Below are 63,429 nucleotides of genomic sequence, written 5' to 3' on the forward strand. Positions count from 1 at the left end.
GTTTCAAGTCGTAAAAACAAATCAAATTGTTAAGCAGTTGACAAGAGGTAGAAGCTTTGGAATGACCACATACTCCGTTGACGTAATCCGGAACATTAAAATCTCCCACAATTAATAGATTGCTGTCATATAAGAAATGCAAAGACATCAGAAGATCACAGAAGACCTTGTACGTAAGATCATGAGAGTTCGGGGGAATGTAAAGCACCAGGACGTACACAGCACGATAATTAAAATTAATCTTGACTAGCAAAAGATCGATTCTGGACATAACATCACAGACCACTTCGCACCTCTCAGCATTAAATTCATTCCGGACTGCCAGCAACACTCCACCACCCCGCCTAGGCCCTTCCGGAACAGTAGTGCGATCATGTCTAAAGACTGTGAAGGTTGACAAATCAAACAATTCACTATCGCTGATGCCCTCATGGAGCCATGTTTCGGTAAGAGCTATGATGTTATAATGCGAAGCAGCAATCGTAGAGAGATAAAAATTGTGAGTTTTGGTTCCCAGCCCCCTAACATTTTGATAATAGCAAACTAGAGAACTGACTGTATGAGTTTCAGATGGGTTGTGGGAAAGTGAAACATCTCTCCCCCGATGATACGAATGCAGTGGTTGCTATTCGAGACTAAGGACCCTGCTTTTGAAAGTAGCAAGATGTGATTTGTAAGTTGTACACTTGGAATTATCCCATGCCGCATGGGTACAGTCAATGTCCGGATGCTCATCTCGAAGCGCCGAGCAGTTAATACACTTTAAAGTTGTGGATGTACAGTCCTTAACACAATGATGACCGGCACACCTGGGACAAATCGGTTCAGTCTGACGACATTGTCGCGAAAGGTGATGAAAGCCCGAGCAATTAAGGCAACGCCGAAGATCAACAGCATCCCACACTCTACAGTAATCGTACCCAATGAGAAGTTTACCCGCAGCCAAAATGTTACGATAAGACGCAACATCCACCTCCAACAACGCCTGATTAAGGGTGGTATTGTTGCGCAGCGGAGAAAACTTTTTCAGAACACAGTTAAAGTTTTTACTGAAGAGGGATTTGTTCTGACTCAATATATACTCTAGCAATTTGTCTTGGGATACAGAGGAATCAATGTGCGAAATTCTAACTCTCGGATGCAGCAGAGGCAGGTCCTTCACGTTATAACCTGACAATCTGTCAGATATCAAGCCCTTAATCCTGGTGGAATCTTCCAGACTATCACAAGTAATAATTACTCCACCACTTCGGTTCCCCTTAATATTAGAAATCGCTATCTTGGAAGCTATGGGGTCAATATTAGTAAGTAAATCTTTCTTGATATCGGAAACAGTCTGATTTTCATTTTTCGGTCTTAGAATGACAGATGACTTTATTATTAATTATCTCGACCATCCCGATGTATCACGCTTTTTAACATTTGTTAGCTTGTGAAGGAGAGTAAGGCCGTCTGGTTCTAGCTTTGCAAATTTTATAAAATCGTAGGGATCACGTTTTTTTGTAAACTCAGGTGTAACAATTCACTAACGTTCCTAAAAGAAAAAGGGCACCAAGTTTTAGCGTGGGTCTGTGGCTTTCACTTTTTATAAGCGCACTTCCTCATTTTTGATCCCCTTTTAATTATTCCGAGTGACGCTTTTGGTGTGATAAGTACCTAGTTATTGTTCAACACTTTAATCAAAATTTCAAAGTTTCCACTTTCCATCCCGGTAGCAACCAAATGTGTTTATATTTCAGGTGTCTCCGTGGGTTTTTCCTTAGCTAGGGATCTACTACATTTAGTCCCGGGGCGCCCCCCCTTGTCGATGAACCGGCTCTAATATGCTAGGGTCGACCGGACTATGTTTTTTTATTTTTATGTATGTGTTATTGGTTGTTACCACTTTTCCATCCCATTTTGAAGTGTGTTCTTAGATAGCTCTGTCAACAAATATTTGTCGCGTTTCTTTTTTTTGTTTGCTTTTTCCAGTTTGCTGTAAATGTAAATTCTCGACCTTACCGCGAGGGTCTCTCTCTGTCTGAGGGCTTTTGTTTTCCCCTAAAGTCGTAAGGATAGGTGCCACAGACCACCGGACCACACAAAGCCATTCGCTCCTTCTATAGCGTATCTGCCGCACATTGTACTTTCACTTGAAAAAAAAACATGCTAAAGTTCTCGTCTAGTGCTCGCTCTCGCTCGAAAGGTCCGAAGTAACTGCATTTTTTTTTGTAATGTACATGACCCTTCTGTTTTTCCTGGATTTTAGATTGTGTTGTTTATGAAATCAGTTTTGCTCAGTTTTCAATAACTGTCCCGTCCACGTTGTCACTTCGGACTTGTTCGTATTTTCAGGAGAGGTTTTAGCGGAGCCTCATTCGGAGGTTTAGGGGAATGGCCAGAGCTCACCATTTTCCTAGAGTTCTAAATGAGTAGTCTTCTCACATTTGGGGAGACTTGAGTGCCCTCTCCCGAGACGTTATTATTCATTAATACCGGCGTTAACAAAAATCATAACTTTGAATAAATAGCTGGTTAAAATTATCGTGTTGTTTTATTTGCACTCTTCTGTGTGGTTCACAAACCCTGTTGGAACGAATCTGGTAATGTTTAATTTGTATTAAAAAAAAAACACAACGTAGGGAAATTAACTAAGTACGATCACGCGCTCTTGGCCATTTTTTTTGAATTTCGCGGATTTTATTTTCATTGTGTATGTTGGTAAAAAAAAAATGAGATGGCCGCTTGGTGGGAAATTTGAATTACCCACTTGGTTCATCACAGTCCTTTTAGACAGTTTTCATTTGGGGAATGATAGTCCGAGATCTGGAGAATAGGGCGGGTGTTCCAGTAATTGGAACCCTAGATCCCGAATTGAATTCATGGCAAGCATTATCTTACAAAAACAACACACTTTCCGCTAACATGTCTCGTCTTTGTTCCTTGATTTTTTCTCGTAGCGTGGTTAGTAATTTAAAATAAGATGCTCCAGTTATTGTTTGGCTCCTTTCTAGATAATCTATAATAATTACTCCACAAATCGGCCCAAAAAACTGAAGCAAGAACTATTCCAGCTGATTTTTGCACTCGAAATTTCTTTGGTCTTGGGGAACCACGATGCTTCCATTCCATCGACTGCTGTTTTGTTTCTAGGTCGTAAAAATAAACCCAAGTTTCATCCATGGTCACAACACGACTCAAAAGTCAACATCTTCAAAACGGGTACAAACCGAGTACGATGCTTCCACTCATGCTCACTTTTGATCTGTATACTGCGATACTCCAATTTATCAATTTCCACAATTGCGGCCGACATGCTATCTTTCAAATTTAATTTTTCAGCAATGCTTCAACTTCTTGAAGTGAAGTTTAACAGCGACATTTTTCTAAATAACAATAAAATTGTTTGTTTCCATAGTAACAAGATTTTGTTTTGTAAACGGGAAACGACCGAGGCTAACTAGATATCAATACCACCTTGTACATTAATGTAGTCACATACGAGTTTATAATTTTTAAATTTAGCATCAACTAATAACATGGTTAGTGTTAAAATTATTATAATAATAATGACACAGGTAATACATACTATTCTTATTCTGGTGATATTTTTCATAAATATGCGCAATAATTCAACTAAAGCTGCTTCCACTGAATTATTATCGAAAATCTGTTAGTTACAATATCAATACCTACTATGATAAAGTCAATAACAAATATAAATAAAACTAAATCATTTTTGAGCGGCTATGTTACTTAGTTCAAGTTTAAAATTGAATACAATAGGTACTAAAAAAATTGTTAATAATTAATTTTTGTATTATAGTTGGATTACACATTTTGTTTGTTTAAAATTTTATTTTGTACAATACTTGAATAAAATTATATTTAAGATTCTCTTTATGCAACCCATAATACACGCCTGAAATTAATGAAATTATCTTATTTACAACTTATTTCAATGACGCTTAAAGTATGTTCTATAAATTAAAATGACTTAATTTATATTTCGAATTAACAATTTTCTTCAGATGCAGAAGCATTTTTATTAGGAGTTGATTTATTAAGGTAGAGAAATAATAACGACGTATTTAAAATATTTAATCTTAACAAGCTTATAAAAACATATTTGGAAAAAGACAGTTTAAGTAGGTATTTAAGTCAGTAACTCGAATGTGTTTATTACAAAATATACAACGGTATAGTTTCTTTATGAATCCAGATCACAATTTAAGTTCTTTTATTCATTATAAATTGATTCACAAGGAAACCATTATAAGTATGTACCTAACTCTAAGTATAACTAGTGAAAATATAATTTTCTAATCTAAATCACAATTCATTTCTTATAGCCTAATCTAAATGCAACAGCAGGAGTAAACTTTGTTCGTTAATGAAAAAATGGTTGAGAGGCAAAAATTGAAATGAGACTCATATATTCAGTCGTTATCACTTGATAAGGAACATCTGAACGTTACCTTTGCGCTTTTGCTTTCCACCTTATAAATATTGTCGCTTGTAACTTACAAAAATATTATTATAAACGGAAGTTAAGTCTATACAGATGATTCTCATAAATGCGTAATATCACTAGTTTTATTTTCGACGGGTTCACTTGTTTTAATGCCGTTTTCGACAACCTGCGGTGGCTGATATGGCTCTCCTTTGAGAATAAATTGAATTTCTTCCAGAGTCTTCCCTTTCGTTTCAGGTATCACAAAGGCACAGAAAGCGGCCGTGAGCAGACAAGATGCGGCAAATATAAAGAAAGGAACGTGTATTCCGTATGCTTCGCTTAATGACTGGAATAGTTGAATGGAAATCAAGCCGAAGAGCAAATACATCAAGTCGGAAAGTGTCATTCCCATTGCCTTAACCTTGGCGGGGAAGAGTTCGGCCGTCATGACTATGGGCACCATGCCGAGGCCAAATTTGAAAACTGCCGCGTAAACCATCACGGACACGATCGGGATCCAGCTGACCCCGGCGACGTCTACGTCGGCGTTCTGCAGTGCGAAATAGATCGCGATTATTAAGAGCGAAAGCCCCGTTAACAGACTCGACGAAGTTAAGAGGATCTTGCGACCGTATTTGTCAATGATGAAGGAAGCCGACGAGGCCGATATCAGCATCACCGCCGCGAATATAATCGCCGCCAAATTGGAATTAATATAGATCGATCCAGCTGCTTCTAGAATCTTGTGTAAATTCATTAATATGACACTGATGCTGCTCAGATGTTGCGCTGCATTGAGCACGCTCATTATGAGCAACGCTTTCCGATTGCTCTTGATTAGGATCAGGTCTTGAGGGCGACCCCTCTCGCTGCGCTGGCGCTCGACGGCTTGGGAGATCTCTTGGAGTTCCTTGTCCACGTCCATCGTGCCCCTAAGTCGTCTCAGGGATTTTTGAGCCGCCTCGTACTTGCCCTTCCCCAGTAAATAATACGGCGATTCCGGCATGAAGGGGTAAGTCAATAGCTCGAAGACGAGGAGCGCCGCTCCGACTACGCACGATGCGTAAACAGGAACGAACGGTCCCACGGAATAAATTACTAATATTCCTAAAAGCATCATTAAGTAGATAATGCCGGCGAGGAATCCCCTGATTTTCTGATCGGCAATTTCGGCTATGTACATGGGCGCCGCTACGAAATTTACGTCACCGGCTAAACCCGTTAAGAATCTCGCGAGGAGTAAATATTCCACAGAATTTGCCACGGCGATGATGATCCAGGCTATTAGATTCGTGATGCAGGCGCCTATTATTGTTTTTTGCCTTCCTATCCTGTCGACGAAGTATATGGTTATCGGCAGGCCCGCCATGCCCCCTATCATGTAGATGCTTTCTAGCCATACCGCGTCGGATTCGGTGATTTTCACAGGGCTATCTGGTGATTGCAGGACCGGGATTAAGGGAGCCGACCAACCGTATTGCATGCCATCGGATATTGCACTCACGGTACCTGGAAAGAAGCAAATTGCCATTAAGAAATAGTCGGAAGGAGCTAATGGAAGCTAATGATTAAGTCAATAAAGACCAATTTTATTACGAGTAAACACACTAATCATCGGTTGCAACGAGAAAAACATTACTGCATGAAAACAATCTAAAATAACATTTAATTAACACTCAAATTTATAAGCTCTAGTCACGAATTTGGTTGGAAACCTCAAGTAACTACTTCTATCAAATATTTGCATCCAGTGCAAAATGTGATTTCTGGATATAAAAAAACAAAAAAAATTCAATGCAAATTTCTGATTTTTTTTATTTTTACTAACTGTACGAAGTTTAAATTAATATTTAAAGTCTTGTTAGTTTAAAAAAAAATGGTGTCATTGCAACCATGAAAACATCACCGGTTTTTAAATAAATGGAATCGGATAGTAAAGTGCAAAATTTAGTTATGATTTATTATTGGGCGGTCACTTCCACAAAAGACATGATATGGATTATTAATGGTACCATTTATGGACTTAAGAAGTACTAGAAAAGTTCTCAACAGATGTTTGTTGGCTGTGTACCAACAATGAGGTATTTATTTGTGACACTATAGTTGTAAATCTTGATCATTTTTAGATGATAATATTAAAATTGGAATAATTCAAAAACTAACAATTTTCTTTGGATGCGAATTTCACAAATGTGTTCTTCGAATTAATTGTGAATTATGAGCGTGTACGAAAAATTTTTTTTGCTCAAAATCGATTTTTTTTATTTTATGGCTCTGAATGAAGTGATAGATACAGGAAAATTGATTGCCACGTTTGAAGTCTTACATCAAGGGAATGTAACCCTAACGTTACACACAACTGTCAGTCATTCTGACATTTTCATCATTTGAAAGAGAAAAATTAAGTACGATTTTATACTAACGAATGTGTGTCAGTGTAAAGCTGTTTCAGATTTAATCAGTAAGTACCCGTTTACAAATGCGCAAATATTTTCCAAATTATTAAATGTGAGATGACATACGATACAGAAATATTCAGTTGGTATCGTAAACGAAAACAAAAGATAACAGGATCAATACTTGACTCTGTTTTGAATAAAAACGACAACATTGCTAAAAAAAATTCTTGAGAACTAGATTGTTTCGAGCAAATCTGCTTAATTTTGACAAAAACAAATGCATTAACATTATTAAAAGAAAATCCTTCTTCAACTGAATATAAAAATGTACAAATCTGAACAAAAAAAAAATTGTTGCCTTGTTTTAATTATATTATTAGTTATTACCTCCTAACAAGGTTATCACAGAATCCTAAAAAACATGCATACAATGAGAGGGTACGAAACATTAAATTTACTACAAAAAATTTGAAATTTTTTCTTTAGTTTCTGTTTTATACGACGCACCTGTTTTAGCTGACTCATGCTGTATATACAGTGTGTCCCCGGATAAGTGAAAAGACTCTTGTAAAATATAAAACATTCTCGATTTAAATTTTCATTTTCTGGGGTTCAGCCCTGCTTGGTTAAAGACTAATTTCTAACATAATTGTAGTTTTGAAAAATCAAGTATGCCTTGGAAAATTTCAAAAAAACCTATTTTCCTGTAGAGTAAAGTGCCTTTTATGTGACAAATACGACAAAAAGTTATTAAGAAAAGTTGTTTAAAATCAATATTTAGGCTCCTACACCAAATTTGAAAATCATCGGCCAACTATGGATTTTCATTTTTTTAATGTTTATTTCACAAATCAAAGAAATTTATTTTAAACACTTCTCTTATTATGAGTAAAAAAAATCACACTTAGATTATTGCTACAAGTTACTGGCTTAACACAAATAAGTTATAATTAAATAAAAGTAAAAACCTTAGAGTACTTACCTAAATGGAAAAAAATGAAAAATCATAGTTGGCCGATAATTTTGAAATTTTGTCTAGGGTCTTAGATGTTGATTCTAAACAACTTTTGTTAATAACTTTTTGTCGTATTTACCACATAAAAGGCACTTTATTGTACAGAAAAATAGGTTTATTGAAAATTTCCAAGGCATACTGGACTTTTCAAAACTAAAATTATGCTTGGTTAAACCCCAAAAAATTAAAATTTAAATCGAAATTTTTTTATCTTTTACAAAAGTCGTTTCACCTATCCGGGGACACACTGTAGGTACGTATACTTAACTAAATGCATTGTTACTATAAAGTCAATCATTCTGTTTGAAATTATGAACATATTCCTATAAATTCTGACTCGCTACAAGAACATTGATTGTATAATTTTGCCCGCAAGCTGCAACAAGTGAATCAAAATTTAAGCTGAATTAATTAATTAATAACTTGATAATTAATTCCGCTGTAAAACGAGTGTACCAATACAGTATTTTTTCTACTTTGCTCTGTTATTAGTTCTGTTTGAACGAAATTTCATTTCACATGGGGAATTTTTTGTTTATGATGTATAGGTTGGTACTTCTGTCCTTGTTGTTAATGTCTGCAATATGATGTCACTTTAGTAACCCATGAAACGTTGGTTATTCAAGGTCCACTAGCAGAAGTTGGGTGATACTGCCAATATGACAAAAAAAGTTTCCAAAAACATTAAATTTAATACTGTCATTAAAGACGCAAAGTATGAAAAACAATATACCATTATTTCACAGCTTGAGGAATTTTATTTCACACTGCAGTATACTTGCAAAATTCTGTTTAAACATATCTTGCAGTGCTTCATTATCCCTTACATTATCGTATTCAGTCATTTTATGGAAATACTTGTAAAGAGGACACTTCAATGTGGTGACAGATTTTGCCTGTAGCTGATTGCAAGAAATACACAATATCAGTACAAAATTAATATTAACTGAAATTTTATTGATGCAAAAATTTTGTATCCAATTTTTGTTTAACGCACTTTTTTACGCATAGAATTACAACACTCGCTAGGTTTATACAGGGTATTTCACGAGTGATAATGAGCCCGACGGAATTGAAAATGCAACCCACGATACATTTGCAAAGTTAAGGTGGCTATTTTAAATATCGTATTATGGCTTCCAACAATTTTATTTATTACAACTGACGTTTATGAAGAAGTTAAAATACGACGATTAAAATGTATTCCAACGATGAGAAAACAGACATGATTATTAAACTTCCCCCTTTAGCAGTTCTTTATACACAGTTTACATAAATAACCATTATACGAACTAAAGCAATTAGTGTTCGTTAATTCTTGAGAAATATTTGTCCTTTTCTTGTGATGAAAACGTTATCAATTAAAAGACAAATCCTCTTAATAACGCAACATTTCAGGGTAATTCAATCCGTTTTTAACTTTATTATATCAGTTTTTGGAAAATTTGAAAAAAAAGTTGACCATAATTAAGTAGTAGTTTATTCAAATCGTTCGTGTGTAAATTGGGTTTTTTTGGCATGAGTGGGCCAGTTTAAAACGCGTGTGAAACGAGCATTTTAAACTGGCATGCCAAAAAAAGCCCAATTTACACACAAACCAGTTGAATGCAACGTTTTTTTGTTCGAGCCCCTTAAAGGCTCCAAATCGCGTACAAACTTTAAAATTATCTTGAGGTTTCGTTTTGACAAGTCGTGACATTTATCAAAATCCGTTCACACAGGAGAAAATTCTCAAATTCTGACAGTGTCCAACAAAAAATTAAATTTTATGGACCATTAAAAGACGTGAAAACTCAGGGTTACCTTTATTGAAAAGCATTTAACTTTGACGCTAGCGAGTTTTGGTAATTTTATAGTTGCAATGAAAATACCTATAAATATGGAAAAGTCGTTTTATTTCACATTATAAAATGAGGGCTCAAAGAAAAAAGCTGGCTCGATCGTATCTTGCAAAGGGTAAGGACCTAGATTAAGTTATTTTTTCATTGTAGATATTCTTGTCTTGTAGCTGGTTGAACGATAAAAATACCTAATTAAGTTTGTATGTTCGAAGGTACTTTAAAAACAAACGTAATTAACAAATTTGTTGGCTAGTCTGGGACAGAACACAGAGATAATTAAAATAATTAAAAAGCTATTTCTAAATGGAACTAATTAATTCTGGTTTGTGTCGACATTTGTTCCATTAGTATGTTTTTTTTTGTGTGTTAAAAACCGTTGTTCAGAGGTTTTTCACGTGACCCGGAAGGGTGGTGGTTTACGCAAAGATTAGATTTAGGTTTCGATTAGCTTTCAAATTTGAATAAAATATATTTCTTCCATGTGAACTTTCCTAAAAGCAACCAAATAAAATTTCCTGATCCATCCGAAATTACTTTTTCGTCGTTATCTTGGCATCCTCGTTTAAATAACAAAGTAAATTCACTTTTCACAGGGTGGTTCTGTATTTATCTTTCCTGTAGAGTTACATTAGGTGTTGTATAAATAATTCTAGATCGCAGTTTAGGGGGTAGTCAGAACGATATCTTCAAATCAAATTGTTTCTATTTACCGAACTATAAGTTCGTAGTGTACCACTGTTATTACGAAAGTAAGGTTTTAAGGTCATTATCAAGAACAAGTCCACAGTAAATTCCTCTTCCAAGTCGTGATAAAATAGTTCTTTACAATTAGAGATAATCTTCCGTGAAAATATTGTTTTGAAAGTAGTTTAAGCCAGTTCGAAATTGTTTCCAGTATTTTAATTACTTCGCTGATCGTACGCTCTCATTATTCTTATCACAATTGACCTATCACCAAGTTCTGGGTACAAGCTGAGTAAAGATTTTCTCGTCACAGTGGATTTCCCTAATCTTTCATTGAATACGTAATCGTGCCGTTGATTAGCATAATTCGAAAACGTAACATGCCACTATTTAGCGAACTATGACGTCAAAGAAACTTCCCTATAATCCTGAAACATGCAGTGTGTAGTTAAAAATCTCCCGTTTCGCCCCAACAATGATTGAATGGCAGTGAGAAAGTGGTTGCACGAGTTCTGGCTCGCCCTAAATTGCCAAAAGAGCAAAATAAATTACACGTTGAGTGGATTTTCCTTTGTGCATACACTGCGAAGTACTGTTAGTTAATTTTATTCCACACATTTTTCTGTACATGCCAACTACACAAATACACCTTAATTGCACCTGCTCGGTTCTCGCTGAAGCTGAGTTTTACAACACTCATGCGTTCAGAGTGCATTTTTTTACTAGTATAAGATGGGAGATACAAATTGTAAAAAAAATCTATTGCACTCTTTGCTGCGTGAATTTAATCTGTCAAAGTGGAATCGATCGATTCTGGACCAAATGATGTGGCGGAGCACACAAACAATTTGCAAAGATACGACCAGTTAGAAGGTGTCGGGTTCGGGAACTTAACTCAAGTAAAATGTAAAAGAGGCAAGAAAAGATACGAGACGGAAAGATCAGTATTTTAGAAGTGAAACTAATTTTTTTCACAACAGAAATTTTCTTCGTTATTAATCAATTTGCTTCAATGTAGAATTTTTATTTTTTTATGTGTAGGTATTTATTTATTATATTATGGGTAGAACAGTATTCTGTAAGTATTTAATTACTTTTGCTTGAAATGTTATCTCTACTTTATCTGTTTCCGAAATCCTTTCACTCAATTCAATTTCTTCTTCGTCCTTACACTACCACTTGTTAAATTGTTGTTACTGTTTGAATACATTAATACCTATTTTTATTGATTTATCACGATTTATCTGTTCTTACCAACCACATTCTATAAATGGTTAATTAGCACACTATTCAAAATACTTACTAAACTTCCAACTTTTCTTAAACAAAATGTATAGAGATTACATGCTACAAAGTTATTTCTTAATAAGATAATATAAAAAATGAGCTCAGACATAATAATGCTGAGAAATCCCACAGGAAAGTAAATCTTGCGAGTATGATAAAAAAATATGGTTTGGATACAGTATCTTTAAGTTAAAAGAAACTTTAGAAACAGCAAACTTTTATGCTTTTATACACTGTGTCAACAGATTGACGTCAACAATAATTTCTTGTTTGATATAGAGGGTGTTTCACGACGGAATGAAAATATGACCCACAATACATTTCCAAAGTTAATGTGTATATTTGTTTTTTTGATTTAAAAAACATAAAACTTGGTTAGCCGTGCAGTTTTGTAAATTTTGAGATACACGTCATTCGTTTGGTTAAATGAAATTGTGAAAAAACGAAGAGTTTTTGGCAAAATGTTTATTGTCTGCATAAACCTGCAACGGCAAAACCATTTTTATTACATTCACCATAAATCAAAATCATGTCTGTTTTCTCATCGTTCAAATAGGTACATTTTTATCGTCTTATTGTAACTTTTTCGTAGATGTCAGTTGTGTCAAATAAAGTTATTGGAAGCAAGACCATCATCGATTCATAATTTCATTTGCAAACAAAACACTCTTTAAAATAGCCACGTTAACTTTGGAAATGTATTGTGGGTTGCATTTTCAATTCCGCCGGGCTCATTATCACTCGTAGAATACCTTGCATTAAATGTCCTAGAACATTGTTACCTCAAAATTTCGTATAAAGGAGCTAATTTGACCATTTAATAATTTAGCAGCAGTAAAATATTGCAGTAAAAAGAAGTAAAATTAAATCGAACAGAAAGCAGGATTCTCTAACTGGTATATTGTGTCGAGGATCGAGTGTGTGGTGTAATTAATAGTTTACACAAGGATTCGAAAATTATCGACAACATTATAAGAAGGGAAGGTTTAAAACAACAACAGGAGAAAGAATAAAAAAAAAATAAGAATTGATGCTTCAGCAAATCTGAACATCAAATCTGAGAAGATAATATAAAAACTGTGTGTGTGTTAGATAAGATAAACTCAATTTGACTCAATAACTAATAGAACAAGGTAAATCTTCCAACAAAAAAATTGTTTTGTTTTTATGGTCCAGGTGAATTTACAATGTTTATGGCTTAAGGAAAGAAGAAAAATATTAGTCACCACATCATAACAGAGCTACTGATGATGGGTTATGGGGGTTTTTCCCTAAAGGACTTGTATACTTATTTAAAATTCTTGAATGAACGAATGCGTTCGTAAAGTTTGGAATAAATTCGATAAAACTGTAAGTATTAATTTCTGAGAAAAATCCTCGAAGAAAGCAACTTTGTTTTTAAAAAGTGTATATTTTTCAGTATTTTACTTATGTTGACAGCTTTTCATCTCCTAATTATGACGTCATCAATATTTTTTTTAAATGACAACCCCCACTTTTTTCTCCTCTTTCTGATAGACCTTCATACTACCTAAATGATGAGCGAAAAGAATTGGTACCTTACATAACAATTTTTTTGAGAAAATTATAATTTTCATCTCAAAAATTTAATTTAAATTTTATGGTAAACATTTTTGTTCTATGGGTTTAGTTAAAATCGAGGGATTATTTTAATAGACATAGGGTCAGTTTACAGAAGCGAAATTAAGTTAATCGTAATCAAATACGAGATTAACTGAACACGTGATCAGATTGAACCAATCGAAGTTTCGGATTCATGAGTTAATCGCGCATTAAAATTTAATTCGAATTAAATATGTTATTCTCTTTCTATAAACTGGCCTCAAATAATTTAGAACATTTACGGGAGAGAATTCGCACTGAAATGGAACAAATAAGCCCTGACATTATTGAGCGCAGTGTACATCAAATTATCGGTGAATGCTAAATGGGTGACGGAAGGCAATTTCACCATTTGCGTTAAATTTTACTGTTAACCTGATGTGTGTTTGTCTTTGTTTGAGGTCAATTGAAATTTTCACAACAAAAATTAAATTAAATTTTTGAAGTAAAATTTGTCAGTTTCTCAAAAAAATTGTTATGTAAGGTATCAATTTTTCTCATTCATCGTTTAGCTAGTACGAAGACCTATCAAAAAAAGAAGAAAAAAGTACGGGTTGTCATTAAAACAAATTATTGATGACGTCATAATTAGGAGATGAAAAGCTGTGAATATAAGTAAAGTACTGAAGAATATGCACTGTTTAAAAACTTTGTAAAAACAAAGTTGACCTCTTCGAGGATTTTTCTCAGAAATTACTACTTACAGTTTAATCGAATTTATTCCGAACTCTACGAACGCACTGTACATATACTAGACCCAGAACTCTAACGTTTTATAATAGGCAATACTACCTAATAACGAGGGGATTAGTATTTGTTAGTATTTGACACCTGTTAGTGAGAAGACGAGCACTTCGTCCAAGAGGGACTACCTGTTACCGTCTGCCCTTAAAGGTCTGTTTATTTACGGCCATTACCTGCTTCTTTGTTAAGCTATTTAACTTCATAACGATATTGCCTAACATAAAACGTTCGAGTTCTGGCTCCACCATACCTACAAAGAAGATGTTCTAATTTCCTCGTTATTTAAAATTAATTAAAAACTATAGAGTTGGCTTTCAAGCAAGTTTGTGCTAATCGATAGCAGTAAAAAAACCGTAGAGGACCTAACTTATGCCACTGAAAAGGCGTAAATATAATTAGGAACGAAGTGTCTCTAAAAGAACGTACGAGTATATCAAGAGTCGTGTGGAATTGAGTGGTTCTATAATTTTATCGTGTCGCGAACTATGTCGAGCCCTTGAAGCCATCAAATTAGATGTCAACAGTCAAATTATTAAATCTTAGCGTCGCGTCAGTTGTGAGTTCGACGTTATGCTTGTGATTTCTTTAGTTTTTTTATATTCTAATTACCTACTTTTCATCTTACAACAGTCTTTATTAAAAACCTGTCATTAATGGAGTTATGTAACCTATTTTTTTTATATTTGGTACAGTTGCGGCCACGGAACAGTTTTTCTATTGTAATTTTGTAAAAAATCATTGTCGTTATTAATAAACAGGGACCTACACCAAATATTAATTTAATTTAATTAATTTAATTTTGGCGTAGCAAAAATTTACTCTTGTACTTATTTGTTAAATTGTAAGTTTTCAGCTTGTTAAATTTTGGATTATTATTTATTGCGTATAATAAAACAATTGTTTAATTTACAAATCAGTTTTAATTACTTACACGCTGATACGCTATTGTTAATAAACGTCATATTGACACAAAAAGCCCATTTACACTGCGTAAAAATTAAAAAAAAAAACGCCTGCTATATAAATATCGATGTACACTGTTCTGTGGCCGCAACTGTACCACCATATGCTATAGAGCGGCGCAAATCTAATTCCACAGGACTCTTGATACACTTTCTTTTAGAGACACTTTGTATTATCGAATCAAGTTCGAGTTTCATTGAACGCGTTACTCCTTTGAAAATTGTAAAACAAAATTCATAATTAATTAATAATACTTAGAGCCAATTTACAGAAGCGAAATTAAGTTAATCGTAATGCGAGATTAACACGTGATCAGATTGAACCAATCGAAATTTCGGATTTATGGGTGGTTAATCGCGCGTTAAAATTTAATTCGAATTAAATATTTCATTCTCTTTCTATAAACTGGCCAATAATGTCGTACAATTTTTAGTTATTTCTTGTCTTGATCTATCATGAGTTAGTCACAACTGCTTGATCGTTGTTACCCTGGTACCGCACTTGAAAAACAATAACAGTAAGGACACACATTCTTCTTGAAAATAATCAGTAATCACTTCTGCAAAAGCACTGTTGAAAAAAGGTTGGGAAAGCCTTTGTTTTGTGAATCATTAATATATGCCATAAATGCAAAGAAGGACACTCACTTTTTCTGAGAATATTATTGGGAATTTTATACGCATTCATGACGTTGATTAATCTGATTTTTAAGTATTATTCTACGTTTCACACACCTCTAAATAAAATTGTAAACATTTATTACGATCGATGTTTTGCCGTGGGGCAAACGCAAATTTTCAGGAATTTTCCGTTCTGATGCTTAAAAATAATTAATTGGGAGAGTAAAACTTTTAAGCTCAATGGTAAGTCTTAAATAGTTAACTGCAATAAGTGTTCTATTAGTTGAAAATTAGCACTGTTCTTTATTGATATAAATTCTTTGCAATTAAAAAACAGGTTTTTAACACTTGCTGCAATGTAAACTGTTAATTTAATTTCCACCTTGAACTAGCACGTGCAGTATTTGGCGAGGAAATCGTTAACTAACATCGACCGCTAACGCGTGGAAAAACAAAAATCCGAAGATGAAATCGTTTGCCCAACTGCAATTTAATTCCCATCTGCTTACGAGAAAAATATGTAAAATTTGGTACTCACCGGTTATGACTGCAATTAGCTGGGGGAGAGTCCCCTTGAACATTTGAGCCACACTTGTATCCCGCATGATAGCAGTAGCACCACGACAAATCCAGACTGATCGACCAGCTGTTTTCACTTAAACCACAATCATGAATATCTGCTTACGGATCCAATAATTAGATGAAATTGTTGTTTATCGACCACTCTTTGCCTCTATATACTTGAAGAATGTTTCAAACAACTGGTGCAGCTCTAACATCGATTTGTGAAACTTGGGTACTATAGTGGTGTGCTGTTGTGCCACTCCGATGGAGGTCTACCTGTGTTCAAGTTCACGGATTATTTTTAAACCCATTAGACATGAATCTATTCGCACAGAATTGTGTACATTGTTGCCGATCGGCGACTTTTTCCGAAAATGAAAGGCACTTCCAAGGAGCTGGACGTGGTGGGAAAAACGCGCACGAAAAAAAAAAGGATTAATGAAAATGAGAGTGACGCAATTTCGCTAGTTGACGGATTATTTTTAGAACCCTCGCATATAAGCAGCTGTTGTGCGTTGTTGCCAATTAGTGGCTTTTTCCGAAATTGAAAGATATTCTAAAGAGGTGCACGCGACGGGGAAAACGAAACTACTGAAAGTGATTTTTTTTATTTGACACTACTGACGCAATTTGCCGATCAAATTTGTAAAATGTACTTAATATTTTATTATTGACAAAACGAGTTACTATTTCCATTTCAAGTGTTAATCAGGACATATTTACACGTCATTGAATAATTTCTATGTGTACAATGATGTAAAATAAAAAATGCCTCGTGACTGAAAAAATGAATTAAAAATGTTTGCATTGTACTAGTTATTTATATCTTATTCTTTTCTTTATAATGTGCTATATACTTTATTACCTTTCCTGATTTTGAAACTGTAATTTAGGTAAGTACTATAGCTGCTGTTGCACCAAATAGGTACCCATCTAGTTTTTGTTTATTTCAAATAATTGCTGTAATAATATCATTGATAGTTTTATTAATTTTGTAATAAGGCTTGTTTAATTTAAAGTTCTCTTTTATCATAAAATATGCACATAAATACCAAACAAAACAAATTGGTGTTAATAATACCTATTTATTTATGTTAGTCCATCTAATATCGTTCATATTTTTTAATCTTACCACACAAAAAAAATTAGCAACACTATATCTAAATTAAAACCTACTTTGACTAAGTTTGCTTTTCAGTTAAAAATGTTTAAATTATGTACATAATTTATATATGTATTTGCATCTATGCAACTGAAATGATTAATTATTCTTTATTAACATTTGGATACTTTGAATTTATTTTTAGGGTTCATTTTATCTTTTACTTATCTGATAATTAAACCCGGAAAACATCAACCTGGATTGAAAATTTTCTTTAATGGGTCGTTGAAAACATCCTACCCTCGTTACCCTCGTGCAAGATGCGACAACATAAATTATTTGATATTCGTTATGAAAATTCCACGCAATACGAAAACAAACAAATATTTCATCTCTTGGGATTAGAAAAAATTTAATTCCTGTTACAGTTTAATTGTGTTATTATGTGAACATGCTCCGAGACAATCCTTTATAAAACCGACGGCGCTAGGGAAAAGCAACCTTAACACTGCCCGTACTAATAATAATCCTTTCATTTAAGCCGCAATTGGGAAAAGCAAGTTTGGAGCTGTAGCAATACGAAGTCGTTGAATATCAGGGATCAGATGAAAATGTTGCTGATTTATTATCCCACCTAGTCTTTCACTTAATTGCCACTTCTCCATTATCCCGCTTAAACAAGATGCAAGGGATCTTCTAATATTATTTTCGAAAGCATTACTACATATTCCATTCTTTATCTTGATGAGTGGTCGATGCGATCAAGCAATGGGTAGCTTTGTAAGTTTTACTTTTTCCACCAAATTTTTGTGTGGTGTAAATTAAATATTAATCGTATCCCCAACCTTAAGTTCCGCATGTTCATCACAGAGATGTTTGTAAATGTTCAAAATCATGTGTTTTTCAAATACGGATAAGGGCGATTTACTTTTTCGTTGAACATTTTATAAAAACCCTTGACCAAACTAACCCTTAAATTAATACCTAATTGACATTGACGCGAATTGATATGAATGCATTTATTGCGGCATATGGCATCGTGAATTGAAGTAATTTACAAAATTGGAATAGTAGTCTAGTGAACTATTGAAAGTGTATATTGGGCTGCCTGACTTTTTTTACAGCATTAAAAAATGAACTACAGGGTTATTCACGAGAGGGGTATTTCTGAATTTCTTTTTGCCGCAACCCATTATACACATTGCATCTTGATTTAAAATTTTGAAAATAATTATAACTGAATCCACGACGGCTCTTAGTTCTGTCTCTTTGACGTTAAAGAAAAAAATCTTTGTCAATTCGAAAAATTTGTTTTTACAATAACGACGAAAAGACTCCTTATTTATGGAGAGTCTGGAAAGAATTCTGTCGCCTCTGCGGATGTTTCCAAGCCGATGGTAGACACTTCGAACACCTTGAAAGGCGGCCTTACACCAAAGCAACAATTGGCAACATGTTGCCTGCAACATTTTTTAATAATGTTGCCGGTCATTACTAAAAAATGTTGCTGGCAACATGTTGCCAATTGTTGCCTTGGTGTAAGGCCGCCTTTACATTAACTTAATTTGTTAATTTATTTGTTGAATTTTGATTAAATACAGGTTATCTGCCAATCTGACATTTCTCACAAATCTATCCAACTTACTTTGATTTCTAATTTAAAAGAATTAACACTTTTGATTTAATAGTTACTGCCATTGGTATTGTTGGTTGCGGCAAAATAAAAATTCAGAAGTACCCCTCTCGTGAATAACCCTGTATAATAAGGTTGTGTTGCACACAAACAAATAGTTCTATCATAAAAAATTAAATTTAATGGATGACATTGATGTTGATAAATATAGATATCTCTTCGTTATCTTAAATTGATATAAGTTGAGTTTTATGGCAATATCAATAACCGCACTAACAATAAAGACAATTGAAAGGTGTTTCAACTGTTGGAATAAAATAAAGCAAATTGAAGAGATGGCTTCTTTATTTGTTGTCAATATCAAATTACTTTATCGCTTAAAAATTAACAGTTTATTTCAGTATCACTAACTCACCTGTAACAATCACTGAACAATCACATCTGGGATTTGTGTAAAAAGAATGAAGTTATTTACATGCCTATAAACACTTGGTGGATTAAATACTGCTATAAAATTTTATTGTTGACTTCTTACTGTTCATCATATAATTTTAAACTCTTTTATCTCAATAGTGCAATTGCTATTGTGTCTTAAATTTTTCAGTATATTGGTATATTGTTTAGTTTTTGTTCTAAATCAAGGTAAATATTGCCATTGTTTGAAGTAGGTGTTACAATAACTTTACTTTAACGAATTAAACTGGATAATACTGTTTGGATTTTTGACATATATTTAGAGATTTAAGATGGCACAAAAACATCAGATTACTACATAAGTTATTCAGGTACAACTGTAGTAATGAGTTCAAATAAATCTGTAGTCAAGCGGGCCGTGGTTTTCTCTTTCTTTTCCAAACGTAGATCGTCTATTTACTTGATAAATCCCTCAGATATATCGCGCGTTCAAATGAAATCCTGGGCTGAGTAGGCCTTGGAAAAAGTATACCATTTAGAACAGTGTAAAGATTGAATTTCCCGCCGTTTGACACGATGACATTTGTTTATGTTTAATCAGGACATAATTGAACAAGTTTGTTTTCCGCAAAGGGTGCACTTAGATATTTGCTTCGAGAATAGGAATTTTTGAGTTATTCTATTTTTAATGTAAAAGATTGCAAAGAAAGATTGATTTGGCTCTAAATTTTAGGTAGCTGTCAACAATATACGCTTTAAAAAAGCACAACAATTGACGGTTTCCAACGCCTTCCCAGCCCAGGATTTCATTTGACCGGGCGCGATATACATACTCGTAACCTCACTTTAATTATACATTTATTTGTTGTGATAAATGACAAATTGAAGTTTTCAGTTCATTTTATGTTACCTATTTCCCTAACTCTTTCAACGGTTTCTGAACTCCGTATTAACAGTCGTCAATGTCCACTCTTCGTTCTACACTTCCTGTTTCACGAAATATTTGACGACTGATGATGTTACGCTGTACGTTAACGGAACCAAAAGCAAGCATCAGATCACTTGACCACAAATTTTTTTGAACACACGTTAGCTGTGAGACGTAAATGTGTGATTCCTATTTTTGTCAATCCGAATTATCACAAATATGTTTTCCCTCAAAAACAACATTTTAAGTGGAGTCAAAAGATAAAAAAGGCCATTAATATCAGTGTTGGTGGATCGTTAGAAAATCATTTGTTTTATAATGAGTTGGTTTAATTGTATAACTTTAAAATACCAGTAAACGAGTAATTAAATAATTAATACAATTAGTTTTGAAATGCATTTAGAGCTATTGCTTTTGAAATGCTTTTCTGTGAGAGGCTCGGACCTCTAGGGAATTTTGAAATTGTTTCACAATTCGCCATCCTCTAGGATCGACCTTTAAACAATTTAGCGATATACGTTATTGCTCTTTGGACATGACAAGAATAAATTTGAGGAAAATGAACGTTTTTCGGTAAAAAGGGAATGAGCAAATCATAATTTTGATAAAAAGGCTTTGTGCTAAAATGTTTTCCCAAGTTTCTATGATATCTAGAACTTTTAAACAATTGGTATTTCAGTTTGCGAAACATTCACGAGAATATATGTATAGTGTACTTTCCATAATTATTATTCTCGGTTTTACATTTACAATTCCTGGAACTGGCGTTAGAGAGACAAATAGAAATAAGCGTTTCAGTAAAACGTTTAAAATCTTAATTTAATATAAACTTGTATAATTATGTGTAAATACACTACACTCTACAAATGACAATGGAAATATGAACGACTCCAGGTTTGCTCGTCTAAAAAAATAATCCGTTCCAAGTCCAAGTCGTGTTTGTCAATTTTATTGCTGTTTGACAAAAGAGACGCCTATTTAAGGACATTAATTTTTAACACGTGTGCACAATGGAAATTTTATAAGAGAGCTGGCATTGTGACAATAAGCGGTTCCAAAATATTACGACTTCTTGCAGGGAAAGTAGGAGTTTTTGGTGGCTCCTTCATAAACGATTGATGTCGTTATTAATCTTCCTTGGTGTTAAATCATCGCACGTATCACTTACACGATATGTTTTCTCAGGTGTAATGGGACGTGACGTCGAATTAAATTATCATAGTGAATAAGCATATCCCATTCAATTATGCGTATGCGCTACATTAATTATTAATGACAAATTCGCCTTAGTCGGTTTCGAGATTCGTCTAATCCATTGGATTATCGCACGAGTGTTTAATTAATTACAAATTATTCAGGTGTAAGAGAAATTTGCAGTGAGAAAACGCCTTACAGCAAACACAATTTGCAACTTCTTAATTGTTCGTGCTTAGTTAGCTCGGGTTAAATTGGCATGAAAGGATCGAACAGTCGTCTAGCAGTTCAAAGTTTCAGCTTTCTGTGTTCACGAGGCAAAGTTCGAAGTAAATTTCCGAACGTACAATTTGATTAGAAAAATTAAGCCCCACAAATTACAATAAATTAACTAGTTGTCTGTCAACCATTCAAGTTTCGGCACAAGTCCCCATTCGTCGCGCCTGCTTTCAGGGGAATTCATAAGCGGTTAATTGGCGAAACGCCACACAGATGATACAATTTAGTATTTGGGAAAAAATGCCGTTTGTGACAAAAGTTCGCACACATCGATTTTCGATTACCCCACGGGGGCAACTCGAGCTTATTGTGATGTCGACGCTTTTGTTCCCTGCCGAGGTAGATTGCGAAAAACGATGAAATTTCATTCGGCTGACGTCAAAATACACTTGCGACACAAATTTTCATATGACAAAGGGTAGGTGTGGTCCTAGGTTTTACCACTTTTCATCATCGCGTTCTATCGACCACAAAAAATTCAGCGCAATAATCAAATTTGCATCACTAAAATACATAAACAAATGAATTGCAATTTTTCCACTGCTTGTGAAAAAAAACTTGTTTTAAAAACTGATTTAATTGTATCTCTATCACGTGCAGAGGGAAAGAGATAGTTTATAAAGAATATTTTACACAAACTATTTTATCTTTTTTATTTTGCAACTTGTAAAAACCTAGATCTATTTATACAGGATGTTTCACGAGTGATAATGAGCCCAGCGGAATTGCAAATGCAAGCCACAATACATTTCCAAAGTTGTCACAACTGACATTTACGAAAAAGTTAAAATACGATTAAAATGTATTCGAACAATGAGAAAACAGACATGGTCCTGGTTTATGGCGAATCTAATAAAAATAATAAAAACTCATCGTTTTTTCACTTCATTTAACCAGGCGAATGCCGTTTATGTTAAAATTTACGAAACTGTACAGCTTTTATATTTTTTAAATCAAAAAACAAACATCTACGTTAACTTTGCAAATGTATTATGTGTTGCATTTTCAATTCCGTCGGGCTCATTACCACTCGTTAAATACCCTGTATTTCATATTTGTTTAGTAATTGTTTCTCTTGTTAACTAATTATGTCTAGTCGTACATCGCTCTAATAGAATTTAAATCGTTTTGAAAAAAAGGTTTACCTAATCTTACAGGTAAAGTTAGGTATTAGGTACTCCTATTATAAAATTTTTAAATAATCGAAATAATACAATAATTGTCAGATAAAATGAATTCCTATACGTTATAAAATATAAAACAAATGGCAAAAAAAGACACTCTTTTGATATCTAAGAGGACATTTATTGGATTTTGTTCTGGAATTCTCACAAGATTTTAAAGAGACGGTAGTTAGTTCGCCTTTTTCCCCATCTTGTACAATGTGGCAGTGACATCTTCCTGTAATGGTTAAGGATTAATCCCGGACAGACCCTAGAGCATTCAGGAAGGTATAGTCCTTCAAGAATTCCAATGTTACACTTTAACTTCAACAATGGGAGGATTATTATTTAACACCTTGTACCGAGAAAACGACCACTTAGCCCAACATGAAGTACTTGGTACCCTACGTCTTGTTTTTAAGTGCAAAGTCGGTTACTGAATTCGGACAAAGCAAACAGTCACTGAAAAAGCACAATTTAAATTTAGGTTGGAATGGGGAATTAAAAAGAAATCACTTTTCGGGTGAGTTCTGTTCTGTTGATACTCCAGACCAAAGACCGACCCTTAAAGACCTGCTTGTTTACGTCCCTTATCGGATTCTTCGTTAAGTTATTTAATCTTTTAACAATAGGGCCTCCAATATAACGCCAGCATTCTTGGCGACATATAAAATTTGACTACTAATTACACTGAAAATTGAAATCTGCAGGTACCCAAATTCCTGAAGGGCTCCTCACACGATTAATATACTCGTAAGTATGTGTATTGATAATGGATTAATCTGTTCTCTCACACGTTCAGTAATACATACTGATAATACAGAAATATTGATCAGAAATATACACTGATCGTCTAAGAAGTAATGGAGTTTTCTATGAATACTCTTAAAACCCTACTGAAAAATATACAGAAAGAAAACCTAAGAATGTAGGTATATTTATATTGTTTATTTTTTAAGTAAGATTCTAACATTTTTATTATACAGGATTATTCACATAACATGACGAGCCTGACCAGGTAAAAATGCAACCCAAAATACATTTTACAAAGCATACAGTGTGTTTTGGTATACAAAAATCAGGAATCCAAGTAGGTATTCCATTAGTTTGAAAGGTATATGTGTCATTGCATTTTTCGTTCATATTTAGTATCTGAAAATGTTTTCCAACAATGACGGAACGGACATGATCCTACTTACTCATTCCTTTTGTGATTTTAATTGCTTATTATTGTTATTAAATCATACTTGTTGAGAGAGGTATTTTTCTGTCAGAACTTGACATTCATTAGGATGACGTTAAAAGCTATCTATGCTTTATGCGCATTATGATAATGTAATAGGGATCGAGAGGAGTTTATGAATTGCATCTTGGGTTGCATTTTTACCTGGTCAGGCTTAGGTGAATAATCCTGTATACTGTAAAAGTTATTTACATAGAGTGTATTAGACTTTTCGGCTGACCAAATGATTGATTTTGCACTTTTACAGATTTTTATGAAATAACAAATGTCAAACTTTTTGACATACAGAGCTGCCAATCCGCTAGGTTGTATTTTTCCTATTATGATTATTAGCCATTTATTGGTCAATAAAAATTTAAAAAAATATGTTTTTTACACAAAATTAATAGTTATTTAATAAATTAGTTTGTTAATGAAGGCGATTAATAATCGAAACTGTTTAAAGCACGAACGAGTGTAGCGAGTGAGTGGCTTTAATAGTTGAGATTATTAATCGCCCATTAATAAAAGAGTTGATTACAAAATTTTTTCGTTGACCGCAAAGTTTTTTTTTGATGACAAATTTTGAAATTAAAGCCAAATCAAAACCAATTTCATCTTTTTCCATAAAGATGAGACTTTATAAATACCTTCATTCTTTTTTTGTCCTCAGGGTAGGCCATTTTAAAATTTTTCAACACTTTCTATTCACTTTTCCACAAAGAGTGTCAGAAGACGTCAACTCCATTTTCATTCAATTTCACGTAAAAATCACGGTTGCTACGGAAACCTAGTTACCTTTGAAAAATATGACATGCGAATTATAACCAAAAATGTCGGTTTTCGAAAAAGTGAATTTGTAATTGTGCAGTTATGGAGCTATAAAATATAAAAAACCCTGCTGCACTACCTGCTGCAGTGTTGGTAAGTGCAAACCATGCATGTTCGAGGTTGTTTATACATCAAAATTTAATCAAAACGTCAAAATCGCAAAAATCGTTGATTAATGAAAAATAGTGTATTACTGAGGTCCATTAATACACTATAATTTAGACAAAAGAATTCATTAATATTGAAATTAACAAGCGGTCAACGGAAAAGTGAATTAGGTACTTTAATTTTAAAGTAACCGTAAAAAGAGAAAATTAACCGTGCGTGCTACGGCGCTCCCCCAGATATTTACAGCATCCGTCAGTAAATCGCAGTTACATTAACGTAAATTAACAGGTGATGGTGTGTTTACAGTTGGGGAGGCCGAAAAATCTATTGAATCTTATAGTTGTGTTACAATTTTTCAACATAAAAAAATAAGGTTCTTGTTCCACCAATAAATGTATAAAACCTTATATTATAACCTCAGAATATACAGAAGTCTTTATGTTTTTCTTTACAGTTAAAGTTATCTTTTGTTTGTTTTGTTTTGTTAAAGTTATTTTTTGTTTAAAATTATGTTGGCCTTTCGGTTTATTTTTTCCACGTTAGATTCTCCTATAATCAAGGTGGTATCGATCATCATTGGCTAATCTTTCGTTAACATGGTTAATATACAGTGAGTTTTTTTAAGACTTCTATGGACTCCTATGGTTTTACATGCTAATTTTGCAATTTTCAATTTTGTTCTCATGAAAATATTCAACCCAGTTTTGTAGTAAAGTTGTGGGATATGATAATGTATTGAAACAATTTCAATAATAATCAGAAGCAGAATCACCTGAAATTTGTAATTTTGATACTTATGTAATTGATTGTGTAATTGTTTAGCTGCTTATGGAGGCCATTTTGAACATTTCATTTAATTTTTATTGAAGTAAAGTTCCTTGTTATAACATAAATACTGAATCTATTGTTATTACAGTAATGTTCACATTATTTTTTGCAAATAACATTTTGTTTGTAAATTGTGTGTTGCAACTAGAGAAGAGCGATATTTCACTACCGGTGATTTTATCACCGTGACTCGGAAATCACGAGTAACCACCGTGATCAAATATTCGAAGTAACCGTGATTAGTGATTTCACTACATATTTTCTTAAATTCTTAAATCGCTGGTTATTATGCAGTTACTTGCTTGTCGTTACCTGACACACAACAAAATAGAAATTGTAACTTTAGCATTTTCCTATTTTTCCTTACAGAATTATGTAACCTGAAATGTTATTACCATCTGGCACTATTACAAAACAAAAGCTATCTTACTGAAAGGTAGCAATTTCTGCCAAGCTAAATCTGGAGTGATAACGTACCTGTTCTGTTCATGATAAGCCGGAGTGTAATAATACATTAATATTTATCTTTTAAATTATAGTTTATAAACTGCTTAAAATAACTGCAACTAAAGTAACTGCATCAAATGTGTGTATTGAGTGATTTAGCGATAACGATTTCCTGTAAAAATTAGTCGTGATCAGTGATCACGGTAACTGTTTGAAATCACGGTGACTGAGAAATCACGGTCACCAGGAACGACGTTCTTGAAAAATCACCGAATCGCTCATCTCTAGTTGCAACCATTTAGGTATCACAAAATGAAGTAAATGACTAATAACTAATCTAAAAACAGCGCTAGGCTTTGTCATTTTTACAAAAATAAAAGTTAACAGGGGGTTGAAAAATTATGCATAACCCTATGGCCAGTCTTAAAAAAAAATTAATGTACTTATATGTCATTTCCTCTGTCATTTTTTCCTTATATTAGATTCCATTTCCCTTATTTTTATTAACTTTTCCAACCCATAATAGTTATTATAAATGATCGTCCCATCGCAGTTGGCGTTGAAAACCCACACAAATTTTGAATGTGCCGCCCACCAGCCTAGCAACGGTAGACAAACTAGTAAACAGATTTCCATTACCGCCAGTATCGCCACCTATCGGCGAGACCAGTCTCACTCATGTTATGAGGCTTACGGCACATTCAACTACGTCACCAAGGCCACCTAGCAATGCTAAACTGCCCAAAGTCATTATTATAAAATAGAAATAAAGCACTAACCGAGTCCGGTTCTGTTGATTACCTCAGGCCAAAACCAACCCTTTAAGATCTATTTGTTGACGCCCACTACCAGCCCCTTTGTTAAGCTATTTAACATTTTGACGAGATGGTCTTGGTCTGCCATATAACGTTGGAGTTTTTGGATAACTATAAGCACCTACACCCTATACTTATATTATACCTACTTTATTATTATACTTTCCAACTGTTGACTAATAAAACATAAACAAATTTCCGCTTTCAAAACGCTACATAATTTTAATTTGTTAATATTTATTTTGAACGTTGCATTATATCCAGCTTTTGCGTGAATATATATTTACGAGGGTGGTTTATCATTTATAACCGGTCATGCTGATTAAGAAACTAGATGAAATGATTGAAGGTAGCATGTGGAATTTGGAAGGTGTTTCTTCTTGCTTTAAAAATTAACCGGTCAATTTTTGAAGGAAGTTTGTTTTTGAAGTTTAAACTTGAGCACCACAAGCAATCTATTACGAAACGAGCCAACTATTTGTAGCCTCGTTACATCAAGTATTTATGTTAAAAAATGAAGTTGTCTGAATTTTTCTGGAGTTGTGCTTCTATGCAAGGAAGAATAAATTATAAACCTCCCTCGTATAAGAGTAAATTAAACTTTGGTAGAGATAGAACGTACTAAATAAATAAATAACAAAACTTGTTCGTAATATAAATTTATGGGCTCACCTGGGACTTATTTACTTTGTTTTATTTTGTAAATTTACTGTTACAATTCAAATAGGTCAGTTCAAATATGCAGTGAATTCATATTTCCGACGTAAACTTAAAAAATCTGTTAAATACTCTTTTCATATTTCAGATTTAGTATTACATTTGATCATCTGGTGAGAATTGAGCATGATTTAACGATTTTAGTCAATGCGTGTAACATAAAAAGGAAAATCTCTACACGCTAAGAACTCTAGTTGGGTGATCGTTTCCCCAAAAATTTTAAGTTGTGGTTTACTCACAAAACTTTTCTTGTATTGTTCCGGAACATTTTCTTTTATTCACTGCTTTGAAATTCCCTGTTCAATAGCTGTTCAGGTTTCACGTATGTACGGATATATTTACTTTTTGTCGTTTGTGTGTTTGATCAATAGAAATAATAAAATGGCACAGTAGAGAGGTTGGTGGAATATATACTCAAGAACAACATTAGATTTATTCCTAGTCCTAGTGTGGTACAGCGATGATTTTTTGCGAACTTTTTTTTCTTCATATTTGTGTCACCAATCCCGATTCCGAAGTTTTAATTGCACATTTTCAATAATGGGAGTGGCAGTGATATGGGAAATTTATGGTGGTGATTCTACAAGCTTACCCCATTTGTCATCCTAAACGGTACGATTTAATCGCCAAAAGTGGGCAACGTAAATTGTACACTAGTACACCGCCTGTAGATAAATCTCAATTTAATCATGTAATAGTCTGACAGCATTTGTATAAGTGCTTTTGATTTCTCTTGTTTGCGGAAAATGACCGAACAGAAAAATGAAGAGGTAAATATTTCGTAATATAAAATACGAATAAGTAAACATTGTCTGCTATCATTCAAGAGGAAATATGACCTACTTTGCTCTTCGGTTTTTATTTCGTTAAACATCATTGTTTTAGATTAGACAATTAAAGTTCAAAGACTCGACCAGTTTATTAATATCAATTTCAAATTTAATTTCTTAAAACCAAGGAAATTTTCACCCTTGGACATACTTTCAAACAATAAACAACACTAACAAGTATCAATCAATACCAATCCCTAAGTTGTTATTATTATTAATATGTAACTGGGACGTTAATGCTATTTTTTTGTAAGTACTCGTAGTGGGACATAGTTTAGAGGCATTTTTCGGAACTACTGAAGATGTTATGATTTCTTGCCGAATTCTTTGTTATTTTCTCATTTATTTAGGCCAGAAAGTGTTTTAGTTGTCAAGGTTCACCCAATAAAATCCTCATCAACTTCCCGGAACATACGTCGATTGGTCCGAGTTTAATACTTGTCGGTTTCGTTAAAAGGTTTCTAACTCCTAACTTTGGAATTGTATTAGAGTTCTTTATTTTTCGGTTGGCGAAACAATTTTTAACTTACCAAAAATGATTACAATGTAAACATCTACAGAATGTCCATTTCTTACGGATTTCTTGCAAAAGTTGTAGTCTGGGTACACTCATGTTTTCATTAAACCACTTACGTGATTGAAGAATAGAAACGCTCGTTTAAAAAGTGCGAAAAAAATCATGAAGCGATATTAATCGGGGGCAATGATTGCGCGAAATAATCACTGTATATGTCAAGGTCGTTTAATTAAAGTTTATGCCTGCAAACATTTCCGTTTCAATTGATTTTCCTCAAAATAAAAACGAACTAGTACTTGACGGTTATTCAGTTAATAAAAACAATTAAAAACAATTCGTTTGTGAGTTTCGTGACGTCACTGGACGGTTGAATAATATTGATATTTCCAAGCGCGGATTAAACTCGCTGAAATTTGAATATAAAAAAAGAAAATAGAGAGAAATGAGATTTAACACAAAAAAGGAACAGGTGGGAATTCCATTTTCGGCGCAGATCGTTGTCCAGCTTGATACCCTGGAGGGATAATGCACCGTCTACGCAGCTTATACAGGTCTGGAAGCGCCTAAATTTCCCAGGATCTTCTGACGTCATACATTCCCTCGGGAATCTAAAGCGCCAGCCAGGAACAGCTTTTAACTTGTTACTTACGACCAAAATGTGTACCTCGAATAAATATCTAAGTTCATACAATAGCAAAAGTGATCGCTTGACAGTCTTAACACGCCCACATTTAATATAGTGAATGATCGAGGTATTCCCCTGAAACGAGGTATTTATTTATTTTTTATTTCCCCGAAGTGAAACAACTGCTTGTTAAATATTTATGTGTAGAAGAAGGAGTTGGAAAAAGCGACTCTCAGTTTGTGGAATAAGACAAACCGACCGAAGTCTTCTCAAGGCAAGAAACTGTTCCATTTGCAAGACTAGTTTTTATACACGAAACCTGGCAAATGAGCGTCCTGATTTTAAGAGAGCTTAACTCGATGAATTTCCCATCAGATGTGTCAATTTAGAAAAAGTTTGCCAAATGACACTAACTAATGAATTGCACAAACTCGCCCCCGCGAAGGGGTAACTAATTCATGACGTCGCCGATCCCGAGGGGATCGCTTGATTAGTGTGATAAGATTCAGGTCAGGCGGCTGCAATTAGTGCGCTATCTAGCAGAGTTTTGATAAAAATGAGATTTGAAAAGAAAAACGGAAGCCAAGCTTAGAAATAGTTGAATTAAATACGACGTACTTATCGTGCACTGGCTATGCTTGTAAGAATTTTAGCAAGTGTGCTGAAAGAGACTTACCTATCGGAGCGTGCGGTAAGTTTTCAGTTGCAGACGCATTGCGGTTGTGCAGAAGCAGGAACTGCTCTTGTAGTAAGAAAATCAGTACCACTTCTCGCCGAGACCTCTTTCGCTCGCTGAACTCCTGCTACAAAACTGCCACGGAATTTTGAAACTGAAAGTGCAAACCGGTCGCTTCGTTTTTAATAATAAATCCACGATTACATTTTTCGCATCCTTTCGTTTATCTCAGATTAAAATGCGCTTCTGTGCTTGGACCATTCTTCACATATGTGCAGAACAAAGTTCAGACAAATTTAAATCATAAAGGCAAAATTCGTAACTGCGAATTTCGTTGCGATATTGATTACTACTTGCTTTCCCATCGAATTAATTTAAAATTTAGTTTTTTTACGTATAGCACTAGTCTGTCACAACAGTAACCTACTCTTAGTTTTCGGTTACATTATGAAGGAACTTGTAAATATTAACAATTTCAGTTGTTTAATGACAAGCGAAAAATGTTTAAACATCTTGTTAAATTCTTGTGCAAAATCACAAAATGCGATACGTTTGCTCTCTGGCGGCTTGCACCAAAACTACAGTTTAAAATGTACAGATAGTGATATTACCAAAGAGAAATCTGGAATTTAAGGAAATGAGAAAAGTTAGATGGCGCTAGGACCGCAGATATTTTCTCCACCACCTGCTGTATAATAACCGGCCTGTTAATTTCGTTAAAAAAGCATTGAGAAAACGTTTCCGAGAAAGAGCCAATTTTCGCCGATGAGGGCGCCACAGTACGGGCGCTTCTGAAGAATAAAAATGCGGAAAAATAGGTTTAGACATGATTTTAGAGTTAAGATTGAGCACAGTAAGTTCACATTTTCGTTCTAAAACAATGCTGAATACAATTGGATTTTTGTGTTTTTGATTTTAAATTCGAATGTCATTTGAACGAGAAAAACTCTCGGTGACAAAAATTTAAGATGAATAATATCCTCAAAAAGTGCCCGTACACTAGCGCTCTGCGGGGATCACTCAAATTACACTTTTGAACAGGCCGATTATAATACAGCAGGTCGTGATTTTCTCAACTTAGAAAAGTTTCCTTTGCTTAGGCATATAAAATATTTCTGGAAGTAGTTCTAGGTGGCTGTTAATAAACATTCTTTCTTTTGGAAATTGCGTAGATGGAAATCAGGTGAGATTACTTAGAGAAGGGGCAGCTAAGACTTTGACAGTGTCAGATTTTTCGTATCTTTGCTAACTTCAGCTAATAAATGTCAGACAACTGTCACTATTAATCAAATTTTTACGCAGAAATGATTTTTACTTCAGAACATTTTTTTTTTAATTTTAAAGTTGTAATATCCCAGTTTGAATTTGAATTGCCGCCCAGTTTGAATTTAAATTGCCGCCGCCAAAGGAGACCAGGAGAAGTAGAGGGAAGTCCGAAGATGACCGAGAAGATTCGACTGCGGGGGTTTTCGTTTTTAAAAAGAAACGCTCGCTCTCTTCTCTCTTTTTTGCCCTGTTAGTTTCTTTAACGTACGAGATCCCACTGCAAGATTTCTACGTTCATCTGTTTTTAATCAAAATAAAATTTTTATAGATAATTATAATCTTGTCAAAAATAAATTACTCCCCATGATTTAGGGATATTCGTTACTAGGTTGCCATAAATTTGGTTAGGTTGGAGGCTATGTGATTTCTGGTGACAAATAAAAGATATCGTAACCGTAAGTCAGTTCTGTCATTAATTTAGTTAGTAATAATAATTTACCCATTTTAATACATTAGGAACGTCCTTAAACGAGAACTGCGCTACAAATATGTTTCATTTCAATGAAAGTTTTAAATTATTGTTCTTAATGCGTTCATTTATTTAAAAAATGTAGCAAACTGGCATCAATGTTCGGTTCAATTATAACCTAAAATAGATTTATTATGACAAATTACAATACTGCCAACTAAAATGTCAGATTTTCATAGATAGTTCGAATTTGAAACAATCGTGAATGTCGTATACGTTTCTGCTGGGTTGCCTATCAAAATATGGCCGCAAGTATTTTTTATTTTTTAATTAAAATTAAATTAATTATTTTTTTCCAAACAGTTTCGTTCACTTGTTTTTTACATAAATTATAATTCATTTCAAAGAGAGATGTGTAAAGAACTTGAAAAGTTTGAGTTGCCATTTCTCACTTGCCAACTTCACGTCATTTTTGTTCAATTAGATAGCGTCATTTTTATTTTAACCACGCACAATGCATCCTTGTCTGATGTACGGTGTGGTGCGCTAACTCTCTTTTGCTCTTATGTATCTTTAACAGTTACCCCTATTTGCAGCCACTTTTCCATAAGCAACCGTATTCCATCGTGTAGAGAAAAAAATTAGCTTTAATTTGATATATAGTGCTTGTAACTTCCTAAGGAATTCTGACTTAAACCCTAAATAAACCGAACAAAGACCCTACTTAAAGAAATTTATTGTCATATTGTGCCTGTCAATCACTAGAGGGTCTCCGACAAATATTTTGAGTACTACCCCAGGCATTTTTTTTCTCCGAGGGCTAGTGATTGACAGGTACAATATCACAATAAATTTCTTTAAGTGGGGTCTTTGTTCGGTTTATTTATGACTTAAGCCAAAATTCCTTAGGAAGATAAAAATACTATATAATTTATGAGGATACGTTATGAAGGTATAAATTGAACAGGGAGGTACATGTTTACACCCGGTTGCTAAGGGGTTGCGGCCAACTGAGAAATGGCAACCCAAATTTTACTAGTTCTTTACACATCTCTCTTTGAAATGAATTATAATTTATGGAAAAAAAAAGTGAGCGAAACTGTTCAGAAAAAATTAATTCATTAAAAAATACTGCACTGTTTGCCCGGAATTAGGCTGTAGACGCGAGGGCAGTTTGACCACGTTGCAATGAAAAACGAGGGCCTACCAAGAGGGCCTTCTGGGGTTGCCGGTGTAGCGTTCCACAGGGCTTCTCCATGAAGCGTGGCCGTGGAGCTCCTCACGCCATTGGCGGAAGCCTCTGTTTCACCATGTGTGGGGTTCACAGTGGAGTTTCGGAGGACACAAACTGGAGCGCTGCGGTCGCTCTGATTTAAACTACGACCTCGATTTTTAAATCGTCTATAAAACACTTGTTGACTTAATAGCAATAACAATTTTATTTAAACACAAATAGTGCCAATTTTGATAATAAAAGTGCAGCCAATTGTCAATCGAAAAACGCCCCTAGGAACCAGGATGGAGCCAACTCTATTTAATACACTAACTTTACAAACGGCTGGTTAATAATTAAATAATTCATTGATAAGTGTTAGTTAAGTTCTGTGGCGGTCGTGAAAAAGTAGGTAAGTCGAAAATGTAAATTTTTCAGGGCAACGATTCAAAATTCCATATCATTCTTAAAATCCTGTAATTAAATAGAAACTTCTTTCTACCTGTACTTGCTTTCAATATAAGTAAATTTTAAACCGTGAAAATCTGAATTATTTAATTCCATGATTTATTATTAAGGTGTAAACATCGTTAACTCATTTTTGAAATTATTTGACTTACCTACTTTTTCACGACCGCCAGAGTTATTCTTTGCCAGTTATTCTTTTAATGAAAAAAAAAAGTAATTCTTTAGAAAAAATTTTATGTTATGAAAAATTGCAAAAATTTGAACAGCATTTTGAATTAGTATCTCGTATTGTCAACTTAAATCTTTTAACACGTAAATCAACCCACAAAAATAACACGGAAGTAGCGCAAATTTTCTAATAATTTATTTAAACAAAACAATTCGGTTGCCATGGTGACCATAGCACTCCCGATCATTAAAAATATCCCAATTTAACTATAATAAAGAAAAATAAGCACAAATATAATTTTAAGATCATTTATCAAAGAAATCATAATGAGTCGTTTTTTGTGCCGGTCAGTGTATTTTATTTTTGTTGTATTCATGGAAATAAGAAAGAAAAAACAAAGCCATGTTTTTTATGTTACTTGAGGTAAAACCGACGTAACATCATTTTTTCACTACTAGTAATAAACTCTAGCGTTATCGGTTGTCATAGAACACTGAGAAGTTTCGTTTTTCTACGTTGGCTCAGTCACAGGTAAATAATTTTTCATTATTAACCAGTGGTGAATAATGGAATAACCGTCACCTAGCAACGAAAGATTGTCGTCTATTTCATTGGTTAACGTAGACGATTTTCATATCAACTGTCAAGAAATGACAACTCGGAGCCGTCGCATCCGACAAAATAATTTGATTAATAATTATTATTATCAGAAAGGGTTTTAACGTATCTAGTAGTGAAAAAAATAGTATATAAACCACGGTGGAGAAGTCCCTTATAGCCTTCGCGCCTTACAACCCTCGGCGCGCCTCTGCACCTTTTGAGCCCTCATTTCTTCAGATCTATTAGGTATAGAATTATTTTTCTCATTAGTTTCTAACCTGAGTTGACATTGCTTCATTGAGTTGTTCCGCGGATTTTGGGGCACCCAGTATATACCACTTTCCCGGTTATGTATCTCAACATGAAAATTAATTTTCAGTTTAACCAAAAACAGCTAAGAACGTTAAGATAACCATTAGGGTTTTTTTTACTGCCAATTTAATTCAACAGGTGGTGGTTCATAATCAAGGAGGTTAAAGTAAGAGGAGGGAAGGCGCCCTATGCTGGTAATGATGTACAGAGTATACAAGAGTATACAGGCAAACGAAAAGTTTTCGTTTAAGTCATTTATTCAGTTTGCTGTTGCGACAATTAAACATTCCAAAATATGAACAGGTATAGTTACAGTCTGATTCACATAACTTGCCGACCCTAATGAAGTTTAAATACAGCCAGCAAGCCAGCAATACGTTTTTCATTCATTACTTGATCCAAAAACATGAATGATTTTAAACTTTTGTATGGTTTGGACATCCCTCACAAAAGTCTCAATTATAGAAATTTAAAAATGGCAGTAATCCTTTCATATTTTAATTAATAAAAAATTATTTCAGGATTATACAAAAAGGAACTGTCAAGTGATAATGCCAGGAGTGTCCAGATTTCGTAGTAAATAAAGGTACATATCAAGTTATCACTGATAACGTATTTATTACTGGCTGCATTTAACTTTCGTTGGTGTTGGTAAGTTATGTGAATCAGTCCGTACATGTAACACCCAAGCACTTGGCGCAATATTTTTTAGTGAGCTTTCAATTTCTTTGTGGTTTTCTTTGAGCAAATTTTCTTACATATCGTTTTAAAGATGTAACGAGTAACAAATAGTAGAGAGCAGCATGTTAGCCCAATAAATGCAATTACATCGAGGAGAAAGTATTTGTACCAAGGCAAATCGAGTCCAGCAACTCTTAGATGCGGCGCCCCTCTATGTCGTATTACATACTCCACCCAGTATACTGCTGTATCCATTGGACTGACTTCGCGGTCGTGGAAAAGCTTTGATCTTTTTTTGGCATTTTCTAGATATCTGCAAAAGCATTAAGTATTATTTATTAATTTTTTAATTACTGTACTTGAAAATGTTTTTCTTTACAAACTCACTTAGGATTGTTCAGCATTTCGTTTATATTTTCTAACAAACTTTCCTCGGAAATCTCCTTGTATGTTATAAATCGACCAAACCCATTTGCCTTTGCAAAATTTGCGTTTACTTTCTGATCACCGAATATTGGAATTGCTAGAATGGGTACTCCGTGGTATGCTGTTTCAACGGAACTGACGAATCCACCGTGTGTGATGAAAAGCTTCAAATTTGGGTGTGCTAGAATTTTGTCACTTTTGTCATTTTTGTTACTATAATTAGGAATGTGTTGTACCGAGAATGTCTTGTTGCGGTGCCCACTTTGACAACTTAACATTCGGGGGTTTGCCTGGTAGTTCATCGACTTCCCACTTCCACAAAACTTTTTGTTTGAGTTTGGAAAAGGCTTGAATGAAAGCGTTTCGTTTTTCTTCCGGGAACTGGACTCCTTTTAGATTTGACCCCATGCTGAAATAGATCACTCCCTCCGTTGCACTATCAAAAAATTCTTGTAAATCTTGCGGAAGTTTTTTAGGTGGTTTCATATGAAATCCTCCGACTTCAATCATGTTCGGAACATGTGGCACGGGTGGATTTAAAGTTGGATGAGAATTTAACAACACTAGAGAGGCGTTGTATAGAATATCGTTCAGATCGCCGCCCCTTGGAATGTATTTTTGGACCACTTCGTTTTGTTTAGGATAAACATAAAGCTCGTACAAGAGGGCATTGAATAAATCGAGAAGACTATTTGTTAGTCTCTCGCAAAATGTCATCGGATGGTAATAGTCACTCATAATGTTGGGGATGTATGATGAAGGCGAAGGATTACCTACTAGGGAGTTAACCCAAAAGCTCGAAAAAGTCGGATTTACAAGTATCAACGGTGCGTCAAAGTGTGTTGCGAATGCTTTATAAGCATCGTTTAGAAAATTATCCACGATGACTACGTCAAATTTTTCGTCAGAATTGAGCAAATTTTGGACATTTTCGTGTTGTATTGATTGTGCAATAAATTTATCTGCCATTCTCGCTACTACATAAGCACCAACAAAGGGATTTAAACCTTCTCTTTTAAACATGTTCCACTCCTTGAATTTGTCTTCTGCAAATTGAATGAATTACAAAATCAACAATAATAAACATTTTAAAAGTTACTTACTTGGTTTTTCTTCAAATAATCCCGTCAGAAGTATATCTCTGTATGTTCCGTTTTTTGGAGGTATTTTCTCTCCAAATGTGTTTATCACTGTCACATCATGTCCTCTTTCTGCCAATTCTCTAAATAGGGCGGAACCAAGATGATAGTGGCTATTTCCAGGTAAAGGATATATGCCCAGGATCCGCGCACTTTCACCCACATTTAATGTAAATAAAAGTACCACTACTAATTTAATCATTCTGTCAGCTATCCAAACATCTACTGAATTCGAAACATAGAAGTGTTATTTATATCTAAGTGTAAATATACCTTATCTTAGATATAACTTGTTTTGATTATAGTTAAATAAAAATAAACCACGTAGCGTTCAAAAGAACAGTTAAAAACAATTACGTAAAAAAATTTTTCCCTACCGGTTAGAAATGTAGGCTGTGGATACCTCATTTGAGGTGAGAAAATTCAACTTTCTCGCTAAGGTAAGAAAGTTAATCATGAAATGTTTATGGTAAAACTGTACCAAAATACAAATGTCAAAAGTGTCAAAAGTGAAATAAGTTATTGATAAACGAAAGCCAATTCAGTAAAGCAAGTTGGTAGATCAATCATATAAACTGGAAAATAAACAGATAAGCTAGGTACGAGTAGGTAGATTACTTTACCCTGTTTATATCAAATTTTCGAACAAACGTCAAATCTTCAAATGCTGTGACAAGTTAATTAAACAAATAACCCAGCCTACTATTCAATTCTCAAAATTTTCGTTTTAATCAGGAATATAACCATCTTTTTTTGACTTTTTTCAACAAAGTTGTGCCGGTAGGGAAAAAACTAGTATTCAAACCTTGTTAAGAAAGTGCCCTTGCAGATCTTAGGCACTTACAAACCTCGCCTACGGCTCGGTTTATAATCTTTGCCTGCGGTCTGCAAGAAAGCACTTTCTTACCTTGGTTTGAAATATACTATTGGTAAGTGCACATTAAGTACGTGAGCACGAAATTATCCTATAATGATATTCACAGAAGTCATCTGATCAACTTTGTGCAATTGATCGTTTTTTTCTGGAATCACTGTTGCATTATTTTTTTAAAATTTGTATATTTTATACCGGGTGATTCAGATTGGTATTCGCGGCCCTATATCTTTTTTATTTTAAGAAAAAAGTATAACAAACCATATATATTTGTAAATCGCTTATGAAACTACAATAGATGACGTTGTCAAATCTTCTCTACGATGACATGTGTCAAAGTTAAGACAGTCAACTATTTTTTTTTTTTAATAGTACATTATACATTTCTTAGTCTATTCTTGTAAAGCTTTTTTTTCTACATTTGAATGTGTAAAAAAAGTTGACACTTGCAATAGGAAAAAATCGAGAAAAAAAAAATATGATTTAATTTATTCGAAAGTGTTATTTTCTAAAAAGAGCTAGTTAACCATGGAAACAATTGAATTTTGACATTAATAGCGTCAATTATTAAAGTACCTACATTTAAATAAATAGTTATGTTATAACCTACATTTAAATAACTAACTATGATATAACATCTGGCTTCAAAACCTAACTTCTTTCTGACTATACCGCTTTGAATGCATAGGTACACGATGAAAATATGTAGTTGAATTTTGATAGTGCATGAATGACAGTCATGAGTCTTGGGAATCGTATTCGAATTATTCGAATATTTGAATAGCTGACTATGTAAAATTCGAATAAGTGTAAATTATAATATTCGAATAAAATAAATTCAGGATGTCAAATAATTTTATTTTTTGGCTATGTAATTCTTAAAATAGTGAGATGCAGGGAACCAACAGAACGCGAATTTAGCATAGTAAATTCAGTATGGATTTGGTATTTCGTCCGAGTCTCAGTTTTCTGGCCGAGGCGCACCCGAGGCTTGAAAACAAACAAGGTCAAATCATTTTATTTTTTGGCTACGTGGTTGTCTTGTAAATAGTGACATGCAGGGAACCAACATAATGCGAATTTACAAATGTTTGGCTTACTAGCTCTTTTTAGAAAATAACGCTTTCGAATAAATTAAATCATATTTTATTATTTTTCTCGAATTTTTTCTGATGTAAGTGTCAACTTTTTTTACACATTCAAATGTAGAAAAAAAAGGTTTACAAGAATAGGCTAAGAAATGTATAGTGTATTATTTAAAAAAAAAGTTGACTGTCTTAACTTTGACATATGTCATCGTAGAGAAGATTTGACAACATCATTTATTGTAGTTTCACAAGCGATTTACAAATATATATGGTTTGCTATACTTTTTTCTTAAAACAAAAAAGATGTAGGGCCGCGAATACCAAACTGAATCACCCGGTATACAGAATATTTCGCGAGTGATAATGAGATAACGACTTAATGAGTGATACTGAAATTAAAACATCCAGCTTTTTTTAGGAAATATATTGTGGGCTCATTATCACTCGTGAAATACCCTACCTAACTATTTATTAGTATAGCAGTTATAAAAAGGGCGATATTGAAAATCTTTGGTAGATAGCATTTTGTACACTGAACTAACTGACTGAACAAACATGCATAACAGATGACTTGAAAAAAATATAAAATTTAGAACAATTTTTACGGTAGAGGATTTTTGTTATAACAACTTATAGAATTTTTAAATTTATTAATAAAACTTTCAATCATGCTAGCAGTGAGTATTGACGATATTAATGCACCATTTTTTTTTTAATTTTTGGAAAATATTAATTTTCCATCAGGCTAAATAGTTTTGGAATGTACCGTAAGAGCAAAAAGAAAAAGAAAGTGCCGTGTCTTTGATTAAGAAATTCGTCATGCATTTGTGGAATCCTGAAATGGGTTATTTAAATAAACAATGATAGGTATTACTGCATTTTTTCCCTGCAACTTACAGTGCACAAGCGCATTATGGACTGTGCCATAGCTATCCTTGATGGCTTATTTTTTTTTGCTCTTACGGTATTATAATATGTATTTAATAATATAAAACCTTAGTAATGGTAGGATTTAAATTCTTTTGAACACGTTCACTTTTCTTTTTTGCTTTAGATGCTTTTCGAAGTAGATAGTATCAAATATTTCCAAACTTATTTTGCTTTCTTGTATAATCAATCATCCTGTTAACACTATGAATGTGTAAAGTCCATGTCTAGAAAGGCATTATTATGGAAGGTGTTTATGATTGTCCGATCATGTCCTCTTCAGTGATTCACCTAAATCCTTAAATAAAAGACTCATCCCAAAGCATAAAAGTTTTGTACTTTTGTCCTGATAAAAATAAATATCTACAAGTCGTATAGATTAAATAACATTATAATACATTACATGAGATTACGCGAGAAGGTTAAATTACGAGTAACCGTCGTTAAGATAACTAAAACGTGAGTCAATTAGAGATCTGGGTGTCACTTTGAACTCTAAACTATCCTTCAGCGAGCACATTCGGACCATTGCGAGAACTGCCTTTAGGGCCCTTGAAGCTTTTGTATAACACCTATGTGAAATCCCGGCTCGAGTATGCTTTTCTTGTATGGTCGCCGATATATGATGTTCACTCTTCTCTTCTGGAGCGAGTACAGCGCAGATTTCTGAAGAGTGCAGTCTTCACGTTGAATGGTGCATATCCGCCTCGTGGGTGTCCGCAAAGTCTTCTGCTCGGTGAGCTTGGTCTGCAGTCTCTGCTTGATAGACGCATGGAGCATTCGGTGATCTTTTTATTCAAATTGTTCAGAGAGCTGCAGGAATGTCCTCTCGTTCTGAAGCGAATCAGTTTGAGGGTTAGCCGCTCGGGTTCTAGGGTAAGGAGTGCTTTCTACATCGGTCAGCGCCCCATGGCTCAGATCACCTATTACTCGAATGTTGCGCAATTACCAGTGTGTCGAGGCTCACATCGATATTTTTTGTTGCAGCATATCGCAAATCAAAATCTCCTCGTGAATCAGGGCGATCCTACTCAGACGAGTGCTGGGTAGTTGTAGCTTGAGTGTTGGGATACTCTGTGTGTAATGGTTGTTGTGTTGTGAGTGTGTTTTGTGTATCGTTTTCTTTTTGGCAGGGCTTGTAATTGGGCGTCTAGCCTGTTATCTGTCAACAATAATAATAATTTTCTATCCCACCTCCACCCGGCGGCACGGCAATTTTGCCGGAGTACATACACTATTACGGATATTACTATCAAGTAATAGTGCAGTGCTTATCAACATAATTACCGACGTCTCGCCTCCGCCTTCTGACTTCTGACTGTTGTGTATTATGTTCTGTGTCAATGTTAAGGAATTTCCTCACGATATGACATGAGTACAATAATATACCTTTTTGAATTTCAACTACCAATTTGTTCTCTAAATCCAGAATTTTTAAATTTTTAAAAAGAGATTGCGGTACTATTCCCGTTGCTGAAATTATAAGTGGTAAGATAGAATTTTTTTCTAAACTCCAAAGATTTCTCATAGCAACGGAGAGCTCTAAATATTTATTAATTTTTGTGTTATATGTCTGTGTTATATTATGGGAATTTGGAACAGCTATATCTAAAAGATATGCTTGCTTTTGTTGTTTATTTAAAATAATAATGTCTGGTCTGTTATGCTGAATGTGAATGTCAGTTAAAACTGTGCGATCAAAATATAATTTGTAATTGAAATTGTCATTATTATTATTATTTTATGGTTTAGATTTAGTAACTATTTACGGTAGAGACAATAGTATCGTGCGTTCATTAAAATTTGTCCTCAAAGTAGGCGTTCAACACTCGATTGTGAACGTACTATACGGATAAAGGACCACGGATCAGCTGTTTAAATCTACGCTTTTACACGAGTGGTGCGTTCTCAATCGACTCTCCAACGCCAACTTTGAGGATAAATTTAAAAAAACGTAGCTCGGTGGCCGCATGGCTGTCGGAGACAATGCTCCGAGGTGGCGGTCCCGGCGCTAGTGGGTTCGAATCCCACCGAAGAGGAAGGATTTTTTCGAAGGAAGGAAACTCCGCCGGGCCATGGATGCGTGTGTATGTCTAGTAGGGGCTGACGGTAGGGTGGTGGAAGGAAGAGCGACACTCTCCCGACACCACCGCGAGGTCAGCAGGGTTCAAATCCCAGGCCGGATGGGCCTCCCATGGATGTTTGTGCTGTATTTCATGTTGTGTTGTCCAGAAAGAAAAAAGGAGAAGAGAGGGTGGGTGTGGGTGGCCGGGGAAAGTACCCCGGAGCCCCGCTGCACATAAAAAGGAAAAAGAGGAAAAAAGCCGACCGCAAGGTACCTGATAGACCAGTACGGTGAAAAGGGAAAGGCTATTAAAAAAAACAAAAAAACGCACGATACAAGGTGATCAAGAACTGTTTGGTAATACTGAATACATGTTGGTGAATCTGTTCGAGAGTCTAAAAAGAAGAGTTAATTTATGTTTAGAGCAAAATAGGGGGTACTTCGAGAATTTCCTTTAGTTAATTTTAGCTAATTATTCTGTATTTCAGGTTTAATTTCTTTTTACCGTTAATTTTTACTTTCATAACCTACCATTTTATCACTGTTAATGTTACGTCAGATATCTGTCAAAAAAGCAACAAAACAATTGCAAATAGCCGAATAAAAAATGTTGTTAATTGTATTGCCTTCTTGATCACCCCGTATATTGTTATAAAGAGCGATCAAATTAATTTGTAATCGAGTTATCCATGAATCCGAAATTGTATGTTGTTACTTGAACTCCACGCTCCAATAAACACAGTTTGAGACACAGGTTAGATCTCGATATATCAATCGCAAAAGACATACGGATTCAAATCCATGGATGACTCGATAACAAATTAATTTGATCTCTCGATACAAGTTTAATAAGACAGTCAATTTTATTTAGCACGAGTGGTTTTTTTCCATATAGAACGAGTGCTATAATGCTTCTTTTTAAACGAGTATAATATAGTTCTTGATTAAAAAGTATAAGCCATGTGTCTGTTAAGAAAAGATTTTCAACTGTAATGATAGTTTTTTCAATAGTGTATTTGAAGCCTTGGCCAAAGATCGGAGAGCCTAAAAAAGGTAAATTTCCTCGGTCACAAACTGTAATACTTGATGCTAAATTTTGAAATTCCTTTATGACTGTTAAATCTGTGTCACCAGAACAGCAGAAGGTCTCGCATTTGTTAATTCAAGACCAATTTTCCTGGATAAATTGATAACTTTCAAAGTCGGACAAAACTACTTCTGGGTAATCAGTAATCAGCTAAGGTTCCATCATCTAAGTACCAATATTTAGTTATTGAGAATCCAAAGATAAAATAATAATTGTTTGAATGGCAAGTCTAAAGATCATGGGACCGTAAGTATCTCCTTGGTGTGCTCCAACAGAAGAAGAAAGAAAAATAAAGTTGAAGGATTTCTATAGCATTGATGAAGATAAGCAAAGAAGTGGGGTAGGTATGATGTTGGAGCGGCCGGTCCAATTGGGTTTATGACGCCGGTGCCGCTTTCAATCTCTGCCGACAATTACCTGATGTGCCGGTACGGTGGTGGTCTCTCACACAATTGGGAAAGTCCGGACATCTGGCTTATTTTCACATCTTGCAAAAGGCCACCAGCGTACTACCTACCCCTGATTGAGAGGGGAGACGAATTTACTTTTGTCCGTTTTTGTTATTTTTAAGTTAGTTGATAAGTAAATGTAGACCAAGAAGCATCAATACATCTTTGAGTTAAGCTGAAGTATCTATCCTTATTTGAAATCACGGTCCACATTGTGCGAAACCCCTACGCGTAACAAGAAAACAACATCGGACACTCAATTGGCATGTCATAGGTTCAAACTCCTGGGTACGGAAACATCCGTCATACTTCGTAGGAGGCAATTGAACCGAAACATATGACATTGCACTTTTTTTACAATTCAAACCCGTTCAACTGAGTTAAAGGCGTTTTTGAAATCTGATTTAAGAAGAACTTTGCCACGATTTTGGTTGTTATTCACAAAGGTTCGTGTGATATGAATTGCTGCTCCAAGTTGGTGTGAAGATAAATATGAATTTACAATATTACTACTTTGAAAACAGGCTAGCTTTGAAGTCAATCTTCGTAAATAGTTTCCGATAGCGATCGGCCAAATTCCTTCATCGTTCTCATAAATGGCACATTAAGACGCACCACATAATAAATGACAAATTACTGAAGGAAGTTGGCCAAACAATAAAAAATTACACAGTTTTATTAAAGCTCTTAATGCCTGCTGACCTGTTTCACCCGCTGACAAAGATATGATATCTTTCAAGTATTGTGGTCTCATGCCATCTAAACCTGGTGAAGAACCGGCAGGAAAGGCATTGATAGTTTCTCGAATGTTTTGCTCATTGACTATTAAAGAAAAGTCTCCTGGTTTAAAAGCGTTTGGAAAAAATAGTTCGCGAGATGGTGAAGGATGTTTTTTTTGGAGTTCTTCAGCAGCATCTTCATCGAATGAAGCTAATGAGTCATCGGAGGACAATCATTTAATAGCTCCTCTGATATCAAAATCGGCCACTTTTGTTTCCACTTTCTTAGCTAATGATAAATGTGTACGTTTCTTAGACGCAGTTCGTATTCGAGGTACTTCAAAATTAGAAAGATTTTCTCTTATATGCTTATTAAAAATTATTATTAACTGGTAAATGTTATTCAAATTATATATTGTCTTTTGCTTTAGTAATACACTACCAGGAAACCATTTCAAACCTTCATAATTTATTGGAACATTATTGTTTTTTTAGTTTTCTTCTGTTTTTAAAAAACAACTTTTTACAAATAATTTTCATGAAATAATAAAAAGTAAACAAAAAGCACGATCCAATCAATACAATGAAAGCAATAACATCTAACAAGTGGTACTGATACCAAGGTAAATCAAGTCCAGCCACTCTTAAGTGTGGTGCTCCTTTATGACGAATGACATATTCGACCCAGTAGATTGCCGTATCCATTGGACTCATCAGACGATCATGAAATATTCTAGACCTCAATTTGGCGTTTTCTCTATACCTGCAATAACAATTATTATTATGAATTAATTGAAATTTATTTGTAAAATTTTTACTTATTGTTGTTTAAAATTTCATGAATGGTGTTAGTCAATTTTTCTTCCGAGAGTTGGCTATATGGAACCACGAGCCCGTAGCCATTGTTAACTGCAGTTATGGCATTTAATTTTTGGTCACCAAAGATCGGAATCGCTAATATAGGTACACCGTGGTAAATTGTTTCAGTGGTGCTCAAGTGACCTCCGTGAGTTATGAAAAGTTTTATATTTGGGTGTGCTAAAAATTGAGAACGTGTGAAATAAAATTGAGCAACGAATTAAAATAGTATACCTACCAAGAATATCTTGTTGCGGTAACCACTTTGACAATTTAACATTTGGAGGTTGTCCTGGGAGTGAATCGTCTTCCCATTTCCACAGAACGTTTTGTTTGAGTTTTGAAAATGTACTGAGTATGGCATTTCGTTTCTCAATCGGTAACTCAACACTTTTTAAATTCGAACCCATACTAAAGTATATTACACCATTTTTAGAATTATCTAAAAACTCTTGTAAATCATTAGGTAGCTTTTTGGGTGGTTTTACGTGGAATCCTCCGATTTCGATCATGTTGGGAACGTGAGGTACAGCCTGATTAATACTCGAATGAGAATTTAACAAAACAATGGAAGTGTTATAAAGAACATCGTACAAATCAGGTCCGTTCGGTAAATGTTTTTTTAACATTTTGTTTTGTTGAGGGAACATGTAGAGGTTGTAGAACAGTTCATTGAAAACGTACAAAAGAGTGTTTAGGAGTCTTTGAAAAAATGTCATTGGTGCTGTATAATCTAGCATCATATCGGGAACGTATGACAACGGAGATGGATTTCCAACTAACGGATTAATCCAAAAGTTTGCTCCTATAGGATAAAACGTAATCAGAGCGGCTCCAAAATGTGTCGATAGAGCTTTCTGAGCGTCATTCAAAAACTGTTCCACAATGACAACATCGAATTTTTCATTAGAATTAATTAATTTCTGAACATTTTTATCCTTCAAAATCATTTCCATCAATTGAGGCATCATGAATCCCATAAAAACAGTAGTAGTAAAAGGATCTGAGGTTTCTATGTCAAACATATTCATTGTTTTGTCTTTTTGCTTCTCTGAAAATAAATATTTTATGTATGTAAAAATATATCTATGAAATAAAAATACAGTTTCCTTGCAAAATGTTCGGTGGAGTTTATCTCTTGTGTCTTTATCGTTACGAATTTAAGATATTAGAATGTGAGTACCTACATAGAGGGAATATATTCAATGTAATTGAAGATATCACCGCAGAAATGACAACTCAAAAACTACGTTTTGGGTAATTTAAAAAACAGTAATTGAAGTGTTGAATTTCCTCCTTGTAAAAAAATCAGGAAATAATTATCATCGTTTTTTTTTTCAAAAAATTGCTTTTAAGGCAAGAAGTTGTCTCTTTTTTGTGTTGAAGTTTAGTTTAATTAGAAATTATTATTATTGAAGTAATAGTATATTAAGTATAAAGAACGGTAATGACAATGTACGGATCGAAGACAATTGTTTGGAGGAGGAGCTTGCGACGACTCCAATATTGTCTGAGATCCGTACATTGTCATTAACGTTCGTCATGCTTATGAGATTTTTTGCGCGATTGAATATTTATTACAAAACATTCCTAACTAGAATGCAATGCGATACGACGCCCTTCACATCGTGTTGCCACAATGTCGATTTTTGTATCGCGTTTCTAAGGCAATCTGCAAACAACTATCGCCATTGCAGTTTTTGTGCGCAAATATCGCCAGTTGTGTTGAAAAAGAAGCAGTAAAATGAGTGATATTAGTGATTCCGAAAACGAAGTGGATATTGTAGAAGAAACTTTGAATGTGGGGTGCGTCACAAATAAAGAATTTTTGAAACTAACGACCTCAACGTGTAATTAAGAAGACAAGGAAAATTTGTGGTATGAAAATATTATTTCATTGCAGCGACAAGGAATGCCGACCACAAGAGCCGTGTGAGTTTCCAGAAAGTGCTAACATCTTGTCTTCAACTTCTGTCTACATAAATCAAGAATTTTCGAAACCAGCGAACTCAATATGAAATCAAGAAGACAAGGAAAATCCGGGGTATGAACATTTTGACAATTCTAATGTCGCGGCAAGTCTGTTACTAAAATTGTTTCATTGCAGCGGCAAGGTAGGCCGACTACAAGAGCCGTGTGAGTTTCCAAAAAGTGCTAACATCTTGTCTTCAACTTCCGTCTACATAAATGAAGAATTTTCGAAACCAAAGATCTCAATTTGTAATCAAGAAGACAAGGAAAATGCGGGGTATGAAAATTTTGATAATGCCAATGTCGCGGCAAGTTTGCTAATGCTATTTCATTGCAGCAGCAAGGAAAGCCGACTACAAGAGCCGTGTGAGTTTCCAGAAAGTGCTAACATCTTGTCTTCAACTTCTGTCTACATAAATGAAGAATTATTTTCGAAACCAACAACCTCAATGTGTACCTAATCAAGAAGACAAGGAAAATGCGGGGTATGAAAATTTTGACAATGCCAATGTTGCGGCAAGTTTGCTAATGCTATTTCATTGCAGCGCCAGCGCCAAGGAAAGCCGACTACAAGAGCTTTATGAGTTTCCAGAAAGTGCCCCCACATCTTGTCTTCAACTTCTGTCTACATAAAAATTATTATAATAATCGATTAATTTTGAATAAACTTTACTTACCGTTCTAGAACACCAAAAATTACTTACCATCGAGTTTATCGTTAGCAACGAGTAAACAGAGCTTACCATCTTGGAAACAGATGTGGTAAACAACCAAATAGAGTACAATCGCGCAAAAATTAATATTGATTTTATTATAATTTATTGACAATTTTTTCAAATGAAACGTAAAACGTAAGTAGAAGATTGTATGGATTATTATCTAAATCATAAGTTGTTTTTTTTTTGCTCTAAATAGTCAAGAATATCAGTACAAAAATGTTCTAGATTTGTTTATTTTTAATGGATTTTGGGTCGTTTTTGTAACAAGCAATGCAGAAGAATGTATTACATAGTATTGAGCATTTTCACTTAAAATTAGAGTTACTTTCTTTTTGCAGCAAGGTCTTCAATTAAAATTGGAGTTGGCTAGGGGCGGCTACGGACGAAGTAACTAACTCACATCCAAAAAATTTAAATTTGTAATCTTAGAGACACCGGAACTAAACTCATCCCAACTCTTCACACGAACAGCCGATATAAATCTATTTTTTCCTACAATCGATGTAGAAAGTAGGTCTTTGCGCTTGCATTTGACAACGCAAAGTTGACGTTTTCCGAGGACTGTCACTTTGTCGCTCACGCGCGAAAAAATGTACAAAACGCTCGCTCTTCGAATTTTTTGTTAAAATCAGATGTCCAGTGATTATTGTAATTAGTGACAACGAATAAACAGAAAGAATTGTTGTGTCAGTTTGTGTCGGTGTTCTTTGTGTTTTTACAAAAAACATTGCTCAAAAGCCTGTTGAAGCAAGGGAAACTGTTGAGGAAGCGTTTTCGTGTACGCCTCCCGAAATTGTAAGTGCAGAAAAAGAACCAGAATGCACACTTCCAGAGCATGGATTACTTTTCAAAAACCGTAATTATTGTACTTTTAATATCAATATTGTGAATAATTAGTTTCTGATTTTAAGAAGGTATTACATTGATTTGGTCCAAATAAAATAATATGTAGTAGTCATAGTTGCGATTGTAGGAAAAATCTTGTGTGTGTTGCGAGCGCAAATGTACATTGTCGATTTCGAGAAAAGGTGGGTAAGTTATTGTGATCGGTCCAAAATTTCGAATTGCTAATTTCATCAGATCTTTACGTTTTGAGGTCCCCTGAACACGTTTATGAAGTTTTTAGAATGATGTCTGTCTGTGCGTCTGTCTGTCCCACTTTTCGTTCTCCCACGATTACTCAAAAACGCTTTGACCGATTGCTTTCTAATTTGACCAGCACAAACCTGCCCGTCGTCTCTAGAGTTGAAAAGCTTTTGGTGTCAATAGGACCACGGGGGGTGGAAGAGGGTGGCGGTAGGTAGAAAAAATAATAAGGGAACATGGAAATTTGACTTTACCGTTTGAAAGGGCATGTGTTTTTATGTCGGAAACAATGTCTACCTTTTGCGGATTTTTCTAATATGGCGTCTTCATAGATCGACGGCGATAACCGCTGAAACTTTTAACAAAATAATCTCGGATCTTGACATTGAAAATAACTCTGTAATAGTTACTACCGAATAGAGTTTGGTGTCAGTCCGACTACGAGGGGTGGAAGAGGGTGGGGGTTGCTCGAAAAAATAATGAGGTGACATGGAAATTTGACATTACCAGTTGAGAGGGCATGTGTTTCTATGTTGGAAATGATATTTACTATTTGCGAGAATTAGAAGACGACTTATGTGGGTTAACACGGACAAGGTAGGTATCTCGGGTCAATTCAGATTGGCTTAAATTGATGTAGGGTAAGTTACTAGGCCGGGTCTTCGACTCGGCTCCATCCCAATTTTTTTAGGTTGCACTAATAATTATAATTAATTGTCAAATTTAAATTTAAGAAACTAGGTTTCATTATTAAAAATAAAATGATTTTCTTTCTGATTTTATTAAATTGTAGCAATATGTAGTGCATAAACGATAGTCAGAAAACACGAGTGCAAAAACTGAGGTTAGGAAGTTGTTTGTTGACATGTGTTCTTATCAATCTTAAAAGAATTCGACGAAAAATTTAAATTTATGTCAAAAAATAACTTGTTAGATTTATTTAAGTAAGCGAGGATATTACCTTGTATAGCTTCTAAAAGTCCTGAAACGACTACATCTCTGTAGGTTCCATTTTTTGGCGGTTCCTTTTCACTAAAGCAGCTTATCATTGTTACGTCATGTCCTCTCTCGGCCAGTTCTCTTAATAAGGAACTTCCAAGAATGTAGTGGCTTCGTCCTGGCAGAGGAAATATGCCCAAAATTTTTGCACCATTTGTAAGAAATGCTGTTGTTGAAAACAACAATATTGTTATAAAGTTTTTCATCATTTTATGTTGTTAACTGTGGTTAAATTAACTCCGAGACTGAATTTTTCGTCAAATCTCTTTTATCTAAAGTAATTGTTGATAGCGACTTATGTAACAACTTTAAATAAACATCATCTGTTAATAATATTTTTATCATTGTTGAGTGAATGGTATTTTCTAAAATGTAGAGATAAACTAAAGTGCTTATCATTATTGTGATACATTGAACATATTTTTATTCAATTCAGGGCTTTAATAATTTTCTTCAAGGTAATATTATAATGTGACAATATGTGGTTGAGCTCATGTTAAATTTTTCATATCGACCTTATTAGCCGGTATCGTTCCTATCTGCCAGCAGGTCAGCTCCTTTTTTGCTAGTAAGTTTTTTGTAAGAACAAACAGATAAGGAACAGATAACATTAAACATCTCACGAAACAACACATCGTTTCAATTCACGGCCCTTTGGCAAACGTTTATACCTTAAACAAACTAAAACGGTCCTTCGAGAACTTCAATATCGACATCATACGTAACATTGGTCCTTCGAGCCGGATTACGAAAAAACCCACCCGAATCAGGATACCAAGAACCCGCAAAAACAGAAATCGAAGAAGTCATTTAATCAAAAGGGAAAAAGCAGTTCATCACCAAGACGTAGGAGACGGCACAAGGTCGGTGGTTCTTCCCCCTTCAACCCTCCAAATTACCCCCTGGATTCTTGCGTTGTACCGTATAATTTGAAGTAAATGAATCAAAAAATTGCGACAATGCCGGACTTAGCAGAGTTAACCGTCGAGCGTGATAGAATAAAAGCAAAATTGAATCGAATGAAAGAAATAATAAACAATTTCAAGGAAGGTGATGATTTGGATCAACTAAGATTACGTAGACCCGACTTAATATCGGCGTACAAAGAGTTCGATAAAATTCAATCGGAAATCGAACCTCTCAGTACCTCTCGCGACCAAAGCAAAGCAGTTGCAACCGAATGGATCAATTTTGAAACTCTTTATTACAATTTATTAGCAAAAATAGCTAAATTTGTAGATAAACAATCCATCGCGTCGGAAAACGGATCGCAACCAGTAGTAACGCCATCAGAAGTATCGGTAAAACTACCGGATCTAAATCTACCAAGCTTTTCCGGAAACTATTCAAACTGGACTAGTTTCCACGACACGTTTCAAACTTTAATACATACGAGAACGGATTTAAATAATTGTCAAAAATTCCATTATTTGAAATCATGTTTAAAGGGAGATGCTTTCAGTACAGTAGAAGCATTATCAATTTCCTCAGGTAACTACCAAGTAGCGTGGGAGCTTCTCGAAAAACGATACAACAATCTTCGATTAATCGTTCAAGAACATGTCAATTCAATTTTATCAATTCACAAAATTTCGAAAGCCTCAAATACGGCATTGAGACAATTAATTAATGATGTCAACACTAACTAAGCGTTAAAAATTTTGAAACAACCAACGGACAAATGGGATGCCTTATTAGTGCCGATAATAATCGAAAAATTAGATTACGGAACAAATCGGGAATGGCAGTCCAAATTAAAAACTGAAGTTCCAGCATTAACTAGCTTAATCGAATTTTTAGAACAAAGATGTCTAACTCTAGAAGCTCTAGAAAATTTAAACAAATTCAATGTGAGTAAACAGCCCACTTCATCAAAATGCAATCCCAACGCGAGTAAAGACACCAAAGCATGCTCAGTGACTCAGATTCAGGTAGACAACAAACAGTTCTCATGTTATTACTGCAGAAATCCTACCCATACAATTTACAAATGTGCAGAATTTTTGAATCTTTCGCACCATGACAAAATTCAAAATGTTAATAACAGAAATTTGTGTAAAAATTGTTTAAGACCGAATCATTCAACAGCGGATTGTAGGTCTAAATTCAAATGCAAATATTGCCATCAAAACCATAACAGTCTTCTTCACCAACAAGACGTTGTCCTAAATTCAATTGAACAAGGAACGTGTAATTTAGCAACTCCTCGAGTGAACGAACTGGAAAAGGGTAACGGACCACATAAGGTCGTTTTGCTTTCGACGGCATTAATTTATGTCAAAAACAATAAAAATAATTTCCATAAATGTCGTGCCTTGCTGGACGTAGGTTCACAAAGCAACATAATAACGGAATCTTTAGCGAAAAAATTAAATTTGAACTTGAGTAACAACAATATTTCCATACAAGGAAAAAATCAAAAAATTATCACTTCAAAGCAATCAACTACGGTAACAATAAAATCGCGAGCAAATACGTTTTCGTCAGAAATTTCGTGTTTAGTTTTACCAAAAATCACTGGAAATATTCCTGAGTATTCTGTAAAGAATTTAAACATTAACATTCCGGAAGATATTCAGTTAGCGGACCCCAATTTCTATAAACCATGTCCAATAGACTTATTACTTGGGGCCGGACTCTTCTGGAAATTATTAGGTTCAGGAAAAATATCAGCACCGGGACAACCCCACCTGATAGAAACATCTCTCGGCTGGTTGGTTGGCGGCGAAATCTCGAAAAACTCGCTAACAAACGTCAGTAACATAACCTTGATTACGAACAACACAGTCAAAAACCAACTTCAAAAATTTTGGGAAATTGAAGAGTACAAATCAAAAAGTAACTGGTCACCACAAGAAGATTTGTGCGAAATACACTTCTTAAGTAACTACAAACGTGATTATCAGGGAAGGTTTATCGTCAAATTGCCATTCGTTAAAGAAAATAACGAACTCGGTTCTTCAAAAGAAATAGCAATAAAACGGTTACATTCCCTCGAGCACAAATTTAAAAACCAACCATTATTAGTTTCATTAGTTCCAAACGATTACGCAAACAATAATTTCGGTTGCTATTTGCCGCATCACGAAGTATTCAAACAATCGTCAGGTAAACTCAGAGTAGTTTTTGACGCGAGTGCAAAAACATCCAACGGCAAAAGCTTAAATAATATTCTTTGTACGGGACCCACAATCCAACAAGACTTGTTCTCAATATTAACTCGATTCCGTACATTTGAAGTAGCGTTTACCGGTGATATAGTTAAAATGTATCGACAAATTAAAGTTGATCCTGAGCACTGCGAGTATCAAAGAATTCTATGGCAAGAAAATCCGGAAGATTCTATTTTAACTTATCGCTTATTAACAGTAACGTACGGTACGACCTGTGCACCATTTTTGGCGGTACGCTGTCTGCAGCAAGCCGCGCTTGAAGAAAAGGATCATTTTCCAACGGCGAGTGAAATCATATTGCGTGACTTTTACATGGATGATTTGCTTACTGGAGCATCTTCTGTGCAAGAAGCCACCAAATTAAAAGAAGAAATCAGTCATATTTTAAACAAAGCTGGGTTTGAAATGTCCAAATGGGCGTCAACCAGTGTAGAATTAATGTCTTCAGCACAAAACAATGAAAAACCAATTGATCTAAGTGATGACCAACAAACAAAAACCCTAGGTGTTGTTTGGGATTACAATAAGGATTTGCTTACATATCAAGTCAATCTAAAGTACAAAAACGAAACCGCAACAAAAAGATTAATGTTATCAGCCATTGCGCAATTATGGGACCCATTGGGTTTAATTTCACCAATTATATTTAAAGCTAAACTCATATTGCAAAAAATGTGGAGTTTGAGACTTTCTTGGGATGAGAGAGTACCAGACGAGTTGCATCAAATGTGGACCCAATTTATTTCAGATTTAATGAATGTAAACAATATTAAAGTTAACAGAAAAATTTTAACCCTGTTTCCTGCAGCAAAGTTTGAAATACACGGTTTTTGCGACAGCTCACAATCAGCTTACGGAGCGACTATTTTTATAAGAAGCGTCGATTCGTATGGTAACGGTTCAACAAATCTTTTGTGCAGTAAATCAAGAGTAGCCCCATTAAAGACATTAACAATACCACGTCTAGAATTATGTGGCGGTTTACTTTTATGTGGCGGTTTACTTTTAGTTTACGTTTAATGCAAAAGGTTTTGCCAATTTTAAATTTAAATATTGATCAACGATATTTTTGGACGGACTCTTCCATAGTTTTATCCTGGATTGCGGCACCTCCAAACACAAGGAACATTTTTGTAGCTAATCGCGTAAGCGAAATACAGTCCTTGTCAGAATTAAATGAGTGGAGGCACATTAGCACAAAATATAACCGCGCAGACATTGTCTCTAGAGGTATGTCATCTAATTAATTAAAGACAAACGATCTCTGGTGGCACGGCCCCGAGTGGTTAAGGTTGCCGGAAAATAAATGGCCTAAATCCTCGGTTAATTTCGATTCGGAAAATATACCGGAAAAACGAAAATCAACAAACAAAATTTTGTTTGCGAATGTCAAGGAGGATGAATTTTTAACAAATTTTTCAAAATTTATAAAATTACAGGGAGTAGTGGCATTTATAAAAAGAGTTGCACATAACTGTAGAAGCAAAAACTCTAAGCTCACTGGTCCTCTAACGACGTCGGAACTAAATGATGCTCAAATAGCAATTATCAAATTAATTCAACGTGATTCATTCAAACCAGAGTTAAAGGCTTTGAGCGAAAATAACTACGTCAAAAGACAAAGCTGTCTATATTTGTTAAACCCGATCTTAGACGAAGACGGCCTTATTAGAGTAGGTGGACGTATCAAACATTCATCAATCACCTATGATAAAAAGTATCCTTTAATTTTACCAGCCAAACACCACGTAACAAGGTTATTAATAATTCAGGAACATGAAAGACAGCTCCACGCCGGCGCTCAAGCCACATTGACGTCCCTAAGACAAAAATTTTGGATTATTTCGGGTCGTAACATAGTTCGGAATATTTTACATAAATGTATAAAATGTTTTCGCGCTCAGCCAAAATTTTTCAACCAAACTATGGGCGATTTACCAAAACAAAGGCTCGAACCAGCACGACCTTTTGTCAAAACCGGCATCGACTATATAGGTCCTATTTTAATAAAGGAAGAAAGTGGTCGTGGAAAACTGAGAAAAACGAAAGTTTACATAGCACTGTTTATTTGCCTTGTGACCAAAGCAATTCATTTAGAATTGGTTGGAAATTTAACATCGGAATCATTTTTAGCAGCATTAAAACGCTTTATTTCGAGACGTGGTCATGTTACCGATCTCTTTTCGGATAATGCAACGAACTTTAAGGGCGCCGATAAAGAGTTATGCAACTTTTTTAAATCCGTTAACTTTCAAAATGTTACCGATGCCTTGACACCGTGCAATATTTCATGGCACTTTATTCCACCACGTTCTCCCACATTCGGTGGCTTATGGGAAGCCAACGTCAAGTCCGTCGAACGACATTTTAAACGCGTGGTAGGAGATACGAGTCTTAATTTTGAAGAAATGTATACGGTCTTAGCAAGAATCGAGGCTTGCCTTAACTCCAGACCTTTATGTCCCGCCTCGAACGATCCTAACGACCTCCTGGTCCTAACACCCGGGCACTTCTTGGTTGGAGAACCACTGATGGCTCCAGTAGAACCGATCCTGTCATCACTGCCAAAAAACCGTCTATCACACTGGCGGTACACTGAACAAATACGTCAGCATTTTTGGACTCGTTGGCGTAAAGAATATTTGACGTCATTACATCAACGATCAAAATGGAATCGACCACCAGCCACAGTACAGCCAGGATCAATGGTCCTCATCAACGAAGACAACCTCCCTCCTCAACAGTGGCTTCTCGGGAGGATAATCCAACTTCATCCAGGCAAAGATGGAATCACTCGAGTTGTTTCCATAAAAACAACTTCCGGCATCCTGAAACGAGCGATGAACAGAATCTCCATCCTGCCCATGGACAACATCCACGAAGAGGCTGACGACAAAGTGCAGTGAAGTGAGAGTGGTAAATAACAAGAAAACAATGTGCAATCCATTGTGTAAAGTGCTACTGAATTTGTACCATATTGTTCATAGCTAGTAGAATTTTCTTTAATTTAAAATTGTTTACACCATGTAACAATAGAATTTCAATTTTTGTTAAACTATTCTAAATAGTTCAACGGGGGCGGCATGGTTGAGCTCATGTTAAATTTTTCATATCGACCTTATTAGCCGGTATCGTTCCTATCTGCCAGCAGGTCAGCTCCTTTTTTGCTAGTAAGTTTTTTGTAAGAACAAACAGATAAGGAACAGATAACATTAAACATCTCACGAAACAACACGTCGTTTCAATTCACGGCCCTTTGGCAAACGTTTATACCTTAAACAAACTAAAACGGTCCTTCGAGAACTTCAATATCGACATCATACGTAACAATATGATTAATATATCTATTAAGACAACAAGTGTTTTAATAGACGATTTAAAAATCGAGATCGTAGTTTAAATCAGAGCGACCGCAGGGAGCGAGGATTTAATAGATCGAGATTTTTAAACTATAAAACACCTGTTGTCTTCAAGATTTTTTCTAATACTAACATCTAATCAGAAATTTTAATAAATTCAGAAATTATTCGAGGCGTGTCACAAGACACAAAATGCGGAGGTTGCCGTGGGTACTATGGTAATAATATCAACAAATTTGGAAAAAAACAATTTTCATCGTGAAATGTGCCAAAACGTTCCAGAAGAAATAAGAAAAGAGGGGCAATTTGTTACCAATGAAGTCTAAAAGTGCATACGAAACGGTGTATGTTTCGTTTCAAGGCCGGAACAATAAAAAAAGCATCACGGAGGTAACGGAAGATGTCATTTTGGCTTTTCTTGATATGGGGTAAGTGTCTAGAACTTCATTAAAAGTTAATTCACACTACGGCAAGAATCATTTGAAGAAAATGTAAAGATTGCCAGTTTTCGATGGCCGGGCACTTGCATTGGATGAAACAGAAGAAGATGTTAGGAACAAGAGCACGAAGCTAATGTGGCAGTTCCAATTCAATAATTGTACTTTTCACTTTTGTGATAATTACTGTAAAAATGATGAATAAAATGTTACTTGAACAATATGTGTGAGCGTATTTTATGACTCTATAAGATACGTTGCTATTGACGACGTGTCTTATAGAGAAAAGCGTATTTTATGGGAAACATAAAGTGTGAGCTCAAATGCACCATGGAAACAGTATAAGATATTAGTGTTAGAAAAAAATTATATTTCATATTTAGAAACGAAGTGGACATCTATAAATGAATCAAGTGAATATTTAATTTAAAAATAGATTCATTTTACATATTTAAAGACAAAAAAGAAATCGAAAAAAATGTATCTTGTAAAAGTCTGGAAACAGCCAAATGAAAACAAAACGCATAACTTTTGAAAAAAATCTAAAGACAAGTCAATTTGTGTTTTAAAAATGATTTCTGCTGATATTTTCTTTTTGGTCTTTTCGATGACCTCGAAAAAGTTATTATGTTATAAAAAAAAGATTTTTTTTTCAGAAAATTTCTTATGTAAAGTGAACTTTTTTTCAACCGTCGGGTAGACAATTAGAAGATCTATTAAAAACGGTAGTAAAAATACTACATCGCCATTTAAAAATCCTCTGATGACATCATAACTCTTTCAAGGTCTTCAAAAACAACAAACAGATACCATCAACAGACAGCTTTTTGGAAACGCTAGTTCACCTGTTTTTGCGAATTACATCACTGTTATCTGTACAAGAATATGTAGTTTGTATGGGTCAGATACCACAATATGTAATACGGTAATATCAGATATCGAGTTCAATGTATTATTTACTGCAGTGGGACTTCCACAGGGATTGATCGTGAGACCTGTTCTGTTCCCCCGTTTATAATAACGATGTTGACTTGGTGTTTGATGAATGATGATGCTTTCTGTTTTTTGTATGCTGATGATACGTCCATTGTCCATTGTAAACAAGGATAATGTTAACTTGCCGATATCGGCAAATATAGCTCTGAAGAGATTGACTAAGCCGCTGCAACAATAGTAGCCTACATTTGAACCAATGGCGGCTTTACCTATGGTTTGCGCAACCCCCAAAAATAATAACAAAAAATATTTAGGAAAGTAATTTTCGTATATTAATATATTCGATTTAATTGTATGTAATATGCATAATATATTACATACGTTCAAACGTCAAAAACTGTCCAAAATGAAATTTTGCTAACAATGTTTAGTGTGTGTCAAGAAGAAATTTCTAAGGAAATTAATGAAGCCGATTACTTGGCTGTAATAGCTGACGAAACCAGTGATGTCTCAAATGTGCAAGCAATTGTAAAACAAACTTATGAACACGCTGCCTACGTACATTGTTATGCACATCAGTTGAATTTGGTCATGTTATTAAATGCTGCTTCTGCAAACACCAATGTCCGTATATTTTTCGCAAACTTGCAAGGAATTTGTACATTTTTTTCAAATAGTCCTCAACAAACTGCAGTATTGGATGAAACAGTTAAAAAACGTTTGCCACGTTCGGCTCCGACGAGGTGGAATTTTAACTCCAGAGTTGTCTGCACTGTATTTGAACACAGGAAGGATATTATAGAAACAATGCGAAAAATTTTAAATCAAAGTAAAAATGCCAGTACTATCAACCAAGCATCAGCCATTTAAAAATTCTTACCAGCAATAGTTTCGTTTGCTGGCTAAATTTATTTTACAAGATAATGCCCCATGTAGACATATTATTTGCAAAATTTCAAGCAAGAGAAATTGATCCTGTTATTGCCAACAAAAATATATTATCATATGAAAATCAGTTATTACAGATTAGAAATAATATCCCCGAATTTCCCGAGACCAATGAACCATCAACTTCAAAACGACGTAAGACCGATAAGTGTGAGGAATACGCTCGAGAAGCAAAAGAAGTTTGTGATATTATTGTGTGTCAAGCCAAAGAACGCTTCAGCTTTACTGGCCACTTAATCGCAGCAACTCTGTTTTTTCCGGAAAAACATAGTCAATATAGCAATTGATTTCCCGAAAAGAATTTTCAAGAAACAATTAAAGTTTATCCCTTTTTTAATGGACAAAAACTTAGAACCGAATTGACCGTAATTTACGAAACAAAAGAATTTAGGTCAATTTCGGGTCTACTTGTATTATATGACTTTATCGCTCAAAACAATGAGTTAAGTGCGACCTTCAGTGAAAGTGAAAAACTTTTAAAAATTTTAATTACAATTTCTATGGCTTCAGCTGAAGCAGAACGATGCTTTTCGACCCTCAAAAGGATTAAAACTTTTTTAAGGAACACCATGAGCCAAGAAAGACTTTCTGCGTTAGCAATGCTTTCTAAAGAAAGGGACCTAATCGAAAGCATCCCCGATTTTAATCAAAGGGTTATTGACAAGTTCGCTAGTGCTAAAGAACGTCGGATGGATTTTCTGTATCAATAGAATGTTGGAGCGTTTTTTTAAATTTTTTCTTTGGTTTATTTTTTTTTTTAATTTTACTGTAAGTAGGTATCTATTCTGATGCAAAAATAAATGGTTTTGTAAGACACATGCGTAGTTAGTCATTTTTAACCTATAAACCTATTTTAGTAACTGGTACTATGGCGGCCAAAATACTTTGGTCGTCAATGTGACATAAATGACATTCAATTGTAAAGCAAACTTTAGGATTATTTTTTACTACTGTCAAAATTATTTTAATCTATCCGTGTCATACGGGTGGGGTAAATCCCAGCTGCGGAGGCAGGGTTCAAAAGCAAAAGATTAACATGGTCGCGGTTTAGACAACCTTCAGAAGCAAGTAAGACGATTCTATATTTATCAAAAACTGAAGGTGCCATATTTTTGACAAGAATAATTTGAAATTGTCATGTACTACTCCCACATTTTTACAGTACGAGCCGCCACTGATTTGAACGTAATTAAATGTAAGTTTGCGGGCCAGCTGTGCATCCTAAACTGCACACTGAGGCTATTACAGGTGCTACCGGGACATGCAATGCAACACCGGAATGTAGCGCCCTGAAGACGACGCCCATGGTTGGAGCCCATCGTCATGATACAACCTCGCAACGTTAGACAAACTAGTAGACAGATTTTAATTACCGCCAGCAGCGCCACCTATCGGCGATACTAGTCTCACTCATGTTATGAGGCTTGCGGTACATTCAACTACGTCACCAACGTCAACTGCGATGGGACAATCATTTATAATACCCTGTACAAGTGATATACAAGTGATTTTGTAGTGACCCAGTTTAAAATTTAAATTTTAATTCTCGGTGCCGCCACGAGAGCGCGCCAAATGTGGAGGTACTAGCGGCTAGATTAGGAACTAAGGGATGGGGTTGGCAATCCTGGGGAGTTGGCCAATTTGTTGAAAAGCGGAAATGTAGCGGGGGTGAAACGGTCTCTCGCGCGGGTAGTTGAAGGGGGTAGGTTAATTTGGTTTGGTTTTTCGAAACGAACAGACCTTGCGAAGAGCGATCCAATATTCCAAAAAAACTGTAAGTTACATCTGAACCGATTACACTACCGTTCCGAGTAGATATTTGTGTCCCCGTGAAGAATCCGGCGTTTTTTTAATTCACCTGGGTAATTTATCCCACTTTCGTTGCCTCTTTTTGTGTTTTGTTTTTGGGACCAGGACCACGTGGTAAGGGTATGTTGTAGATTTCATTTTGTTGCATGCTGTTGTTTTAAGAAGCGCCCATTCGTTAATTTTAAGCGTTATCTTTCTTCCGGGAGGTTCATTTTTTTAACAATCTGGTAATTTCGAAAATTCGGAGCCGTCGCCCGAACCGCGTGCGTCCATTTTGTTTTTTTCTTCACTTACATTTTCTAACGGCACTCGACCCGCCATTTTCTTTTTGTTTAACATTACCAGCGATTATTGTATTCGTGATTTATGTTGTTTACTGATATTTGTGACATTTAAAGTGGTTCTATTTTATCGTTATTTAACTTCACGTTTTGTTCTCTTTTATTTCCTCATTGTTTAATGTTGCGGTTTGTTTTTGCTTATGTTATCCTTGTTTAATGCTGCGTTTTGTTTTGTTTATTTGATCATTGTTTAATGTTGCGCTTTATTTTGTTGAATTTTCGCATCGTTTAATGTTACGCGTTGTTCGATTGAATTAAACTCGGGTTTTCTTTATATTGTTGTTAAGCACCGCTAGATTTCGGAAGAGTTAAAGTAAAATGTTGTAAGTGTGCCACTATGGGAGTTAGGTTTCAATCAGGAAGTCGTGGGGTTGTCTAGTAAATTTCTGGGGAGGCCACGGTTAAGTTACGGCCGTTAGCGGAGGCGGACCTAAGCCCTGCTCGATGCGGCTCTGGGATGCTGACGTGAAACCTTCGTCGCGGTTCTAGAGATCTTAGGTTTTTGTCGGTAAACGGTTGGTTGGGGAAGGCGGAGCAAGCTCTGCTCGAAGCGGCTTGGGAAGCTCATCGTACAACCCCGAGGCGCCCTGTCACTCTTTCTTGGTCGGTGAAATAGCCCGACTTTCATTACTAATCCGAGTATCTAGAAACGTCGCTGGTCTCAAACCGATTCAGATTATTCTTCTGAGTCCCCTCGCGGCCGAAAGTTTGTTACCTCCAGCTCTAAGTTCCCGTTGGCGTACCTTGACCGCGTAGCTCCAAATTAAACATTGTTTTTGCCATTAATCGAATTGTAAAATATGAGTAATACCTGGGATACGGTTTTTGAAGAGGGTTTTTCATCCGTCCCTGTCTGTAATAACTGCACCATAATTTGTTCACTTGTTTTGCAAGCTTTAACCTGTCATTTTGTCTGTTATGTACCCGTTTTCTGTTATTTTAAATATTGTTGCATTCATCTTGTCGTTTATTTTTGTGATGTACTCAACTAGTTAATTTCTTGTACTTCGTCAAACTTAGTTTCTGTCTTTTGAGATTCGTTTCATTTTTTTTTTTCATCAAAGTTATTACAGGCATTTTTAATAAAAGGTATTTTGCGTCCCTCACATGTGTGTTTTATTTGCGGCACTCTTCCAACTGGAACCCTCACCGTTTGCATTCCGAACCTTTTTCCACCAAAAGAAAATCACAACGTAGGGCTCCTCCGATTCGATGACGATCACGACCACATTTGTTACCGTTTTGCGCAAGTTCAAATATTTGGCGGAAAAAGTAATGTATTCAAATCATTACAGATTTATTACCTAGTATTGGAAACTGTTGCTCTGCATATGCGAGTGATATCTATAAAAATATCTAAAAAAACAGACCTACAAGCAAAACTAAATAATTATTGTAACGCAGTGGAGCAAAAAAATAGCAGATTCCTCTAAATAGGTACGTCCAAATGTTGTGTATTACACTGTGGTATAAACAATTCTAAATTCGGATATTTCATAAACGGAAGCGAATTGTTGGTTAAGACATCTCATAAGGATCTGGGTCTGGGAGTGATTCAGTGATTGTTACGGATACGGTCTGAACAGTGCTTAGCTGCTAAGGGTGGGGCAAGGGAGGGTGGTATAATTGCTACGATTATGTTGAAGCTGCGATAAGAGCGGAGATAAGAGCAAAGTGCCATTTGAAAACAATGATTCTTCGATCTTATCGCCGCTCTTATCGCTTATCGCCGCTCCTACATAAACGTGTGTTTGACAATCCTTCACCAGATTAATATCCAAACTCTATACAACATATGTATATCCGATCCTACCTCGAGTTTGCTTTTTCTGTGTGGAGACCAAACTTGATCAAGGACAAGAACATTTTAGACAGGGTGCAACACGAAGTGACAAGGTGGAAACCAGATTTAAGGAAACTCCGTCTAGAAATACTTTCATTGCCTCCTTTATGCAAGAGACAAGATAGAGCTGACTTAATTCAAATGTTTAGAATTACGGCTCAATTGTTCCCGGGCTCAATGGATGACTTCCTTGAATTTGCTCTTGATCGACAACTATAAAACTCAAAGTAATCTTTTAAAAGTGCCATAATACAGTTTTTCTTAACAAATCGAACATTTACCTTGTGGGACGAACCCTCTCCTGAAATTGTCAATGTATCTACTGTCCACGGTTTAAGAACATGTTGGACAGAAATTAATTTAAATCTACGTCTTAGATTAACCAAAGCTTTTTGCGTTATAGATAGGTTTATGCTCGGCAAATATTCTTTTTTAATAATAATAATAATGATCGGGTTAGGAAGAAAGAAGCTCTTGGTGAGTAACTGTTTTAT

General features: G+C 34.9%; 3 protein-coding genes and 1 long non-coding RNA gene across 8 annotated transcripts; 1 reads left to right on the forward strand and 3 right to left on the reverse strand.

The window, feature by feature from the left end:
• Nucleotides 1-4,064: 4,064 nt before the first annotated feature.
• Nucleotides 4,065-30,665, reverse strand: LOC138125227 (facilitated trehalose transporter Tret1-like). 4 transcript variants are annotated; one of them, XM_069040436.1, is made up of 3 exons: nt 30,505-30,663; nt 16,150-16,451; nt 4,065-5,944 (listed from the first exon to the last, which is right to left on the reverse strand). In XM_069040436.1, exons 2-3 carry the CDS (start codon nt 16,214-16,216, stop codon nt 4,551-4,553), a joined length of 1,461 nt encoding a protein of 486 aa, XP_068896537.1. In that variant the 5' UTR covers nt 16,217-16,451; nt 30,505-30,663; the 3' UTR covers nt 4,065-4,550. The 4 variants fall into 4 exon arrangements, with proteins under 4 accessions (XP_068896537.1, XP_068896538.1, XP_068896536.1 ...); XM_069040437.1 differs by lacking the exon at nt 30,505-30,663 and adding an exon at nt 29,217-29,348; XM_069040435.1 differs by lacking the exon at nt 30,505-30,663 and adding an exon at nt 19,326-19,469.
• Nucleotides 30,666-35,240: 4,575 nt separating this feature from the next.
• Nucleotides 35,241-37,503, reverse strand: LOC138126110 (UDP-glycosyltransferase UGT5-like). The gene is made up of 4 exons (XM_069041787.1): nt 37,212-37,503; nt 36,345-37,154; nt 36,070-36,289; nt 35,241-35,995 (listed from the first exon to the last, which is right to left on the reverse strand). The coding sequence occupies exons 1-4, from the start codon at nt 37,447-37,449 to the stop codon at nt 35,710-35,712; spliced, it is 1,554 nt and encodes a 517-aa protein (XP_068897888.1). The 5' UTR covers nt 37,450-37,503; the 3' UTR covers nt 35,241-35,709.
• A 7,400-nt stretch (nt 37,504-44,903) lies between these two features.
• On the reverse strand, nt 44,904-50,381 carry LOC138125733 (UDP-glycosyltransferase UGT5-like). The gene is made up of 4 exons (XM_069041184.1): nt 50,052-50,381; nt 45,553-46,365; nt 45,275-45,494; nt 44,904-45,219 (listed from the first exon to the last, which is right to left on the reverse strand). The coding sequence occupies exons 1-4, from the start codon at nt 50,296-50,298 to the stop codon at nt 44,937-44,939; spliced, it is 1,563 nt and encodes a 520-aa protein (XP_068897285.1). The 5' UTR covers nt 50,299-50,381; the 3' UTR covers nt 44,904-44,936.
• Nucleotides 47,209-47,972, forward strand: LOC138125734 (uncharacterized). Of its 2 annotated transcripts, XR_011157518.1 has the most exons (3): nt 47,209-47,358; nt 47,422-47,770; nt 47,837-47,972. It is a non-coding gene; the product is annotated as an uncharacterized lncRNA (long non-coding RNA). The 2 variants fall into 2 exon arrangements; XR_011157517.1 differs by having other exon boundaries at nt 47,209-47,770.
• Nucleotides 50,382-63,429: the final 13,048 nt, after the last annotated feature.

The sequence above is a fragment of the Tenebrio molitor genome, chromosome 3 (assembly GCF_963966145.1).
Source record: "Tenebrio molitor chromosome 3, icTenMoli1.1, whole genome shotgun sequence".
NCBI lineage: Eukaryota > Metazoa > Arthropoda > Insecta > Coleoptera > Tenebrionidae > Tenebrio > Tenebrio molitor.

Coding starts and splice junctions, on each gene's coding strand:
- LOC138125227 (XM_069040436.1), bottom strand. CDS start 16,216: ATGCGGGATACAAGTGTGGCTCAAATGTTCAAGGGGACTCTCCCCCAG. Junction 5,945..16,149: donor GCTAATTGCAGTCATAACCG/GTGAGTACCAAA, acceptor GCTTCTTTCCAG/GTACCGTGAGTGCAATATCC.
- LOC138126110 (XM_069041787.1), bottom strand. CDS start 37,449: ATGATTAAATTAGTAGTGGTACTTTTATTTACATTAAATGTGGGTGAA. Junction 37,155..37,211: donor ATTATTTGAAGAAAAACCAA/GTAAGTAACTTT, acceptor TTCAATTTGCAG/AAGACAAATTCAAGGAGTGG. Junction 35,996..36,069: donor GAAATGCTGAACAATCCTAA/GTGAGTTTGTAA, acceptor ATGCTTTTGCAG/ATATCTAGAAAATGCCAAAA.
- LOC138125733 (XM_069041184.1), bottom strand. CDS start 50,298: ATGATGAAAAACTTTATAACAATATTGTTGTTTTCAACAACAGCATTT. Junction 45,495..45,552: donor ACCGCAACAAGATATTCTTG/GTAGGTATACTA, acceptor CTCAATTTTTAG/CACACCCAAATATAAAACTT. Junction 45,220..45,274: donor GAAATTTTAAACAACAATAA/GTAAAAATTTTA, acceptor TTGTTATTGCAG/GTATAGAGAAAACGCCAAAT.